The 50616-nt window shown below is 36.6% G+C and overlaps 2 protein-coding genes across 4 annotated transcripts; one reads left to right on the forward strand and one right to left on the reverse strand.

The window, feature by feature from the left end:
* Positions 1-192: 192 nt before the first annotated feature.
* Positions 193-6689, forward strand: CCDC28A (coiled-coil domain containing 28A). Of its 2 annotated transcripts, XM_009697399.1 has the most exons (5): positions 193-570; positions 3104-3267; positions 4261-4415; positions 5055-5077; positions 6125-6689. In XM_009697399.1, exons 1-5 carry the CDS (start codon positions 413-415, stop codon positions 6177-6179), a joined length of 555 nt encoding a protein of 184 aa, XP_009695701.1. In that variant the 5' UTR covers positions 193-412; the 3' UTR covers positions 6180-6689. The 2 variants fall into 2 exon arrangements, with proteins under 2 accessions (XP_009695701.1, XP_009695700.1); XM_009697398.1 differs by lacking the exons at positions 5055-5077; positions 6125-6689 and having other exon boundaries at positions 347-570; positions 4261-4702.
* Positions 6690-18742: 12053 nt separating this feature from the next.
* On the reverse strand, positions 18743-47884 carry REPS1 (RALBP1 associated Eps domain containing 1). Of its 2 annotated transcripts, XM_009697400.1 has the most exons (16): positions 47754-47884; positions 47117-47279; positions 46756-46819; positions 45740-45894; positions 40363-40484; positions 35564-35644; positions 32426-32513; positions 31500-31601; positions 27527-27599; positions 25116-25234; positions 24295-24359; positions 22969-23154; positions 21454-21549; positions 20775-20923; positions 20034-20139; positions 18744-18980 (listed from the first exon to the last, which is right to left on the reverse strand). In XM_009697400.1, exons 1-16 carry the CDS (start codon positions 47772-47774, stop codon positions 18912-18914), a joined length of 1659 nt encoding a protein of 552 aa, XP_009695702.1. In that variant the 5' UTR covers positions 47775-47884; the 3' UTR covers positions 18744-18911. The 2 variants fall into 2 exon arrangements, with proteins under 2 accessions (XP_009695704.1, XP_009695702.1); XM_009697402.1 differs by lacking the exons at positions 21454-21549; positions 35564-35644 and having other exon boundaries at positions 18743-18980; positions 47754-47878.
* Positions 47885-50616: the final 2732 nt, after the last annotated feature.

A 50616-nucleotide genomic window follows, 5' to 3' on the forward strand; every position in this document is an offset into this window, starting at 1 on the left:
TCTCCCCTCAGGGGAGGCTGGTTGGCAAGGCATCCTCCTGCCACCATCGCTTCTCAGGATTGTCATCGGCGTGGGCTTGAATAGTCGTCGTGGTTTCTGGCGATCGTCCATGGGACGCGGAGCTTGAGATCATTTTGAGGTGTCCATCAGCTGAAGCTGATGCGGAAGGCTTTAATTCCGGCCTGTGTGGCTGATCGGGCCGGCCTGGGTAGCTCCTCCTGAAAACTGGCTTCTCTTCTTTGAAGACATGAGCGACTGCTTGTCTTTGAAGAAACTATAAAGCTATATTTCCATGCGCTGTGACCTGTTTTTTCCCTTGCTTTTATTGTAAATGCCAGTTTTAATGGATGTTTCTTTTATTTCTTCCCTTTGGAGGACAAGAAATTAGTCTAGATGCAGTAAATTGGAAGAAATGGAAGAAAGGAAAATCAAGAGGAGGAGCCCCAAATCATCTACCAGTCACCCTGCTCAGGTTGCTAACTCCAAGAAAAACTCGGTGCCAGTCAGTAAAAGTACAGCCTTTTCGAATCCTGCACCGCAGCCTGCAGTACAAAAACCAAAGTTAAAACGGTAAGTTTGGGAGCATCTTGCAAGCTCAGTGGAAGCGAGAGCCAGAAACCTGCCAATGCTTGGAGAGTCTAAAGGGTGTTTAGACTGGCTGGGACAACATGAAAAGGAAGAGCTTCAGACTTGTGAAAATTTTTGATGACCTGTCTTTTTTAGCAAAGCGGTTTGCCTTTAAGGCAACCTAATGGTTATTTTACAGAAAAGGAAGGTGCTTGGTACTCTTCTTGTAAGCTTTATAAAATGTTACACCACGTTGTAGACTCGTACAGATAACAATTTAGCTGAACAGATGATAGCCTGATGTGACTGGTGAAAGACAAGAGTTGGGTGATCAAATAGGGCAAATGTGGGCATCGTATGGGAGATAACAGAGCCCCAGATGTACAGCTGTGAGGAACAAATAAAATACGACGTGACTGCAAGGTTGGAACTATCAAGTAGGGCAGGAAATGAAGGACGTAAATTGAACAGGATGAGCTAGAACTGGAATTTCCGGGTGGTTTTTGTTTGGGGACCTGTCAGTGTGGGCAGCGATAGCTCCCAGGCCATATTCAAGTGCAGAGGCAGGCATCTAGCTCTTCAGAAAGTACCATTTTGGAATAGTTTGTGTGTTTTTGATGATACATCTATTTCAGTTTGAGAATGTTAATTTTCCTGCATGTTAGCATCTATATTTCTTGGCTGTGGCAGTTAAGGTAGATAAATGAGAGAAGAGGGATTTTAAAGTGAAATGTTAGCTAGAGAGAGGCAGCCGACTTTATTGACCTGTGTGTGTTAGCTGAAGATTAAACACTGAACTGTCATAATTAGCACAGATAGCACAGATGAATAATGAGTTTCTGCAATGTAAAGTCTATACATTATTTTTCAGGGGAAATATGTTAATGTTTTGAGGGAAATACTAATAAATACTAATGTGGTATAAATTGGTGGTTTCTGCAGCTGACTGTACAGTTTACTGAAGTCTCAACGCTGTTCTGGAATGTACTAGAAATTCATTTCTTGTAGTCCACAATATCAGCTAGGGAAGAAAATGTCCTTTTTGCTTTAAGTTATGGAAAAGGAGATTCTTGCTCAAATGTTAAGTCAGGCTTACTGAGCAGTGCTAACACAGACAATTTCTCAAACTTTCCCAGCAGGAGTGGTAATTGACATAACAATGTGAGGATGAACTGCTGTTACAGTAGTGGAGTAGGAGCATTTAATTCATTTTTACTTCCTCTGCAAGAATCTAATGAAATAACTTTTCCAGGAGTGGTAATATATTGTCTTAAACTTCAGATACAGGTGGAAAAAATCGATGACCTGTCTGGCATACAAACCTTTCTTAAAGTCTGAAATTGAAGCAGAAATAGCCAAAGTTAAACCTAAATTAAGACTGGTTGCCCTGAGTTGAGCCAGATATGATAATTGTTGGACCATTAAGTTGTTCCAGCATATAGACTATGTAGTCTATACAAGGTTTATAGACTGCAGAAGCTGTTAGGCTGGAAAAAGAATTATTATTTCCCATAGGAAAAAGAGAATTTATGACTTGCAGAGCATGGGAGTATTCAAGGGAAGGGTGGGGCTTACTATGCTGTAAACCCTATTATCTTCACTAATTAAATAAAGCCTCTTTATTAAGCCTGTCCCATAGTATTAATATCCCATAGTATTCTAAAGTTTAATTTTTGGGCTCAAAATTTTTTACTGAATCGAGTTCTGAACAGACTCACCAGACTCACTGGTAATTGTGTGTTTGCCTTCCATACCAATTGCATGTTCATTTGGATTTATAATGGTTATTCATTTTCATCCATGTAGTTTCTATGGGCACGTGGTGCTCTGAATAAATTTTATGTCTAGAGAAAAACATACCAGATCCAGGAATTTCGATGGTTTTGTTGCCGAGGGGGCTGTGGAGAATTTTTAGCATGTTTAACATTTGTTTGGGCATGGACTGGTTCCATTTGGTACGTGTTAGAGTACTGGGAGATTGCATTTGCTGGCGTTTTACAAAATGGGTATGTTATTTGAAGGTGGGAAGAAGGAGCTCTAGGAAAATTTATTTGGAGGTAAGGTCACCTTCTTGTATAGGTTATAACGCGTTGTTTTCCACACTGGTTGTAGTCTATAGGTGTTTGTGACCACAGGTTTTCTCTCTGGCTTAAAGAGAGTTTGGAGATGCTTTTTGGGTGATTTAATGTAGATAACGCTCCATGTGTCATTGTTGGGTAATGATCCTCTTTAGATTATTAAGATGGCCATTACATACATGTGCTCCATTGATATTTCCCACTGTTAGTAGGAAAGCAGACTGTTGGAATCCTTCATTTTGCAGTATCAAACTGTCAAGATAGTGGTGATGTTCTTTATTCTTAAGACAAACTGGTGATCCATTTTTCTAACTTAAAAGGAGTGATTGAAATATGTATTACATATTTTTTCCATTTCATTGTCAAAGCCCAGATGTACAGTTATCTTACATTTCAGATTCTTGGTGAAAGTGAAAGCAGGAAGTAATCTTTTTATTTTGTTTGTTTATTTTTTTCAGCGTAATAAAAGAGAAAGCCAAACCTCCAGGAGGTGAAGCAAAAGGGGCACAGGCAGCACCAATCCAGCATTCTTTTCTCACAGATGTATCAGATGTCCAGGAAATGGAAAGGGGACTTCTGAGTCTCCTGAATGACTTCCACTCTGGCAAACTTCAAGCGTTTGGTAAGTGCATGAGTTGTCTGTATACAATAGTTGTTTTTATAGCTATACAATGGTAACATTTGCAAGCAAGTGTGCTGTATGGAGAGACTGCCAGTTTGTGATATCGGACTTTGCCATATGAAATGAACACAATTAATAGATTTTACTGCATTTTTAAATTATAGTCCTTTTGTAAGCTTGTCTTTGGTGTGAGATTATTCAAAGGCTATTTGATTGTTCCTTCCAGCATGGCTTACCAAAGGCAGTACCTTGGCTTATGGGTTTAAGATACTAAGTTTAAAGCCACTTATTTATAATAGTATAGGAATAATAAGAAGTGACTGTATTTAGCACCCGATTTTGCTGCATATTAAGACTTTAGACTATTGGTAACAACTTTTATAGAATCCAATGCAAGCTGCATTATTTTAGGCAAGCTTACTCTTCTGTCTTAGCATCTTACTGTTCTTACTACTTCACAGTTGATGGAGGTTTCAGAAAAACTGTGACACTCTTCTGCTTCCTTTTTTCTCTCTGTACTGAGTAGAAAGATGCCTATGTGCTTTTGCAAGTTTAGTGTTAGGTCAGCATGTCATGTTAATTCCACACTGACTTTACAAGAGAACCTGAAAAGTCCGTATCATACAAAGCATCAGCTACAAGAAAGAAACCCCCAACGTTAATCAAAATTAGAAAGAAGGTTTATTGTGATCATATTTAAAGTTAAAAAACCAGGCCCCTCCTAAATCAGGAGAGAAATTCAGGAATATAGAAAAAAACCCCATATATTCTAAAAACCAGTTATTACACTTGATAGTTACCGTAAGTTCAGCACCACATAACACCGGACAGGGTGACAGAAACTTCAGTAGTGAAACAGAAGTCACTGAGAAAGCAAATTAATTTGTAAATTTGATGTTTAAATTCCTCTTCTCTGATGTGAAAAGCTGCATCTTTGCACCTTCATTTAGTCTCTCAGGTTTCTTTCTCTAAGGCTGTTGCTCGTCTTTTTAGGAAATGAATGTTCCATAGAGCAGATGGAGCATGTGCGGAGTATGCAGGAGAAACTTGCTCGCCTCAATCTGGAGCTGTATGGGGAGCTGGAAGAACTCCCTGAAGATAAAAGGAAACTAGCCAGTGACTCCAACCTGGATAGGCTGCTGTCAGATGTAAGTACGGGGAAGGCAGAAGAAGTGGATCTTTGCCCACAGCACTCGGCTCAGGAAAACGCCACTAGTGGGTGGGCAGGGATTTACGGTTGAGAACATAGTTCTGTAATGAATCAAGACAGAAGCCCTGCCCTCCTCTTGGTTTTGAGAAGACACAGTACCTTGGTTTCTTTTTTTGGAGGCTCCTGCTTGTTTTGGTGAGTGGAGCAGCCTAGCTGTAAACTGCCTGAGGGTGGAGGCCTGTTTAGAGACAGCCAGTGTACCAGGGAACTACAACCGTTTTCCCTGTGGTCCGTCCGCCTACATCTGGGGAAGACCACACATAACAAAGAATTTAGATCTGTATATTCTATACTTTCATTTTCTCCTTTCTCTAGTGTATTGCCATAAAACCCAAAACTGTTAAAATTTCTTTAAATTCCCTGAGATGGGCAGATTTAAACTTAACTTGGGACTTAGCTCTGTTGGTGTAGAATTCAGTACAGGTTAGCTTTGCTTTTTATAATGAAAATCATACATTTCAGCCCAAACTATTAGTGATTCCCTTCATTGTTTTAATGTATTTATTTCATCATAACTGTTGCATTTATTTGACTAACTGAAATGTCATTTCTGATACTGTCTACATTGATATTGCAGCTAGAAGAACTGAATTCATCTATGTATCCTTTTCCTTAAATGTCTATTTTGCATTATAATTATTGTTAACTGTAGTCAAATTACAGTGTATTTCCCCAGTAACTGCTGTCTTTACAGGGGTCAAATCGCTTCAATAACGTCCTTTCTTTGAAATTAGTACTGTAATACAGCATGGATTTTAGGTTCTCCCAGTACCTAAATGACTGGATCTTAACACTTTTAATTACAGGCTGTTTTGTCGTAGGGCGCTGTATTTAGCTCGCGCGGACCACTTCAGACAGTGTGTTGACAGTGGGAGGCAAAGCCCAGCAGAAGCAGGGTCTTTCTGCGTGAGTCTTGCAGAGACATTCTGGAACAAACATACACAGCAGTATTCCTTCTGTAGTACTCGGACGTGTTCTGTCCCATTGATAAGTGAATCCTATTGCCTTTTAGTTTTTTCTAGAAATACAGGCAGCTGTTTATCACTGATTTTACTGTGAATAGTGCACTGACCTAATTTTTTATTTCTTGGGTCAGACTATGGTTGAGTTAAATAGTTCAGCAGAGCTTTGGTAATTGAACAAATGGCTGCTCTTAGCTCACCTGGGAGAAGATAAAGCTGAATGTCTTAGCTCATCTTTTACATCATGCATTTGATAAGCTAAGAACAGAGTTGAGGAGCGTTGCATTCGGTTTATACTGCAGTCCGGTTAGTTCTGATGTTACACACTGTGTGTGCATTGAGGACTCTGGTTTGGGACTTCACATACTGCACAGGTATATACATTCTGTGTGTCTGTGGAAAGCTGTTTAAGGCTAGGTCTCATAAAGAACACAAGTGGAATGTGATGATAATATCACATGATAGTGATAAAAAAATAATCTGCCATCCCCCTTGATCAACCAGCTCCTTCTGGAGGTATGTAATGTGAGGAAGATTAATCTGCTGGTTGAGAACTAGCATGGGACTAAATAGAACTGGACTGGTGCATACCCGCCGCAGGACTGAGCATTGTTCCGTGAACACTGCTGTCTTGTTCATACCTTATCTATATGTGCAAATGTTATTCCTTAATGGTTTGCTTCAGCCAAAAACTACATTTAGCAGATGCTCAAGATATTCCAAATAGTGCCACGGGCTGAAAGAACAGCTTTGTCAGTGTGGATTCTCCCAGCAGCTTTTCTTTTGTTTTTCCTGACAGTAGAATCTGGAACAGTCGTGGTTTTGTGTGTTTGGGGTTTGTTTGTTTTTTTTTTAATTTTACACAATGAAGAATTGGAGTGCAAATCCAGACGCTTATTTTTGCACATTCCCCTTTGAGCACTGTGTTATGTCAGGACTCAGTATTTAGAGTTTTAAGTAGGTTCTTGTGACGCTATGCTTTTTATTATTGCCTTTTATTTAACAGAAAATTGGGGAAACTTAGAAGTACATTTCTTCTGCTCAGTGCTGTTCATATGGTTGAAAATGATATATGTATATAAGTTCAGTAGCATTTCCCCAGTTTTTATGAAGGTAGTGATGATGTTGCCTTTCTGATCAGTGTGTTGACAATCTGTACACCATAGCTTTAGTGTTTTCTTGATCAGTGATGCCACAGATTAATTTATTGTTAATAAAGTAAAACATTTTCAATGTATGATGTTTCATTTAGAGAAGCTGCTATCTGTTCAGCTGTGTTAAGAAGATACAGCTTCTTAATGGTCTGAATGTTTGCAGTTTACTTTTTTATTACTGTGAATAATTATAAAATGTCACTTAATTAGAACTAGCATGCATGCTAGCAGTCCGCATAATTTGATTAAGTATTGTGAAATTCCAAAATTGGGTAGAGTTATTGTTCAATAAATCCAGTATATGTAATTTCTTAGTGATTCCTGTGTTACAAATAGTCTGATATTAATCAGTATCATCTTTGTGTTCACAGTCGGAGAAAAAAATCCTGTATTAGTGTAAGATCTGGCTAGTTTTAGATCCAAAATTTCTATCCTGGTCCATCAAACTATGCCTTTGGTTCTAGATTTATTTTATATTCAGTTTTTAGAAAATACATTCTGTATTGTATATACTTAGCGCACAAGGAATGCAATCTTTATCCTTCTACTAGAGAGCAAAGTTTTCATCAGCCTGAGGCGGGCACGTGGCCAGGGAACAAAATACGCCTTTTATCCAGCATCTTTGGAGAAGGTGCTTTGTCCGCCGCAAGATGTAGCGGTGGGCTCCACGAGCTCCAGCTCCTTCCTGAATTAGGGGCAGCGCCACATCTGCACTGTGCACCTGGGGACAGAAAGACCATTTAAACACCGCGGTGTGCTCTGACCTCTGCCTCGCCGATCAGGCAAATCTGAATGATTAACGAACTGGCAGGGATCCCAGTTGGGCTTTTCCTTTAGGATGTTAAGATTCTCTAGGAGTTTTGCGTGCTGGTAGAAGTACCTTGTAGTCCCAGCCTGCTGCTGGGTACGTACCTGTGATGTTGTGAAATCCAAAGTCAGCTTAGGAGAACTAGAATACAACGTGCTCCTCACAAAATGAAGCCAAGGTTGGGTTTTTTTTCCCCCCACTCTTTAACCAATAATTGGGCGATTACCCTTTTCTGCACAGTAACTTCTCCCTGTCAGCACTATGGCCTTCTTTCTGTGCAGACTTCTGAACAGCAAGCAAAAAAGCAGCGTGTTTTAGGCTCATGCCTTAAGGTGCATAAGGGTGTGAGGCTGGTGACGGTGGCAAAAGTCACGAGTAGAGTTGCATTTACGCAAGCAAAGTGACATTCTTGCAGCTCACTTGATTCAGGAGGAGAGCTACACACTCACTAGCAGTGTAGCGCAGCGCTGTAATGCATCGTGGTCCCAAACCACCCTTTAACCAGTAGTCTTCAGAGTTGAAGCTTTCTACAATCGAGAGAATTCTTTTTCCTTTTTGGGCTGTCACCTAACTCTGCTTAGGCTTATGACTTCCAACACATTTCACATAACTTACAAATGTCTGGTCTGTTGCATGTCTTGATCTCTATACACTTCTGTTGCAATTTATGCAAGTAGGTTATGCATAGGTATAATTTGAGATACATAAATACCTTTCTCAGGCAGCTATTTAGAATTATACAAGAATTACCACCTTTTCCTTCAACCACCTTAAGCCCCCAGGCAATCATAAGTCACAAAGAATGCATTAATTGCAAATAATTAAAAAATTAATATTCCCTTATCTCCTCCTGGATACAGACTTTTATCTTTTACACAATCCATTAATGGTGTGTGTTCATTATCTTTTGGATTCATACAAGAAAATTTTCTAGCAAGATCATTGAATGACTGAGCTCTATGTGGTAATAGCTACTCTAGGCTCTCGCAGGAAAAGAAAAAAAACTTCTACTGCAATGTATTTGTGGACAGTCTTTTGTAATTAAGTGGCTGATGAAAATGAGCTCCTTTTCTGTTACCTTGTTTCCTGAAGAGTTGATTATGGAGATAAAAGTGCATGAACATTGAATGTTCCCTGGCCTAAACTCACAGTGTTTGAAAGAAGATGCTCTTTCCTGCCTCACTGATCTAGATTCCCTCACTCCAAAAGACATCCGTGGAACCTCAGTGAACTAAACAAGAAAATAAAAATCAGGAAGAAAAGCTAACAGGAAAGGAAAGTATGTAAGAAAAGAAGATTTGGAAGAGATGAAAGTCAGTGGTATTAACTGCCTGTCTCTGAAAACAGCAAGACAAATTATTAAGGTAGATATCTTTTGCTTAGAAAATACACTGAACTCTAAAATTAAGTTTCAACATTAATAGGTGAGGACTGATTTTTTTTTTTTCCCCAGTAAGTTTATCAAAGTGACAGAGGTCTATGAAGGCTACATACCCATGCTGAGTTGTGTCTTGATGTTCTCATTTGTGTAAAGGAACAGAAACACAAATTTATGAAGGCCTAGCGACCTGATTCTGTTAGTCATAAAAGACGCTAGCAAACACAAAGGTACAAGGACCAAAGATCTAAGTTTAAAAAAAAAAAAGCCCAGTTAAATTTGGATCATGACCTGTAAATTTAGCTCAATCAGTAAGAAATCAGGAATATTTACCATGGAGTTCAATGGCGTGGTAGAGCCTTTTAAACCGTACACAACATATTGAGACTTCACAACTACGTCACATTCTTTGTATTTTGTACTGGATATTGATTGTGAATGCCAATTGATCCCAATTCATCATGGTTACATTGCAATTCCAAGCATTTCACCTTTAATGCAGTGTATACAGGGATTCTGAAGCATCAGTGTATGATGCTTGGCATTTTTCATATGCTTCAACTCTTGAAAATGTGATGTATTTTTAGTTTTAGTTCTATTCATTACAGAAATTTAAGACTACTGCTATACTCTCCTCACCTTCCCAAAGCAGACAGGGAATTGAGTATGTCTGGGGTTTTATTTCTTCAAACACAGCTTCATGAGTTTTGCGTGAGTTACACTAATCTTTCACATAAAAAATGAAGGAGATGATGACACATTTCCCGTAAAAGGCCATAAAACCCAACTCTTGCCCTAGGACAGGAGCAGGTGTGGGAATGCTTCGTCCACATAGAGTCTCAGGCTCCTCATGAGAAATGGAAACTCCTGTTTTCACGTGGGTAACTTCCCCAACTACTCCCTCTGTAAATACCAACCATGGTAGGTGTAACAGGCACTCTGAGGGTGCCTTTTTCTAGAAAGGAGCTTATCTATCCCAGGGAAGCTGGGCACAGAGCTCACTTCTTAAACCCAAACATGGCACAGGAGGATGCAAGCAGGCTTACCGTGTGTTAAGAGTTGTTTCTTCTAAATGCACTTGCGTTTCGTCCCTCCTCACGTCATTGAATCTGAGACGTGGTGTCAAACGTCCGTGAATCAGTTCTGTCCGTACGCAAACACTAAGTCCTCAGTTCAGAGACTGTTTAGGATTAATAACACAGAACACGTTTTAGCCAGCAATACTGAACATTCATTCCCTTTTAATTACAAATAATTAAATCCACTGTCAGTGATCTAAGCCTTGTGCATCTCACTATCGCCATCATAAAACACAGGCTTTATCACAGCCCTCTTCGCTCACTATAAAAAATAGATAACAGTATTTAATCAGAGTGAAAAGTCCTGCTCCATGCAGGAATACAGAAAATACATCTTTCCTCAAACACCACTAACGAACACCACTAAATTAAAAATTAATTAAAAAACCCCACAATATTGCAGCACTAAGCCAAAAGCAAAAACTCCAGTTTTGCTCATCTTGCTGGTTTTTCACACCCCTACCCCTGCAAGGCTGTTGGTTTTCTTTTCTTTAATGACAATCCGTAGCAGCAAAAGATAACGCAAGCCCAGAGCTGTCATCCATCAGAAAGGCCTGCAGCTCTGCAACAAGACCGCCGTGGCCGATTCCCCTACGAGCACTGACCTTTGCTGAAGTAAGGCTTTACACACAGCCTTGTGGCACCCTTCCAGGAGAGCTGGAAATCTCTATTTTAAGTCAAACAAACTTCATATGCTATTTCTAATGGCTGATGTTAGATCTAAATTTTGAGTCTTAAAAAGTTAATCATTGTAATAGATCATAATTTTTCCCCCTTCTATTTAGAAATGCCAAAATTAGTGCGAGACCTCCTACATATAGGTCTTTAATAGTATTAAATCAACAAAAACTAGAACATGAAACAACTGAGAACTAAGTTTTCCCACAAACTGGAAGACTGGGACCAGAGTGAACAAAAGAAAAAAAGCAGTCTGCAAATAAGCTGACCACCCTGAGCAATGCAATATTGCAGCACTAAGCGAAAAGCAAAAATACTGAAACGACTGACGATTTCAAAATACTAGAACAAATACAGTCTAACAGTTAAGCATGCGCCAACACAAGAAACATTTATATGGAATCCTAAAAATTGCAATGCACCTGTGAAAGAAAATAGGAGTATGGTAGAAGAAAATGAAAATCAGCGTTCCAGGTTAAAACCATTCAGATTAACATTGCAACAAATAAAAACAGTTTAAATTTCTGTGTCAGGATTTTCAATCTAATTTAGTGTAAAATAAAACCCACAGAAACTACGAGAAAAAAGTAAGCATTTCTTACTTTAATTTTAAAGGTTGGCAATTCAGCCGGTTCAAAACTATATTGTTGGCAGACCTGCTTCAACTTTCACTGGTTTTACAAGAAAGAATATGCAACCTAGTTAACAAAAACTCTTTGTCTTACTTTCTACAGGCTAAGTTCTACACATCTTAATAGTTTCACAGCAGTAGTAAGGGGCCAAACAGGCTGCCGAATCAAACAAGGTCCGAGATCAAAGCTGTACATTTATAAGGTGTCTTGAATTCATAGAGATCTTGAGGATCTGAATGACGACGCCAGAAACCTCTCACTGGGTTACCTCCTAACTCAAGAACGAAAAAGAATTAGTCTTCACACTACAAATGTACGCTAAGCACCAGTCTAGAAAGAGAAAGTAGGCTAGAAATGGTTTTAGATTACTAAAAGGAATTTTAAAAAGTTTTAAAAGCCCAACTAACTTGGCTTGTATTTTACAGGATAACAATTTCTTTTGTTCTCATTTGAAACCTCGCCAGGTCTTAGATACCCTGACAGAAACATTTCGAGAGTAAAGTCAGCCCAGACCTTAAGCAAATTATTAAATTCAATCTACCCCTTTAAACACGTACTAACTTTTTCAGCAACGTGCTTTATCCTGCAGATTCCGTAGTTTGCAGGGTAAATTTGAGATCGACAACAGAAGTCCACATTTATCGTGCTGGAAATGAAAGAGAACTTCTCACAGCTTGTTTGATACAAGAGTTAATTTGAATGAAGGTTTCATTCCACAGGATCCCACGTCAGGATTGAAATTTTCCAAAGATAACTACAAGCAGACTGTAAATCCACATGAAACAAGAAGGAATTTTGTGTTAAGACTATTAACTTTATGCAACTTCACAGCAACTAGACGTACTGTACTACTACAAGTTTGCATCGGGCTGTACTTTTTCACCTTAAGGTTTCAGGAACGCACTTAATATACAGACTTGCTTGCGAAGAAAGCTGCATGCATGGACCATTTCACATGTCTGTTGGTAAATTTATAGGCTCAAGTAAGGAATACACAGAAATTCATATAATTCACTGAAAATCTCACTCAGTAAGTGAATTTTTAAGTTAGCAGCTTGATCATCCATTCACATGGATGCAGCATAAAAATTGCAAGTCTCAACCCTATTCCTACCTAATTTAAACAGCCTAAGTAATTATGTATTCAGACTTATAATTAAGCTCCTAGTACCACGGACCCAATAGCACGACATCTATCGATACCGCCACACACCCTTGCAAGCTTCCTTTGGATCCAGCGTTCCACCTATTTGCCCACATTTTTATCTTATCCTTACTGTTGGTTTTAATGTGCGAGGACACAAATATAAATGAATACATAAAATATCATAATGCCATCTTTATCAAAATTTTAAACCCAAAATTCTTGCTTGAAATCCACATCATATCTATTTTCAGTTCAATTTTTGGCAGTACTCACTTTGTATTAATTCAGATCAGGACAGTCTTGAGTTGTGACAGCTGAAATGCAACCTCATTTAAATTAATGCATAAATTTTTTTTCCGCAAGTGGAATAAAAATTTTCCTACTATTCTCCGTGCACAGCTATTTGCAAAAAGGAAGTTTTAAAACTTCAAAGGATTCCATTGTTTGAAAAGGCTACAGGAGAAAAGGATTAAAAAAACCTTTACACAAAACATTCGATACTTTTGGCATGAAAAGTTCTAAGAAATTATAAATTTTAGCGTATTTCTTGGTTAGTGAGTCCACCTATGGAAGCAACTTGACAGAAACTGTAAAATCCATCAAAATGATCAGCTTCTTAATTTAAGTAAAATGACATGCAAATTAATACTGCTTTTCCATGAGAATTTTCTTGCTTCAACATTACTTTATCCCCAAAGTGCAGAGCAAACCAAGGAATATATTCCTTTTCAGTAAACTTCTACAGCAAAAGGACCTCTTGATTCTTCTGTGACCCCTTGGTCCCTGCTGATCAGAAGACAGGTGACCAAGTTCCTTCACGAGGGCAGAGAAGGACAACGGGGCTGAAGCTCTAGGAGAAGGGTTTGTTGTAAACCACAGCACTCTTCTTCCAAAGGCAGGGATACGGAACAGAAAAAACAAGTTAACGTTGGAGGCGCGTCATTCTGCCTTTTTCTGATAGAATACATTGAATTACAACCTTCTACAAATTCCTTTCATAATCTTTTTCTTGAAAGACAGACTCTATTTTCATACTCGGACTGAACCCAAGCTGTGTATCAGTTCAAGAAGATCTGCAAAATAAGGCACAACAAGCACTTAGTACCCAGTGCCGAATTCCACGGCAGTTGAATGAAACGCACTCTCAAGGTACCATGGGGGTTCCCAAAGTATTTCCTTCGACTTCTGCTGAGAAATCACATATTGCCGAAGCCCCCTACTATACCTACCCTTTTGCTAAGTGACACAGTCAATCACATCTGCTAGACCTTCAGAAGCCCTTAACAAGTGTTCACATACACAAGTGTGTACAGTTTACAGCAACTCTGCCCATGCTTATTCCACGCCCCGCGCCCCCAACAGCACGTCAGGGCAAAGAATGGATTTTAGTGCCGCTTTTCTCAATACACAACTGTTCGTTCAAACGCTAGGCTTTCCGATTTGCGTTTTGAATGGATGCCAAAGCCAACAGGCTCCTTGCAGAAGACATTCCCGATTCAAAGTGCTGTTTCTTACATTTAACTTGTTCCACCCCACGGACCATACCCTCCTTCTGTCAGTTGAAATGCAGTCTTACTTGAGCCAGAGAGAGAGACAGTTTGACCTCTGAAGTTAGATGACAGAAAGCAAAAGCCACCATGGCTGCTGTATGGGATATATCAAAGAGTTTACACGCGTTGCAGACTTGGATGTATCTCTGTGAGCTCCTCAGTAGACTGGGAAACAAATACTCCGGTCAGGCAAGGTTCAACAGCACTATGGCTACAATTTGGTTTTTCATCAATACACCAGTGAACGTCAGCTTAAAGTGCTTTCACTATTTATGATGTTTTGGTCATTTCCTAGGTCGCTCATAATCAAGACCAGTCAGAACGACAGAGTAATTGCAACTGCTTCCAGATTAGATGCGTGCTTAGTATCTGTAAGAAGGAAAGCGTCAAGAACGTGTTCTACTAGAGATGGAGAGAATTCCCGTAGCTTTCTGTGCTACGCTATGCTGTCCAAGTGTGATAAATAGTACTAATATAGTCTTCCTAAAACTTTGGCTATAAGCTGTGAGATCACAAACTGTATTTTGTAGTTACAATTCTGAATTTTTGAGCATTATAATGAAACAAGGGCTGTTTCTAACAATAACTTACATGTAAGACATTGAATACCTATATATCAGCAAGCTGGAAAAAAGTATTGTAAAAACACTTTGGAATCACTAATAGTGTACAACCAGATACGCTATTAGTACATAGCAGGGTACAGTTTAGGTACAGTTAGTGTACAATCTAGCTTTAAAGCAGGAATCGCACCTTTAAAATCCATTTTGCCAATTTAAAGAAATATTACTGAAAGGAAATTACACGGTATTAAACCTTCCCCCAAAACACCTAACTGAATTTTGAAAAGCAACTAATTCAAAGACTCCTGTGGAAAAAAAAAGGTGGGTTTTTTTTTTGGGGGGTACTAATTATCAGGACAACACTGTGTAGTCTCATTTGGTTATTAGCATATAGACATTTTTAACATAGTTCCTATACAACCGCTAGTTTTTTTTCAAAGACTATTAAGAGAACATAGCATTTTAAACCTTTTTGTTATTAAAGCCCTTGGGTTTCACACGTTTTCTTCTAGAGAGCTGTATTATAAATGATTAGTACATCAATATGCGTGGTAAAACAAGCTGGAGTTCTGCTTATGGAATTAAGCTGTATGTCTCAAAAAATGGAACAACTGGGAGCATAAATGAATACTCAACTGCACATGAACTGCTTTGTAAAGTATTTAAGCAACTTCAGCATGCAAACATGTTTAAAATACAAAAGTTATTTTTAATTTTCCACACAGGTTAAGAATTGCATTTTTGTTACTCACATGGGAGTAACATGTTTTTATAACATGTTACCATTTCACGAGACTACATTCTACTAGAAACTAAGACTAGAATAACTAAGGAGACAGGGTTTTGTTGTTTTTGTTGGGTTTGGTTTGTTTTTTTGGTTTGTGAGGCTTTTTTTTGTTTGTTTGGGTTTTGTTTTGGTTTTTTGTTTGTTTGGGGTTTTTTTTAATTTTTTTTTTTTTTCCTTTTAGGAAAAAGTGATTCAGACTAGGTCATCTGTAAAGTTGCACTTAAAGACAAACTCTGTGCACAGCTGAACCCAGAAGACTAACTCAACTCTGCCCTAAATGTAGAGCAGAAACACAGCACACCCTATCCGTAAGGGACAGAGACATCTCACACAAGAAACAATGCTGCAAATTTATTTTCTTTAGTTTTAAATTTTTATAACCTCAACTTTGTTTATCCCACATAAGACATTTTCAGTAATAAGAGATCCTCTAGTTCAGGTACTATACAATTGCAAGGAAAATGAAGGGCATGTGAAGTACAAAAAAAATTGAAAATACTAGCTTACACTGGGTAGACTTAAAACACTCCTCAAAAAAAGTGGCTTTGCAGCTTTTTACCTTCGCATTTTGGAAATCTTCTCTGCAGTCCAAAGACAGGCAATGAATGGAGAAAAAAGCAACTCCAAAGCAGGCGGAATGAACAAAGAGGCACATTAGTAGGAAAACCAAAGGAAACACAAATCAAACAAGAAAAGAGACACTCCTCCAAAGTAAAACACTTTTGCAGGTGTTTCAGAAATGCATGCTGCTGTCCATCCATCCTAGCTGGCTACATGAATCACACTCCATACTATTTAGTAGTCTACATTTATACTCGCAATAGAGAGCGCACATCTCTTGTACGGTACATAATTCCTTGCCCCAAAGAGCTTACAATCTAAGTTCATAAAAAAGAATGCATCACATAGCTGGATCAAGATCAAACAAATGGAGAAGACAGGGAAATAATTTTATAAGGGATTACAGTTGGGTTACATTTCTAAGTGAGGTAACTTCTGAACATCATTGGCAGTGATGTTCTTAAGACATAAGTAATTTTTCAGTTAGAAGCTCTTCTGATCATGAAAAACTGGTTTAAAACGTACTGAATGATGCATTAAAAGTAATCCACAAAAATTCTTTAGAATTGGCTTGTTGTAAGACACAAAAATGTTCGGACTGCCTAAGTTCTTCACTGGAGGCACTGTCATTCTTCTAGAAAGGTATGGATGTTACAGAAATTCATACGTACAGGTCAAATTTGAATGTAAAAGGCTTTTTATATTTAAGCTCAAAAATGTTAAATTCCGATTTAAGAATCCTGCTGCTATAAACATAGGCTTAATACTTAAATATTAATATGAAAATAGTACTATTTTAAAAACGTATTTTTAACGTTAAAATAAACTATGACAAGATACAGTTGGTTTGAAATCAACATTCTTTAACCACAGTAAGCAACCCACTTCTCCCACTTTTTTAAACACTGTTCTTGCTACACAGCAGTTAGAATAGAAGTGCTTAGTCCATCAACTTTACAGTTTTTTAGTTTGGTTTTGGCTCGGGGTTTTTTTGCATTTCCCTAAGTTATATCTTATTTTTTGAAGGCCAAGTCTTGCACTTTATCTACTAATTGGCAAGACATAGTTGAAATGTCATTTATATATAACCTCTGCGCCCATTTAGCTATCATTTCTTAATCCCTTTACATGCAAATAGAAAGTACCATCTTTCATGCAACTATGACATTTGTGTCTTTCATACCAGGGAATCTTGCTTTGGATTCTATACATAAACCATCTGCAACACTTCCATGACATTTGAAAAAAATGTTGGAATAGTTATAGTAATAAAAATTAACCACAGTTACCCAGTCTGTATATGATAAGAAAAAGAGAAATACTTCTTTTTCACAGTAACAAATGGCATATACAGCAGAAAAATCTGACTTCAGTTATCCTTTTGGAAGGGAAGCAGATGTTAAAGAGAATTTCATTTAAGCACAGAAGTGAGACAGTGAGGATAAGGACTGCTAACAAGCAATCATTTAGTTTTAATTTTGAAAGGTACCCTGAAGGAAATCAAACCAGACCTGAAGACTAAAGAACTATACGTTTCTTTGACCCAAGTCAGTACTAGCATTTACTTTTTAGAAGTTACAACTGTATTAAATTTGCTTGTAGGAGGATACAAAAGGAGTATAGCCACAGATTACCAAGACAATTTGATCATTTCTGACCAACAGCTAAAATAATGGAGGGAAGAAAATGGTCAAGGGATTATGATCAACTGTTTCTCGTACATGCCACAAAATTACAAAAAATTCCCTGCAGACCTGTAACAAACCCCTCCCCCCTATCTCAATGAGTTTCAATTCCCAGGTAAAGATGAATCAACAAAATTAAAATATTGTGCTGTTTTATTGGTGTAAAAATCACACAATTGCTAGTTCTGATTCTGCAGAGATACATCCATGCAGTTAAACATCTATGATCCCACAGCCAGAAGAAGCCATTAAATAGAGTATCTGCTGTTAGTCAGCAATTAATGCAAATTTACATATGAGATCAAAAGGTGTGTATCGTACAATATACGACAAATCCTAATACAGTACATCAACCTGAATAGCAGGATACACTCAGGGAACTCTGTTAATAGTGAAGCCTGTCTATACACCAGAGAGATAAGGCCTGGAAACAAGATGACAGAAGGTACCCCAGAATTCCTAAGAAGAAAACTGTTCACTTTTTGTTTATTTTTATTTTCTTTTCGCTGGGAATTAGAAGTTCATAGAGGTATTGACACATTACTTGACAATACAATTTGTTATAGTGAAGACTGGTGGATGTGATCTGTTATTAAAAGGTAATGTGTGAAACATGCAGTTACAGGTGGTGCTTAGGGCATGTGTAATTACTATGTTGGGGATTTACACCCAACTCTTTTCACAAAAGGGAGGACTGAAAAAGGTCTTTTTGATAGACTACCGATTGTACCATAAATCTTTATATGCATGCGGCTGAATCAGGATCATGAATGGATAAAAATGTGAACACCTGGCAATCTGTGGTTACATACTCTATTATGTATGCAACAAAACCACAAAATCAAATCCAGTTGATATGGCAAACAGCCTGCGAGAACTCTCTCAACCTGAATAAGATGGTTTATTGCAAAGAGGCAGGCTTCCTAGAATTGTGAACAACTTTCCAATTGTGAAAGGCAGCTTGGGAAGTAACATTGGCTGATGACAGATTATTAGTTTTTCCTCTTTTCTGGCACAGTAAAATAAACGCCATAGCAAAATAAGAGTTTATGTGCTTAAAGTCAACTGATTAGCAATCCTCTTCTGCAAAGATGTTTCAATGGGAAAAAAGAAATCACTAAAAAATTCCAGTTGGAAATTTTGGCGACAAACTCTGCAAACTCAAGTCCAACAAAGATCACGGATGCCCACAGAAAATTATGTGAGAGGCAGTGTCACATTCAAGGAAAAGGTTTGTTGTGTTTTGTTGTTGTTTTTTTTTTTTCTTCTTTTTTTTTTCTTTGTATTGAAATTAAAATACTTAAATACAAAAGTGGACAAATTGACAAAACAGAACCACAACATTTAATGTAGAATAGAGTGCACTGAGCTAGATGCATGGATCTTTAAATAGGCTTTGAAACCAATACCCCTTTCAAAATTAGTAAATTCACAGTTAACGGCAGTAGGCTTAGAGGTGAGAGAAGGGTCGAAGTTGTTCCAGTTGGACTTCCAGGGAGATTCTCTCTTCAAGAACATCCTACAAAAGAAAGATTTTTCTACTGACTATCCACAGAAAATGAATATTAAAAACTTCCTCATGCGTCCAAAACTGGTAAATGTCAGCTTCAGTTTTGAGAACTAACGTCTTTTCTAGAATCTGGAGAACTCTTCCCATAATCTGAATAGAAGATTGGCTAGCTAGTAATTACTTATAAATGAAAATCAACACTTTCCTCAAAGGTGAAGCCATTTAGTATTTTTTCATTTCTTTCAAATCACCCAAAACCACAAAGCTGTAACCAGCTGCAAATCCAACTATAATATTTTCAAATGAAGTCTGAAGTGTTAAGGGGGTAAAGCCCTCATCTCAGTTAAAGGACTGGAAACTCACAATTCCACCCCCGTCCCCCAAGTTTTTCCTCTTACGTGATTTTTACACACCTTGACTCTCAAACAGTAACAAGTGAAATGCAGGCTTGATAGTTTTTTAAATTGCCTATCTTCCACTGTAGACAGTATCACATTAATTCATGTTTACATTTAAGATTTTTCTAACCTGATAATTAAAATTAGATATCTTAAGGTAAGGAAGATGGTGCCTACAGATATATCCAAAACAATAACAGCTGACCTAGATAAACAGATGACTATTGTTGCTCTTATTAATCTGCAAGTTTCATATTCCAGATTATTGTATTTGTTTAAAAATATTTATAATTTCTGTAAGACTTTCCTTCAGAAGAAAGCAAGCCACTTCAGTTGCTTTTCTCAGTACTGCTTTTAAAGTATCTGATAACTACAACAGCTACTTCAAATTATTGTTAAGATTTCTGCTTTTTATTTTTAATGTAGCTGAAAGCAAATCAATACATTGAAAAATGTGTTTTGTAGTAGTAAAAGTGTCCTTTGTAATTTCACAAAGCTTGTCACAATTAGGTATATTCTATGATTTACAAAAACAACGAAATATTTTATATAGATATCCTCTACTATGTATACAACTGGTCTGCAGAGATGCCTGTTACTGTGCATCACTCACATCTTGCCCTCTCAGGCTCTTCTCTTAAACAGAGAAAGATTATGGATTTACCTTTAGTTGCTGCTGTAGTTCACTATTCAATCTGGCCAAAACAGTATTGGTTTCCTTGTTACGTCTGATTGATGCCTGAATTGCCTTCTTGTCTTTCCCCACTGATCTGAGAATACATTAGAAGTATTGTAATAAGTAATTTTGTCACTTAGCCGAATATCTCATTTATAGCCCCTCTTTTTAAAATAAGCAGAATCCTCTTTTCAATTCTTTTTTAACTTGTTACACTGTTAATTTTCCCTCTTCTGCCTGGCTCGATTGACCTTGTTTATTTGCATGGAAGCCACACATACTTGGTTTCAATGAAACAGCAAGCAGCACATTTTAAAAACTTGTCATAATCAATTTTCTGAAGTCCCAACACACCATATCACTTTCATTTACCTCAAAGTGACCAAGGTAATAGTCTACTTGCATGCTAGGACACAAAGACTGCACATTTTGGACTGTTCATAGCAACCACTATTTAACATTAAACTCTACATCTTAATACTTCCACCACTTATTTGCAACATACTTGCAGAAGTTAAAAAGAGTTCACACTCCAAAATTCAAGATCTCTAAAATGTCTCCCAGTAGTAGAGGCTTCGGGATGATCTTGTTTAAAACACAAAAACTTTCAAACTGTTAATCTAATTCAAACACACTGAAATTGTTTGCAACTCCTGGAACAGAAAGTGTGTATGCTGTTTAAATGTAAACTTTCCAGTAACAGATGTATTTATACACTTCTTGGGTTACCTAGGAATAGATGGCTGTGAAGCAAGAACAGCAGCTATGACACCTGTTTTCTGTGTATGTTCCTCAGCTTCAGGTCTTAACTCATCTTCTGATTTTAATCTTCTGCGAATAGGCTTTGGTGGTGGAGCAAGTGGGGTAGTGCCTTTACCCTGAAAAGGAAAACACAGCCTATCAGTTCTCACAAACCACATTTTACTTGGATTATAACCTAGTAACTTGTTTGTGTCACACATGCTTAAAACCAGTTACTAAGCTAACTAAATTTACAACCCATCAGTTATGTTCTGATGGACATCTAGCTGCATTCTCATATGGTCTAGAAAAAAAAAAAACCTACAAATGCAAATACACAACATCTCAGAGCATGTTTTCTCCCCAGTAATTTATGTCTGTAACAAAAAAAAGCTACTGTTAACGAAGTTCTGCACTAAAAGTTTTGCTCTGTTTCAAATATTTGAACACTTACAAGTATCTTAATTTTCTGCTATCTTGAGAATAAAGCTAATCATGAACATCTTCTGATGCAAAAATTCACCATACACATGCCTGTTTCAAGCACATATTGGACCTAAGAAAACTGTGTTCAAGTGGAAGCATATAAAGTTGCTGTTACAAATCCAAACAGACATGTAATTTCATATACATCAGACAGCTTTCCTTCCAAGTGTAGTTTGCATACCGCACTAGTGGGGACATTAGCAGGTGCTTTGTCTTCAACTCTTCCATCTGCTTTGGCAACTCTAAGAGAACTTGCAGAATCAGAAGGCTTTTCAACCTGAAGGGATATGAACTATATTTAGAAAACTACTTCTTAACAATAAATACAAGTATGCTGTGTTTCTGATACATGAATACAGTTAACACCTAAAATTCTAGTTGAAGTTGTCTTTAGAAGCACAAGCTGGAATACAACCCCACCACTTGCTTTGGAGCAAAACCATCTCAAACTATCCTGGTCATGAACACTGTTCTGGCCTGGGAGCAGCTTACAGAAGAGGCACATAGGTAAAAAGCTGTACTTCCAGAATCAATAGTCAGACCCGTCCTTTCATACAGAAATTAAGATTCAATACAGAATGTAAAATCACTATGAAAAAAGACAAAATAGTCACTTGAAAGTACTCTGCTCTCAGGCATCGTACTCTGAATGAAGTCAAATCTCCAAGGTTATGAGGCACTGTATAGTACAAAAGAGGCTGTGGCCTGATGATAAACTGCTACAGCTGTTTCTGCTATTACATTACCACCATTATCTATTTGTTACTGCCAAAGGTTAATCGCTCCAACAGAGCACAATGCAACTGTTCCCTATCCACCTCAATGCAAAACAATCAGCAAGCGTAACTTCAGCAGTTTTCAGTGGCAGCTTAAGCTAACATCGCTAATTTTGAAATGGGGTACGTGGAGAGTGCTCAAATGGTTCTGTGTCATTGACCTTCCTGAGTAAGGGAAGCAAGAATACACTGCTGATAGCTGGGAGAACTTTAAAGCACCACAGGCACTTTTGCAACTGAGGATGCAGAAGTGGCCCAGAGAACTTACAATCTGGATGAAGGCTCCAAATTACGAAAGGAAAACATGAAGTAATTAATTTAATAGCAGTAAGCTATTATGACATTAATAGGAATAAACCCTGAGGTTTCCAAACTTTTAAGTCTTATGTCTGTAGTAGGAAACAAGGGTTTTGTAAACATCTCTAATGATCTATTATAAAAGAATGCCAGAGCTCTATTCACTTTAGCCATTTGTCCAATGGCTTTGAACAAAACCAAATTAATGGAATTCTAGCAGATGTTTACGATACTTGACAGTCATCTCATTTATTAAGACACACTACTTTAAAACTTACCAGTAAGTCATTTGGAAGGCTGGCAAGAGCAAGCAGAAGAAAAGTATTGCCTGTGCTAAGTCTTAAATGCACCAACACAATTATGTTTGTGCACATATATGCTAATAACTACAAAATATTTTAAATTACAACCAAAAACTGAGAGGAAAAGCATTTCTTCTGCCTAGGTGTTTGGCAACTACCAAGTAAGCGTCGCAGTGTGTAATGTAATTGCTTTCTAGCAATGGATTAGGACACCATTAAAAAAAAACCCACAGTGAGTTCAAACAGCAAAAGCAGGTTTTAACAAAGTCTTGTAACTGTTGGAGGTATTAGGCAATCGACAAGATCTTCACTTCTGCTCACCTGCAAGACTTCTGAGTGTGTTTCAATTTCATCTTCTTCCTCTTTGTTTACACCTGAAACAGCAAATGCCTCAAACTGGCTGAAATCTGCAAAATTTGGCTGTTCTGGTATTTGTTGAGGTGAGGTACTGGTATGAGCTATTAGGCCTTCAGCATCTACTGGGCGATGCACATGAGGACCTGCACCCTGCAATAAAATAACAAAAATATTTAATGACATTTGTCTTAATATAGTTATCCGATGCAAAGAATCTCACCAAACAACAGTTTGTGACAGAACGTTAAAGATTATTTGCCTTTTTACAGCAGACAAGTTTAGGTCCTGTCAGTAGGACAAAGTGCATCTCATCCAAGACACAAATGCTCTGTGTTTATAAAAACAGAGAAATATTTAAGAGAAAAGGGCGTTCAATCAGATATGCTATTATCCAGAGAACAAGACCAAAGATGGATGCACCATAGGACTAGCTAGACTTATTGGACAGCAGATGTCAGATCTACTGACAGAATGCTGTAACACAGTCCAGTTTGGCTCTGTCAGGCTTGATACAGATTTTTAGTCTAGTTCCATAGGGAAACATGCTTATGTGATCACACCGTATGGAATATGTCTGTCATTGTATCCTCTTTTCCTTGCAGATGATTTCTGAATCCATTGACTGACTTCAACTGCTGGTAACTCAGATTCTAAAAAGTGACTGCTGTTGAGAAACAACTGAAAAGCAATTTTATCTGTCCCATGGCAAATCTGCACAGCAGTTGAAGGATTCAGCTGGTTGAGACAAAGAAAAAACAACTTTTGCAGGATTTATTTTCTACCAAATTAGCTAACTGAACTGACTCAGACCAGGACTGCAAAGATCACCAAGTTTATGACAAAGAAAGAAGAAGGATCACTCCTTTAGGGAGCAGGCATGTTATGCAAAACCATACCCTGTGCCAGACAGATGGAAGATAAACATTTATTTTTCAAAACCTTGAAAGATTGCTGTCACAGTCTCTGTTATGGCCTATTAGCTATACAGGGACAGTTAAAGAAATATGAAAATTGTTAACTTTCCTCTCTTTCCTACAACTCAAAGCTCCAGAGACACTCATTCCTCCTCAATCTCTACTTTAATCCCTTCCCATGGTTCCACCAGAAGCAATTCTTTATTCAGGAAAGGCTATCATTTGGCTATAGTCTAGGTTTTGCCATCATTCACATCCTGGCAGTTTCAAAAAATACCAAGCAATGCTACTGATTTTAGAGATAAGCTAAAATCCAGAGTTAGATAAAAATGATGCACCAAGTTAGAGCATGATTTTTCAAAAGTGACAACATCACCTGTGAAGGCTGTGGTCTTGGAGGCACTGCAGGAGGATAGGCAACAACTCCAGCCTGTTGCTGTCCTGTAAAAGAGGCATCGCGTTTGGCCAAGATTGTTACCCTTCACGTTACGGTGCTAATTTTTTCATTTGTCAAAATGAAGAAATCCTGCATTTTGCCCACTTATTAACCTGTCATATTGAGGATCGTAATTGTAATGTCGTGTCCTTTCAAAATTTGCAAGCAGACAAAACAAGGAATCAGAATATGGATCTTGTCCTTTGTTCCAGCTCAAAGTACAGACATGGTCATACTTTTCTGATCTTAGTACTTTCTTTTCTTTTGCCCTCATTATACACTCGTAACATTTTCTCATACTTTGTGACCCTGAATTGAAAAGTACTGACAAGTCAGAAGTACAATAAAAACCCTTACGCAAAGCATCAGAAGCGACATTTAATCATTTGCTCTGAAGTGAAATACTTAACACCCGTCTCTAATACATCTGGTATCAAAAGAACTCCTCTTAAACTCACTGGCAGATGCAACTCATTGCATGTGGGTGCACTATCATAATGTTATTTCCTGACTTTGTTTCCCACATTCATCCAAAGGACTACAATGCCACAATTAAGAATTTACTTCTAAATTACCTGTTTAAGCAAAGCGGAGTACAAATTTTAATGCAAACAGGAAGAATGACAACATTTTTAGCTTTTTCATTCAGAAGCACTGTTTTAAAAACACACTCTAAATCTTTCCTCAGAGGAAAAAAACATGTCTGCTTCAGGAATATGTGTGCTGAAAAATAACAGACACTAGGAAGACAGTATATCTACCTGGGGTAACTGAAAAGGATCTGTTCATATCTAAAGACGATGATCGAGAATGAGAAGGATGAGGCCTTGGAGGGGGTGGCGGCGGCGCAGTGTTATCTGGAGATGTTCCTGAATGTGATCTGCAAAGCATACAAGTTTCTGTAGTGACTTTAGGTAGCTACAACAGAACTAAAATTCAAAAGTTCTTCAAAGTATGCAATTCAAAACCAAAGTCTGACAGATGGAAAAGAGTCTGATTGCCATTGATTCTGAATATTGCAAAATCAGTTGTAAACTTCTGATATTCTTTGATTTCACAATTGTTTTTATATTTCTATTTACTTAAAATAGAAAGTTATTCAAATTATCCGCTATCCAAATTATTCTTATATTACCACAAGTAATTTATCTTTGGGAAACCAACAGCTTGACACACATCCCAAACAATGATAGTTCAGGAATAGAGAATCCTAAATACAGTAATTCCATCCAGATGGTAGTCACTATAATTTGCCAATTATGTAAGATGTAGTCAACATCCTGATTAGGTTTTAAACGGGTTAAGTTCAATGTCACTGAAGAAGAGTATTAAGTTTCTGTTGGACCTGCCACCCAAGTATATTTAGCGTGAGGAGTATCTCAGTGTACAAGATAGCTATTTAATTCTCTGTCTTGAAATTTTCCAAATCTATATACTTGGCAGCACCTTCAGAAATTTTCACTTATTCTTAGGTGGGATCACCATCTAGCGGATACCTGTTGTAAGTTCGTCGAGCACACATGCTGAAAGGATAGAAGGATAAAGTACCGCACTAAGTGCCATCTAAGTGGGATTTATTGTATACAGAATTTTTGTACAGCTTTCATTTATAAACAGCTTGCAGAAACCTCCTAACCAGTCCAATTTGAGCAAGATATTTACGGAATCACTGACATGAATACAGCTACTCTTTTATTCAACTCATAAATAAGTGATAAAATCTTTTCTACAACTGACTTCTGTAACAATCTTCTATAACTATCATAAGATACCAAACAAGGAGAGGCAAGAGGTGCCTAAGTTTCACACAAAATTTGAAATTCCTGAATGTATAAGTCCAGATAGAAAACTGAGTTATCACAACAGAAAAATTTGTTTTCTTAATATGCTCTCCAGAGCAATGCTTCTGTAACACTGTGTAACTCTCAAGAGCTGATGAAATACAAATCTAATTACACTGACTCCTAGGGTCATCCTCTACCTAGTCTAGTATAAAAGGCACAAGCAGGATAAAAAAAAGGGAGAAAGTGGTTTAAGGACACTCATGAAGTACCATTATCTGACATAGACTTACCAGGTTTTGCTTTTTGAAAATACAAAAAGTACTCTGGACTAATGGTGGGGTCATCTCTATAGACAAAGTTGGAATTGGTAGAAGAGATACCAGCAGAAGGAAGCAAAAGAGGAAGTTGGAGAAAAATTTCCTGGGTGGATACTCCCAGATCTGGACAGAAGTTACCTGTGCCATAAAGCGGCAACTCATCAGAAAGCTTCACTCATCTACACAAGTTCAGCAAGAGAACCCAACCCAAAATCAGAGACAAAGAGTATGTTGAAACCATCATGTTGATAGTGCAAAAACATACACAGAAGCAGGACAATCAAATTTGCCATTAAGCAACAATGGAGGAAAGAAGTCTTCAAGCTGCGGCACTGAGAGGCAATTGCAAATCTATCTTTGCTATTGAAGTCACCCTAATTATTTTTGTTTTGAAACTTACCTCTGAAACTGATTGTAAGATGGTTAATGGCATAGCTGGTTTTTAATCCTATTCGGGCAGATTTAATGGGAACAATTAGCACCAGCTAGTACAGCTCATTCTCTTATGTCAAACGATGCAGTTGTTGGTTATGTGCTTGCATTGCTTCCTCCAATCCTTTAATTATGTTGGGCCTATGGCTGCCCTTCATTTTGTAAAAACCCATTGTTAAAAGTGATTGAGTTTCTGCCGTGATATTTCTAATTTATGTTTTATTCTTCTCTTATGCTACAAAGTCACAAGGTCCTTCTCCATTAATGCCTAATGGATATTTCTAAAAATACAAAAAATTTGGTTTCAAATGACATCATAACCTCCTGCGCTCACATTCCCTTGTGTTTAAGGAGAAAGTCTTTATCAAGATTTCTGACTGAACGTGGAGTTTCATTTGACTGGCCAATCCCAAACAACTTTTAGACTACATTATTTTTTGAATTTTCACTTTACATATTAACAGGAATGTCATACATTGTTAATGCATTAGAAAACAGACTGCCTCCAGACTCCCGAGTGTTAAAGTTAAGAATCTATTTAGTCATCATCTTACAAACTATTTGTCAAACAACCGGAAGCTCAGAATAGGCTTCTTTAAACATCTTTTATTTATTGTTTTCAGTTGCTACTCTACTGACCGTTGCCGCGTTACAGTGCTTCCAATTTGCTCTGGATCTGAAGTATAGGAGTCCGAACTGCTATAACCATCTGCTGGTAAAAGAAAGTACAAAGATTCATATTTGTTTTACATCATTAACATACCCTAGCAGCTACAGGTAATATATAATTTCAAATATCCAATTTTTATTTTTAAAAAAGGTTTATGCCCTTGCATTGCTTCCCTCTAAGGTATCATCTGGGCAGGATTCAAAATCCTTGAGTCTGAGTAATTGAAGGATCCAGTACAAATCAACTCCCCTTACCCAATACTGTGAGTTGTTGTTTACTACTGGGATGTACTGAAGAATAAAGAATGACAATAATGTTTTTAAAATATAAAATATAAGTTTCATAAGCAATAATTTTTAAACACTTGACATTCTATCACTTCAACAATCTAGCCAACAAGAGTAAGGGACATCCAAGAAAAAAAGAAAAGCAAGGAGTAGGACATGCTTGATTTTAGAAGTGCTGTAGGATTGTCACCAATCTTAGAAGTCAGAAAAAGGAAAAGATATGTGCAGTACACAGATGAACTCAGTAGCTTTGCTACTACTGTAACTTCTGTACCTTCAAAGCTGGTAGTCAGTTCTGTTTTGACTAAATCTTTTTAAAAGCTTCCAGCTTTTGGTCAAGGCAACCTATAAAAATAAAATATGCTACTACAGCATCACATAGACAGTTTCCTTAAGGACACCCTTACCCTTAAAAGCTGTGGAAAGCTTGAGCTTTTCTTCCCAGAAATGAGGGGTCTCACCAAAATCACAAGATTTGTGTGGAATGAATGTAGATAGAAAAACAGATCTTGGAATAATTTATCACAAGAGGCAATTCCAGAGCACTGGGTAAAGCACAACTCAAAAGCACTGGAGCAATGAGACCCATCTGATTAGTTATAAGTAGAGAGGAAAATTCTACTCAAGAACATGAAGATTTTTTTGGAATTACTCAGTCTCAAAAGATTACTTTAACGTCCCAGGACACTAAAGTTTTCAAAAGTGTTAAGACACATCAACCAGGACCCAGAGACGAGAATCCTGCAGAGATGACTTTCCTGTTCAGCAAGGTGCATTCTTACCTGTTACTTTTTTTTTCCCCCTCTCCTTAAAACTGCAGGTACATTAATCTAGTGAAGTTGGTTTGAGACCTTTACCATGCACAGTCAGCTGAGGAATACCTTATTTCAAGTTCATTTCAGACTAGAAGTTATTTTGCAGGTTTACAGGTGTGTGTCTATTCAATGACGACTACAAAGAATTAAAAAATGGTATCTATATACACATTCTTTAAAACAAAAAAAAAACAAACAGAAATATCTACCATGAGATGACATTTAAGTTTTCAAGGATTAAGTGAAAGAATTAAGTTTTAAGCAGGAGTTTGTTACGTTGTAAGTGAATTATCCCTCTCCAATCCAAACACCTCTAGAACTGGGTGTATTTCTCAAGCCATTCAGGATGTAATATAACCTAGTCAAACAGATGTAATCACACTTCTAAAGAGGAAAAAGTCCTTCTGTACCAAAAGCTTTACATCATTTCATTACAAAAGTACTGGGTTTACACTGATAATAAAGTATTCCTAAACCAATTTCAAAGACATTCGGACAGTAAACAATTTTAATGGTTATATAAAGCTTTTCAATGTTAGTAATACAAGTTAGTCTGCAGAGTTGTTTCTATTTCATTATGAAGGAAGGTGGTTTAGATTATCCTGCCCTTCCAATTGCAGTATTCATGATCTTGTTTGTATCATTTAGCAGGAGTTTAAATTAACATTCACAAAATTGTCCTTCATGACACATTGAAGTAGCATGTTGCTTTAAAGTTAAAACAATTTGGGAAAACCTCGGTTATTTTTACTGCTTTTATTTTTATTTGCATAAAAACAGTTTCAACACTGTGGGTGTCCAGCAATAAGAATGATTGACAAACTTCTCCAGTTACCACTTTCTGAGGTTACAGATCCTCTCTCCTTTGCTCCAAATCACATTGCTTGCACAAAGACAACTGTACAATGCCTATGCCTACTGACTACTTTCTTATCTCAGGCAACAGAAAATTTTGTCCCTGCTTCCTGGCTTAGATCTGAGCTGCTATTTACAAATTCGTAACTTCCAAGCTGAATTGCTGTTGACATAAAGCATAGAAAACAAGGACAAAATGCTAATTTCTCAACATCAAGATGATGCCTATAAATCCCGATTGGTTTGCAGTTCAAATACTATTTCAACATATCGATCCATGAACAGCAGACTATGAGAAGTAAAATAGTTAACCTGCATCTAAATTTTGATCCATAAAACACTAAGAAATCTGTACTCTTCTGCACAATGCAGAAAAAAAGCACGTGAACCTATGAACAAAATATTCTAGAAGAAACATTCTTAAGAATATCCATTTATGAAACAACACTTCCAAAACAGCAATATATAAAAAAACCCCAAACCCACAAAACCCACTTAGAAAAGAATTTGCTTAAATTAAGATTGAGACTCCCTATTCTCAAATGAATTCTGGCACAGCTTAACAAAAACAAGCAACTAAAGCAAACACTGAAAAATGAGTCCAGCCCAACAACTCAAGGAAGCACACTATAGACATTGTCACTGATTTAGCATGGAAGGTGCTCAGGTATACTATTAAAGTACAATACTAAAAAACATTAAGAAATGTAATTACCAATACACCAAATACGCACCAAAGAAAATGATTTCTTCACGATTCACCTGAAAGGTGTTAACCTTCCAAATTACTTACAATATTGACAAGCACTATTTCTTCAGACAAAAGATAGACATCTCATGATAACTACAATTTGAGATACTATGAAGTGGCTTTATGTTCCACTGCAATGAGGTTTGTTTTATTTCACTATACTCTTCATCTGAGGGAAGAATACTTCTTGGTATACCTACACTTACAGGCCCTTTATCAAAGGTTAAGCTATACCTGGATAAGGAAATGGGAGTACAGAAAGGGCTCTCAGAACTTAGACCCTGCATATAGTAGTAGTTTCCCTACTAAAAGACCATGTTTGCTCATTCTCTCTTTTGCATCAGAAGACTACCTAGTAAAAACAGAACTCTGCTTGAAAAGGAAAAGACAAGACAGGCTCAAGACAGTACTCAGAACGAAGAGTGCCACTGAAACAGAGCTCATGAGGAAAGCAAAACATTGCAAAACAACACTTTTTAAATTACTCCTGTATTATAAACCAGCCAAAATACTTCTGTCTTTATAATGCAAAGGACTCAAAAAGTGATGAGTCCTTCAAACTTTATTTTTACCAAAGAAAATTTCCCAGCTTAAAGATAACAAAAAAAGTCTCAGAAACAGACTCCAGAGATTCATTCAAGCTACATATAATCTGGGACCTCTCTCAATATTAGACAAGTGGACTGATCAAATCAAAATAATGCAAAATGTTTTGGACACAGGAGATACTGAATATCAAAAAGGCTATTAGAAGCAAACAAAGAGTTGAAAAGCTGTACCTAAAAAAGAAATATAGAAGTCTATCGCATTTTCTTAGTAGCTAAACCAGACGAGAATCGCCTGAAAAATTTGTGGTCAGTAAGTCTTCACTCTTCAGAAAACATGTTGTTACATGGTTCTGAGGAAGTAGAATCAAACACTACTTAGTCAATTCTACTTTCCATACATTTCAATTTCTTATCCTAAGATTAAAAGAGAAAACAGAAAGACAGAAACGAGCTGACAAAAATTAACTTTTTTGAACATACATGGCAGGAAAATATCTTGTGACATCAGTAGAACTTTCTTAATTAATACTTCTAATATATACTCTGTATCAGAAATGTCTCTGTTCTTAGTTTATCTCATTTTAGAGCTTCTGTCATCTAGCTAGTTTTAATTCACTGAAAAATGTCTCAGATCTACATTTTGTGTAATGTAAAAAAATGAGATCAGAAAGTACTTTGATACTTACTAACTGTATTTCCAGCAGTAAATTTTACAGATGAACTCATTTTGTTTTCTTCTGGGAGATCAGGTGGTTTCACAAGTAGTGGGCTAGTAGGGTTAGCATGATCTAGATGGAGAAACAAGTTGAAATAAACAAATGTATTCAAACTAGCCTTTACTTCTGATGCCAAAGCTTCACATTAGTTTTCTGCCCTTATCTGAAGTGTTGCACTCAAAACTAAAATTGTTGTATTTTAACACTTTTGGTGTATGAATTATTTTAACTTTGAAGTTTTACATTGTAATAGTGTTATTTCTACTTCCCAGTGTTAAGAGTTGGGAATTTTTCCCTATTTACAGGGCTAAGGAAATTTTACAAGAAATGTGTTGTGGATACTTGTTTATTCTCATATGCTGAAGACTGTGCACGAGTGACATGACTTTAGGAAATATTTCCATATTGGGGCACATCTATAAATTTAGACTCCACCATTCCTCAAGGAAAATTATCAAACCACCTTGCTTATTATTGACCAGAGTATGAAAAAAGGCCTGTCAATACTCCCAAATGCTGTCAGGTTTCAAAATAAGCAGCTCAGTATTTCTGACCACAGTAGAACAAGCTTTATCAATGCAGGCTATGCTGCCCATCTTCACAGTGTCCTTCAATATTAAATAAGGAAATCTAGACATTCTCCTGGAGGCTCAAATCAAGTCTATGCCATGATGCTCCTGAACTACTCCAAGCAATGATCTCCTATAGATGGTGAAATCCTCACTGTAGCAAATGGCGAATTCAAACTCTGCACCTATCTGAATAGTACTCTAATTCTTTAAATTCAGAGAATCTCATTAATTATGCTGGTTACAACTCCAGATATATTCATTTAGCAAAGCCAACTCTAATTGTACAAAACTTTCCTCATTAGCAAGAAAAAAAAAATATCCTACCACTTCCAGTTCTTTTAAGCTCCATTTCCTGCATGTGGATTTTGCTTGGAGTCATTCTTATGGGAACTGGGTGCACAATCGCAGTGTCCTGTGGAGGAGATCAGAGTAAAGTCATGTTAATCTAGTTTTAAGTTGTTCTACTAAGTCTCTGACACCATTCAAAATGTCCTTTCTAAACAAAATTTAATTAATTTTTTTTTTAAACACAGTTCCAGGGAATTGAATATACCTGTAAAATCAAAGCTCTATAAACTGAAGTTTCTCTAACAATTTATAAGTTGTAACCTAGCATACTACTTTAAAAGGGCGCTAGAAATGTTTCTATAGATAATCGTGTTGTAAGTAGGACCTGAATTTTACCAGCTTTCCATCATTTTTGGCATACTAGGTATCCGTTACTTCCACTGCATCTTCAAAAAAAAAACAACAAACAAACAACTCAACAAACCCTACAATTTCAAAACTCCACTCCTTGGCTTTACTTGCAATACCTCAGAACGTTATGGTCTCTAAACAGTATGAGTAATTCTCTACAAAATAAGTACTTCGTAGTAGTTTAAGACAAACGGTTTCAGGAGTCTTAAAAATAGTAAATTCTTCTAAACTTCAGGATAATAAACCCTACGGCATATACCTCCAGACAGATGTTGACCTTACACTTACTCATTTTCTTTGTAGTTCAGACAAAAGACTCCATTTTAATGTACTTTATAGACAACCCTTTCCATTTGGTTTGGAGACCAAGTGTAGATATCTCAAAAAAAACCCTCAAAACTTCTATGTTTGTTCACAAGTAACCTAAAAACATGGACATAACTGCCTGAGGTTTTTTACTGTTATCTATATTCAGAATGTATGAAAAGATGGGACAATGCCAACACACACACAAAAAATAATCCCAGATTATATTCTGTCCCTGGAAAAAACAAGTTTCAAAACTATCCTTGAATCAGAAATTTAATCTGTTCCAAGTACTCAAGTACATCAATTTCACCAAGTATAATGCATTTACATTAATATTTTCTAAAACTGTTAAAACTGGCCTGTACTACTCTTTTTGCAAATATAAACTTTAAAAACCACTTTCTTGTCACAGATCAAATGCTCTTGTTGCACTAGGCTTTTATGAATACTTATCACTTTAAAACATTACTTTCCCCCTGCCCCATAATGGGATTATCATGCAAAGATCACTCTTGCTGTAGCTACTTCAGTCCTCTGCTGTAATCTAATGTGCAGCTACTACAAAAACCACGTCTTAAATAGTTAAATGGATTTTTATATAATGTATTAATTCAGATCATTAATCTAATTTTACACAAAACAACATAACATGTTACCAGCTTTCACTTAGAATAGGCAAATTATGTTCCCATACCAGGGGACGAATGTACTGTTTTACGCTTTCCACTTATCTTTTGCCTCCAAAGCAGGTGCTTTTCCAACAAAAAGAGGAAAGAACTGGTCTATGAATTTACGTTTTCATTAGTTATTAACAACTGCTGGAGAAAGCTGCTTCTCTCCTTTGGGAAAGCAGGAGATGCTCAATAACTCAGTCCCATGCATCACTATTGAGACTGCTAAAACAAGAAATCTGCACATTGCTACTGAAAACTTGCTGTCATTTGTTCTTATTTTCATATGAAAATAAAGACTCTGAAGTATCTATTTCCAAAGCCTGTTACCTTAGCAAGCATCAAAATGCTCACCATTCTTTAAAATTCTCCTCAACTACAAACATTGTACTCGAGAATGTGATCTCCCAGTATATTTTTTGTATTTCTGTTGAACTTGTTTATACACACATGCAAACATATATACGGATATATATGAGTTTTCCATATATCATCACTGTTCTACATTTTAGATTATCAACGTATGGGAAAAAATGTCTAACGTCAGATTTCTGTAATTTACTAATTATCTGAAAAAAATAAATTACTATCTTACTGTGGAAACAAGACAGTAATGGCTTTTTACTGTGAAGCAATTATACACAGTAAGAAACAAAAATACGCTGATTTCCATCATGATTACTTCATTAAAACATAAAAGTACAGTACTTTTAAGCCAAAAAAGCATGTCTCAGATGAAAAAGAGCTTGTTTTCATTTCAAGTATGACATTTTCATTTGTTTTGAATGTTTACTAAGGGCAATTCTGGGCATAGGGACAGTGCAGTTAGAATTCTAGCTTCCAGCATCTAGAAATGGTATTTCCACACAAATATCAGCATTAATTCTGAGAGTGGAGCACTGTTGTATTTAAAATATATGTATATTTATCTATTATATCTTTCCAGAAGTGACCTGCTTAACACTAAAAGCAGTTAAATGCGTATTATGTACACCTATTCTATTTTGTTATATAATCAAATGGACACTTAACAGTTGTAATTAAATCTGTAAGAAAAGCAGGATGAAAGCAGCTAAATACTGAAGTAATTTCAATGCATTTCAGAACTGCTTCAATGTCACATGCTGTGAAGTTTAAAACCAGCAGAACTTGAAACACTGTAGTGAAATTCTGGCTCCCAATCTTGGCAAGATATTTACCTACATAATCCTTCAGAGCACTCCTCACCAAGTAAAGCATTAGAACAGCACAGGTTTAGCTGGAGAAATACTAAAAGCCTTATTAATATGTAACCTGGTGAAAACATTAGGAATATGAAGTACCACACCCATTAAAGTCCAGTAGTTTTTTCAGTGAAGTTGGCATTGTCAACCCATAAGCGTTTGTGCAAATCAAGCTGCGCAACTTGAAAAAAATCCAAAACAACACTGAAGACAAAAATCTAAACCAGGACTGGTTTATCACTGGGAGTGGCCCTTGCATTGACCTACAAATATTTTCAAAAACCATTATGTTTAAATACTTTTTGTAATATAGGTTTTGATAGCAGTGTTGTATTATATCAAAGTCAACGGAAAAAAGCAAAAGCATTCCTTGCACTCAGATATTAAACAGGAGCAGTACTGGAAAATTTATATTCCTCAAATAAGCAAAAAATTAAGAAGCCTGCCACCATTCCCCAAAAAGCAGTCCATGGAATCATGCATAACAGCTAAATACAATGAATGGAAATTCAGGGTTAATAAAATTAATTTCAAACAAGCAAGCTAAGTGATTGACTTACAGGATCAGCTGGTGCAATGTTAGAATCAAATTGGGTCAGAGTTTGTGAGCTTGAAGAGCGTTCGCTAAATGTCTCCCACTGCTGAACAGACAGAGGAGAGAAGTCAGCATGATGAGAAAGATGAGAGTAAAAGATCACTGAGGAGATTTGGCATAGTAGTTTGGAGGTTGCACTGGAAAGTACTATATTTGCACTGCACAGTACTTGACTTGGAAAACACACTAATATACATTAAGTATTTCTATTTCAGTCTGAGGTTGTTGTGCAGCCAAGGTTGTTATCTGTCAATATTAATCTTTACATTCACATTTAATAATGAAGATACAGGTGCACAGTCAACACCAAAGTACCTTCAGAGTTCATGTTTGCCAAGTAAAAAAACTGGTTACGCCATTCAAATACTGTAAAGATAAAATCAGTGACACGTGTGTATTTGTAATCATAAAATCTACAGAAAGGTTCCTCAGCTTTGTAGCTGCCAAGTTTCAAATCCATTTCATAAATGCTGATTTTTTTTTTACAAAATCCCAAATGAACACTGCGCAGTGTACCCCAATTACACCAGTTCAGCTTGCCAGTGCAACGCCCGAGAAGTGATTCTATGCTGTAAAAGAGCATTTTTACAAGTCTAAATAAATCATTGACAAGGCAAAGAATTAAATTCAAACACACTGTTGATTGCTAAAAGCAAATCAGTCAATCTCTGAACAATTTTATAAGATATAAGCATGCTGTATCAATACATGGTTGTCAAGAGTCCTCATGCTTAGTAAGCCAAGCTACAGCCACAACTGGATCAGCAAAGTACCAAAGTACATAAAATTAGTCTGTGATCCAGACACCAGATTACAAATCCCAACAGGAATGCTAAACTTGTTATATTTTGGTAAAATAACAAGTAAATATTAACGAACTTTCAAACACTACAACAAAAATTACAAACAGAATTTTTAGTGCTCAGAAAATTTGACAAAAAATGATGTTAGTGTACTTGTGAAAACAAATCAATATTCTTGTCCCATCTCTACAGGCAAATGAATGTAAATGATTCCAGAAGATACAGGACAAACTATATGGTGTTAGTCAACCTAATCTCATGTGCTCCCCTACACTGAACTATATTCGGTGAATGGCCTGCATGTGAACTTCATTTAAAAGAGTTATTTCTGAAATAATTCTTTAGGAATTTCCATAAAGAACTGGATTTCAATCAGCTGAAATAAAATTCAGAAACAGATGAACTAAATTTGTAAGTGCTTTCATGCACGGTGCCACTCCTTGTAGAGATAGAGCGTTATCTCCTCATTTCAAACTTTAATTTAAAGGCAAAGGTTATGGGATACTATTCATATGGGGTTTGGGGCATGTTTTTCTTTCTGCTTGGTTTTTTTTGTGGTGGTTGGGTTTTTTTGGTTTGTGGGGTTTGGTGGTTTTTTTGTTGTTGTTTTGTGTTTTTGGTTTTGTTTTTTTTTTTTAAAAAACCACACAAAACTACTCCCTTCATGGACAAAAATCTAAGGAAACCTTTTTAGTAAGGAAATAAGGCTTCCCTTCCTACCTGCTCTGTCCCACTCCCTGTATTAAACAGTTCATCTCTGTGTCACTACTGCTTCACGAAAAGGCAGCACTGCAAGTAGTTCGGAGCTATACCAACCGGTTGAGTGAGCCAGTTTTCATTAAGTCAGAAGCTGACTGGCCAAGTTCTGCCAGCCTTTCCCCTGATTTGGCCTCTTCCATTTACACAGCTGCTCATTTTCAAGAAACACGCATTAATATTTGTTTTAGGACTACCACTACCCTTTTAAACTTGATTTGGCTATTGGCTTCAAAGTTACCAGTGAGACTGGCAAACAGACCATTTGATTACAGAAATAGTTTCTTCATCTTTCAAAACTTCCATAAAGGCATATAGCATCTATGTTACAGTTAAGATCAATGCTAAAATAATATTTCTTAGAGATAAATGCTAAATTTACCTCTTATTCTACTCATCTGAAGCCAAACTGCAGGAGATTTATTACTTGTCCTCAGGCTCCCTAGCCGGGCATGGACAAATGAACACCAACACCTCCTGACTGCTCTGGGGAACATGCTATTGTGCTCTGTCCTGAAATACTACCAGAAGCTAGTTACTGCTAATTCCCTAGTTAATAGAAAGCTACATATATTAAGGATTTACTAGACTGCATCTCAAACTCTGTGCAAGGTTTAAGAGCACTGACAATACAACTGATTTACTAGGATAAAACTCCTACTAGCTGAAACTAAAATACTTGTCTTCTAGACTTGCAAAAATGTTTCAAAAATACTTTCCAAAGGTTAATTACTAGAAACCAACTCACAGCAACCTGAACCATTAATAAAAGAACACCAAGATATTTGAAACAAGGTGTAACAGTTGTGAACTCAAAAGCAAATCTCTATACCTGTGTCAAATCTAGTATGACCATATGACACTAGACTGTTTTCAACAAAAATTTAGTAGGCTTTTCCATTTTTTTTAAGGTCTCAGAACAAGTGCTTAGCCTTGAGACTGAATGGAAAAGATGTCTGAAGGGAGAAAGAAGTGATGAGTGAAGAGATGAATGTGAAGTATGTATGTAGTATCCAGAGTTAGGTGGATTTTCACAGTGCTCTTTATTCTGGTTTGAGACTGATGCCTTGGTCCAGACTTGTGAGCTTACAGCAACTGAGCCTGGCAACTGGAGTCTAAAAATCAAGTATGAGCTAGAAAGAACAAAGTAACCAACAGTTTTGAAACTAACAGGGATGCAACTGCCTGGAAAGTGAGATGATCTAAAGATGCCTAACTTTTCCAAGCAATTCATTTGTTGATGACAGTTACAAGAGGCTCAAGAGAGGAAACAATTAAGACTGGTGCCTGCAGTAATACCAGAAATTTTTTCATGGCATTAAAACCTTGAGGACTTTGACCTGACTCATGCTGAAAAGAAAATGCTGAGGAGCAAGAAGCATGCATAGCAATATAGCTGAAAAAAATCAGAAACTCCTTTGTGTTAGAACAAAAAACCAAACTCTTAACACTTACTAAGTGTTCAACTCTTACTTTAGTATAGTTAGTATATGGTAGTATATTTAGTGCGAGAACTTTTGCAAACCTCTTAAAGTTTTAGTATATTTTCAGAAAGAAAATACCACATTATCTACCTGAATGGACAAATTCAGTTTTGTAAGACAAGATTTTGGGTGATAGACTTGTCACAATCTTTGTTCCAGTAGTGCAATGACCCTATTCAATCAGTTTGCGTTGCATTGGACACTGAAGGAATCTGTTTGATTACGATGCAGCTTACCAAATCTTTAGCTTATTAAATCTTTATTGTACACATGACGTAATATATCAATACAAATTTTAATACAGTTGCAGACATTTACAGCTTTTTAGCAACTGAGTATCTGCTCACCTCCCTCCTAAGACATAGCTTTCTACCAGCAGTCTAAGAGTCACTCTGTCAAACAGAACAACTAAGAATCACTAAATCATTTCCTACTTTTTTAATTTGGTGAGGACATCACTGTGAGGCTAGCATTTGCCCTGAAGAGGAACAGCAGACTTTGTAAAGTCCCTCCTCCGGAGAGAGGAAGGAAATTTCCTCGGCTCCTAACTTTAATCCTAAAAACGTGTTTATTTTCTGTTTCATACTGACTATCCTTTGGTTTGTTTAAATCTTTTACTACCAATCTTCTATTCATTTGAAGTCTAACAAAGAAAGAAGCAAGCCACAAAAAGCTCTTTCAATAAGAGAAGCACGTAAGATAATACTCAAGCTACTGACAGCACTATCTTAGATGTTAAAGCAAGTTTTAGATTCTTCTTGAGAGTCTCAGGTTATTAAAAAGTTTTCCAAAAATAATTTCAATACTTTGCCCCCCCTTTTTTTCCCCTTATAATGAAAAATAAGCCCACATCATCTTTGTAGTATGGTTGCAGTCAGGATCTCATTTAAGTCTCTGAAGTAGAATAAAACATTGGTTTATTCTAAGTCTAACGCAAAAACAGACAACAAGAAAAACTCTAGGAATCAATCCCTTACAGGCTTTTTAAACAATGGACTGGGGCGGGGGGCGGGGAGGAGGAATATATATATAGTAAAAGCCTGTTTGGTAACTTCAGTTTCAAATTCTGACGAAATACAGCTTTACTACATAAGACTGCTTATATAGCAAATATGTATGGTAAAGGATGACAAAGCAGCAGAACATAACAGTAAAAATGAAAAATTTAAATAAAATTAGTCAACAGTTGACTTCAGATTCAACTTTGAGTCTTTGCTTCTGAAACAAACCCAGAACTATGACTTCTCTACATTATCGGTGAGATAGTTTTATATTTCAGGGTAAAATTACCTCCAGAAATAAGTCTCAATGTCCAGATCTGTCAGAAACTTATTTTGAACTTCTGCCAATGTGTTGGCTATAAAAGCTCTTCAGAGGTAACAAAAAACCCCAACCAAAAACCTGTCCTAAATGAAAAAAAATCAGGAATACATTCTACTTTTCCAATAAATGCTACGAGATAATTTTGTGATTAATATAAAGCTTAATTAGCATTAATGACAACATTTTAAATAGTAGCTCATCTCACAATGAGATAGAAAAATCAGAAGGAAAACATTACCTATTTTACAATTTAACATGTGTAAAACCTTCCTGTGTCTATTGTCCGGCTAACTTTTTTCACAATTTGTGATCAACAATCCATTTATGACGAATTATGGATGCACACACAATTTCGTTATTGACTGGCAATGAAATAACTCTTAAATAAAAGTGCTAACCTCACTGCTCTGATTCAATTCTGGCCAGGTCTGGTTTAGGGATGGCATTGATGGTGACTTGCTTGGAGGTGCTTCTGCTGGAGAGCTGGAGTAACCTACCTCACCAGTCTGTTCCCCAACTTCTGAAATGACAGGAATTACTATAAACCAAAATCATGAATTGCATTCAGTTTATTCTCAGAAGAGCAGCTCACATCTCATGGAAAGTGCAAAGTACCCTTTGGTTTCATCTTTTCCAAGTAAATACTTACCAGTAGACAAAAAACACTCAAGTCAAATATACTATCTATCAGGTGCTACTCTTATTGAGGATCTTTCTGAAAACTGGACTTTGAAGATTGCTCTGTACCATACTATCTCCCTGTACTTTGCCTTCTAAATAGAATTTTTAGATTGATTACATGTAGAAATAAACATAATTCTTTCTTACATTATGAGAAAATTAACTACACACTAACGTTTATTACATCAAATCCAACACTGAGAAGTTTACCTTACAGAATAAAATACTTCCTTATATGAAAGGTTAAAGCAAAACCAGTATAACAATGCAAACATAAACCCAAAATATGAAAACATAGATGAAGAAAACCATTCCCTAGATCATTCTCCAAAGAATATTTTAACTTTTAAGCCTCCTTACTAAAACAATGATGTTTCCATTCACATTTTGCAAATGGAACAAGCCTAGCAACTGTCACATTGCAACTGTACATTGTTACTGTTATTTCAGTTTTCGCTGAGCTTTCAACAAGTACAGTCCCCTGCAGAAACATTCCTTCTTCAGAGTTGTACAAATTTTCATGATGCAGCACACTTATTTGTGTTGTGTTCAAACTATAAGAGATTTGGGTAAAGTAAATCTGAACAGCAGATTAAGCATTCTGGTAGCACAGTAAAATCCTGCTTACAGTGTCTTCTATTTTGCCAGATACCACAATACAAGCTAAAGCAATACACTGAAAGCCTCAAAAAACTGAAGTTCAGATTACAACTGTATAATGTAAGTAACAGGAACAGCTAAAAGTGACTGATAAGTAGCTAGACATATTAACTAGATGTTTGTAGTACAAAGAATTAAAACTCTGAACAAGACAAAATACTGCACAAGAGGAAAGATGGTTTAATTAAATTACCATTTAAAAGGACTGGTTGATAGATACGTTTTTGAAGACTACTGCCACAAGAATGTGTGATACACTGTACCAAAAATTGATTAAAATTTATAAAAAGGACTGGTTTCAGGCTCCTGAAGAGCTGAACTCTGCAGCCTGCTCCTCTACTACAACAGCTCAATATTCTGTCTGCTGTCTTCCATTCAGAAGAAACTCGTAACAAATCCAGTGTCAAACTGAACTGGAAACACTTGATTAGTCAATGGTGATCAACTGCACTTTTGAAAAGCAACAATAACCCATTATTGTCTCCGAAGTGCTGCTGGGGGCAGCCAAAGGCACAGTCTAAAAAGAATAGCCAAAACACTGAAGTCCAGAAAGAAATTAATTGTCCCACCTTGTGGCCAGGGGAGGCTGAGGTGCTACTGACATGAAAAAAGTCACACACAGAAACCAGTAACTCATTAAAATTTCAAAGGTCTTGTAAACTTCCTGTAAATAGCAAGACATCAGGTTGAGGTTCGATGTTCCCAAAACTGTGCCCATCACCTAGCATCTCATACTACTGTCCTTTGAGAAGAATGGCTTTATAGATTATTCCAGATAGAAACTGCACCTGATACCTGCTTCAGACAAAAAGCATCTAGCAATAAAAAAATAGGCGACATCAAACTGATATTTACAGGTGCAATGATGTCATCAAGCAATGAAGATGACATGCTCTGGTCATTGTACACAAAATAATACACTAGGTTCAAAATATGCCAGTGGTAATGTTTTGGGAACGCGTATTGCATATCAATTGCTCTGAAGTGTACTATGAATAAAAATTTTCTAACGAGTTAAAAAAACACTCTAAATTCTCATTTCAGTGGTCAGGCACTAGATAACTGAACCAACAGTGTTAAACACAAGGTCAAAAGATAAGGCTGAAAACTGCTGTGGATACACTACAGAGTTACCTGTGATTCAAGGAATTTTGCAAATACCTACAAGAAACATGCGTAAGACACCTATGGAAAACTTCAGGTGTTAAAGTGATTACGTTGCATAAGATGCAAAGCATGGCAGATTCTTTTTCTTACAAAGAAATGGCATTGTTGCAGCAGCCAAAACAAAAAAAAAATTCACAGAAAAGCAAAACTTGCTTTGAGTTTTGTAAAGGGTTGGCAGCTTTTACTGTTGAGTTTAAAGGAAAATATTCACATTTATTTACGTAAGAGGAAATTCAGACTAGTACTCTTTTCAGCTGCAGATCATAAATTCTGCCAAGACAGATGCAGATGCTATTGACAGTATTCAATTCACAAAATAAATGTATAAGCACTTAAGAGAAGTATTTGTACAAGTGCCTGACTTCATGCTCCCATTTTCATTCACTGTAGTTTTCTCCTACAGGCTTTTCTTACGGAGACAGATCTTGCCCATTCTGAAGAGCTGACATTGTCTATCTACAAATACCACAACATGATAAATCTTAAGTGAAGCTGCTGCAATCCAAATAATTCTTTGAAGCATATAATCCAAATCAAAATACTAAACCCATTCAAACGTATTGTAGAATTACCACATTATTCTAAGAACTTAAACCACCTCATTTGTCTCCCTTGTCAGCCGAAAGATATCAGCACCTCATTTAACATTTTTTTCTACTAAAATTCTGTACAGGAATAGTGCTGTACCAGAAAAATGACCAACTACATAGATGCTTTATTAGACAATAGGTCTATGTCATGTGAGAGAAATCTGTATCCCTGGTCATGAAGCCAGGTGTAAGACCAGACCACTAGGTTAAGGGTTCGGAAAGTCTGCAGTGGGTCACAGAACAGATTCACAGGGGCTGATGAGGGAGAGGCTGCCAGAGCAGACCACAAGAGTTGTTCTCCCCCTCTCTCTGAACAGAGACACGCGGCGCAGGGAGCTCGCTGTTACTTTTCTTTCTGCTGGCCACTAGTTCAAAAGTCAAAATGGAAAGAGATGGCAAGTTTCAAGCACAAAGCAGAAGCGTGGAAGATCAAGGGGAAAGTTTCTAACGAAAGGACAGAATTAATAACGGTATTGCTAACACTTTTGAAATAAAGTTTAACATCTTGCAATCAGTTTAAAAAGATATTCAAGTAATTCACCTTCTTGAACAGTTCAAAAGTTCACACTGAAGCTTCAGTCAGCAGAAGATCATTAACAATTTCTTTGAGAAAGTTGCATCCCACAAAAAAAGTGCACTGAAAAAGACTGTGCCACACTTTCCAGTTTCTATTTCTGAAAAGGCTGTTGCAAGCAAGCTTTATTGAAATACAGCTTTTATGGGAACTAAACAGAAAACATTACAGAAATTTAACTGATTAATCTTTCTAGGCTGATTTACAGTCCTCAAGTTGAATCCATGTAATTTAACATGCACATTAGTCCACGAAAATCTATGAGTTAACTTTTAATTTAGATTAAAATAGTAAATGTATACTGGAGACTCGGACTGTTGTAACTACAAAGTAAAACTATAACCATGTTAATAACTTCTACTGAAGTCGTTTGTTCAATATAGAAGTTTTGATGATAAATCATGTTAGGTGCTAGAAAAGATGACCTACTTCCAATACTGGTGGTCCAAATAAAAAAAATAATGTCTAGTTAATTGTATAAAACTCAACAAGTTCACAAGAACCATTACTTTTCGTTGTAGCTATTAATAACAGCAGAATCAAGTATCAATCAGAACTTTTTTTTTAACCTTTTAACATTAACTAGAACACAGTAACTTCCTTTTAATATCAGAGGGAAAAATCTTTTTTTTTTCCTCCTACTTTTAAAAGTAGTTTTTCCTCAAATTTAAAGACCACTTTGTGCCTCATGAAAATACATCAAAGTTTTACATTAACAAAGTTCCCTGTAAAATAAGAACAATGAACATACACATAACACTTTTCAGTTCAATGTCCAATTTATAAAGTTTCTAGACAACTTCAGTTAAACGGTAAAAGCCTTGAAATCTACTACCAATAAAGGCAGTAGAAGGTCAGGTACATACATAGTTGTTGGGTTGGTTTTGGCTTTTTAAAACTAACAATGGTTTACACAAATAAATATTACTCCATTTCCCATCAAGATTTTTGCTTGGCCATCACCTTAACACAAAAATAGACAGAATGGGTAGGTTTTAGACACTTGCTAGGTATTCACCCAATTAATCGTAGATATTTCTTAGGTCTTCACCATAGCAAAATGCTTACTCCTACTGAAAACACTTTAGTTGCGGCCAACTGCTGTTAGAAAGGTTTTCTGAGGAGCCAAGCTACTCTCACAAAAAAGGTTTAGTTATTAAAGCAGAAGTAGTAAGAGCCCCAGTATCTGGTTTAAGAACTCATCAATAATTGCCAGATGAAAGTCTTTGAGATCCTACAAACACAGTTTGAAGAGACCTCCTTCAAAGTATTTTATAAAAAAGAAATGAAATTCTAGGAAATCATAGTACCTGTGCACGCGCAGTACAACCTGACTTACCAAGTTAAAAAATAATCCAAAGCAGTTTTAAAATATTCAGTTTCCTTTATCTGTTTTAAAATAAAAAAGGAAGATGGCCACAAACATCCTGTTTTTAAACACCATTTTTACATGGACCAGTAGTTTGCTTTTCAGTTACGGGACTGAGTTTTTGGCAAATATTAACAAGCAGAGCTCACACATGCAATGGTTCATCCGGGAGCATCCAAAGGTAAAGGACTATGCAAAGACTAAGTGCCAAAGCATTGGAGGATAAATCCTGCTGCCAAGTCAAGAGTAGAATTAAAAAAAAAAAAATCCGTGCTACTGATGCTGTACTTTTAAACTACAGTCCTACCTCTAGCACTGATCTGGGAATATTTTCTAAGTATCTTCAAGACTTGGAAACTCACACCGTATTTTCAGAAATGAGGATGAACAGAAAGCATATTCGTTTGAAAGCAAGTTTGAAGTATAGCTGGATTGGGAATTTTGAATACAAGAGCTGATCATAAATAAAATCCATACTGTGACAATTTTGTTTTAAAGGACACAGGCAGTATTTCCAAATTTAACAGTCAATATGTGTACCTTTCCTAAACAACAAATAAGCACGTGCTCAGATTAGCTCCGAGTACTGATTCAAATTTCTAAAAATTGCATATTGCTTTAACTTATACCAATAATGAGTTATGCTCATACAAACCTATAAGTATCTGCTGATATACTGTAACAACGATACCATTATTTGAAAACAGTGAAATTTGCATTGAAGTATGTCTTACCTGTCGAGTCTTCCAAATCAATCAGTTTGGGCATTAAACTTTCAGGTAACTTTTCTGGCAAATCATACCCATTCTTCCTAGCAACTACCAGATGAAATGCAGCACAAAACTCGTCCAATGTCAGTGCACCATCTTTATCAAAATCTGACAGTTCCCTGAAAAGGAGAACTTAGTATAAATAAAAGTTCTTAGGGTTATTTTATTTCCAAAAGACATACTTCTGTTGTCCTACTTGGAAGATCAAAGAATACACTTTGTAGTTCATTTTACTCTATTAAACACTATTTAACACTACATGCTTTACTCTTCAAAGAAGATGAGCTTTCATTAGTAACATTTCTTAGAGCTTAAAGATCATTTAAATTCACTTTTATCTCTCCAGGTTTTTAATGCATTTAAAGCAGTACTACACAATATTACTGGCCTCAGATTTTTGGCAAAGTATACTAAAGAAACAATAGTGCTGAGACAACATGTTTTATTTTAAATGGGAAAATACCCGAGCTAGAAATCATTACACTGAAAGAAAGGTAAAATCTGCCAAGGTAAGCCATTTAATGACAGCATGCAATGATTCAGTACAAATTCCAGAATACAATGAAATACTAGCTTTGCACCAAGTCAAAGCTAATTTGTCATCAAGTCCCACTAACTGCATTTAAAAATATTTGCATCTGTACATTTCATTTAAACTTAGACTTGAATAAACAGATACAGACAAGGAATTATTTAAATTTAAACATATCTTCAACAATAAGAACGTCAAATACATTACTTCTTACTCTGAAGTGTTTGAAATGTCCTCAAAAGCTCAAAAAGCCTTGTAAATAGCGCCAGCCTAGACCCATTAAAGCCCACTAAAGTAATATTGGCATAAATATGAGTAGGATTGAACATACTAGAGTACTAGTGAAATTTCACTTAATAACACCTTCTAGTAAGTAGATTATTAGATGACTGCCAGATAACTGTCATCTTTCTAAATAATTATCCCAAATAAAAAACACATGACTTACCAAATATGAGAAAGCTCAAGAATAGGTAGTTTTGACTTAGTGAAAAATTCTTTAGCTGCAGATCCTGAAAAATTACAACAACCATTTTTAATAAAGCAAGTTATATCATCAGAAGACTTAGAGTTAGGGTAAAGGAGATGAGCTATTTAGCAAAGGTTTTGGGAAAAATGGCACCAATTACTACGGTTAAATGAAGGAAATTAGTTTCAAGTCCTTTCTTGAATTACACCGGAGTTTACTAGAACATTATCAGCAAAATGCAGAACTTTCTTGACAATGGTATGCAAACCTAAGTACACAACAAAGTCTTTCTAACAGAACTGTTGCACCCACAATTATATTTTTTTAAAGAGTAACTTACCTGGTATAAATCCATTTAGATCAGGTTGAATGGTTTTAAACTGATTAACATAATACTGCCTTTGTTCATCAGTTATTTTCCAGGGGTCATCATAACTACTTGATTGCCTACGAATTTCATTTGTTGTTGTAGCTGATGCTACAGTTCGTACTGTTGTCTGGTCCTGAAATGAAATATTTTTCCTCAGTATTATCTACCTAAAATGCTTCTATGAATTCTCAACTTCTTGCCTTCAAAAAATAAAGCATAGTTAAATCTCGCAGTAGTTTAAAAACTGCAGGAAACCATCAGCAGATTGCATCTACAAGGTAAAAACAGGGTATTTTTGCACACTGATATATATGGATAGGAATGACTGCAGGTATGTAAGCAGAAAAAAAAAGTATGGCACATATGCAAAAAAGCTAAACACCAATGTTTTTAAAGTCATAATAGTTGACATTTTTTAAATTAGTTGTTCTCAGTTAATCATTCCAAATGAAGTCAACTCAATGAAACAAGTATCTGTTGGGTAAATAGCACTGAACAGACTACAGCACAGATACACAGTGAACATCTGCAATGAAAATCATAAAAAAAAAAAGGACTGCAACATCAATCTGAATGAAGCAAATCAAATACCAATAAAGTGTCACACCTGGACAGAAGCAGGATGCATGGCTAAAAGAGCACTGGTTGGTGGGGTATCTGCAAAACTGACCCAATTTTCTTGATGAGGTGGTGGTGAATGGCCAGACCATATGGGATCGCTAGAAGCAGATGAGCCTGAAAGTAGAAGAAACATTTCCTTTTCAAAAGACAACCTTGAAAACTGAGGAAGAACTATGGATACAGAAAGTAATAAAAAAAAAAATCCTGAAACACACGCTCCTGTCATGGAGATACACACTTGTAGAATGGTGAAGAAAATGAAAACCAAATTGCATCAAGGTGACAAAGTTCACCTCCTGACAACTCACTCTTGTAGATTTTTATATTAGGTCAGCTTAAATCCGCACTAAAAAGACAGAAGTCAGGAACAAGCTTATTGCAACATGTGTAAAACCTAAGTTGGGTTTTACCCATTTAATGGGTTTTGAATGAGTGAGTTAATACTCCACATTTTCAATTAATTGAAATAAGCAACACTTGTATGGACAAACAGCTATTTAAAAGTGGCAGACGTATTAGCGTGCAATTTTATTATCATTATTATTAAACTTCTAGTTGGCCATTCAAAGAACAAAGCCTTGGAAATTCCTCTTAAGAATTAGGCTTTTTGGCACAGATAATTTTTTTCTAAATTATTTACAGACTAACTTAACTCAGTCACTTAAAAACAAGCCAAGAATAATAAAAGGCATCCATATAGAGTGCTGACATCTGCTATGTATTAACTATCTCGAACACAATAATTGAGATTCACTCAGCGCCTTGTTATCATCTACTTGTGAAATACTGCTGATGTTCAACGACTTAATATTAAAATAATGATGAAGTAACTATAGAAAGATGTGGCCACCCACTGCTCTATGTACAACTCCCTCAAAACTCTCTTAAATTGCAGTTGCAAATTAAAAATTTAAGGAACTCGGATCAGAGGGAAAGCAAACCATTTAGAACAAGTCTAGAAGAATCCCAGGACTCTAGTCTATTCCTTGTCTCCTAAAAGAAATGCTGAACTCCTTAAATCTAAACAGCAGTTGTGAAACCAATTACTTTAATCTACTATTTTTGCACAACTAAATGCTTTCTCTTGAAATATGTTAAATAAAGTCATACTTGGATAGGAATTTCTGCTACGTATGTAGAAGCAGATTTCCTTTTAAAAAAGGCAAGTTGACGACTTCTGAGTTTCTCTAAGCCCTCCACACAACCCACAAACAAGAAACATGACACGAATGTCATGATTTTAATCCTGCCACTAAGATCTAAATTGAAGCAATAAAACCCAAGAACTTATTGTCAAGATGCTGACTAAAAAAAAACATTGCTATGAGAAGTCCATTTATATATAGGCAATCTATTTATGAAGCTGAAAAATATCAACAGTTTCAGGTTCTTGAAGACTGATGACACTACTAGCATACAATCTACAGTAAATAGTGAAGGAAATCTGAGAATCAGTGCAGCACATGGAGGGCTAACATCTAAAGTGACAGTAACATTGTTAGTATACAAAAGTGCTATTTAATATCTGGCAGTACGCAATTACTCTTTCATTCCATAAATGACCTTTTTCCTAGGAGAAAGTAATGACAGAAGTGCTTAGAACTGGTTTATCTTTGTTTTTCTCCGACATACGATAGCAATAATTGTGCACAACACATTTAATCTTGCATTACAGAGTGTAAAAACTGAGATTTCCAGGGGGAGAAAGACATTTTTTTCCGAAGGAGGAGGTAAGTCAAATATACAAAATTGAGAGGTTACATTATTTCTGATTTTCATTAAAATATGAGAATAATACCAAGGGGATTTTGGGGGTGGGGTTGTGTTGTGTTTGGGGGCTTTTTTGGTTGTCTTTTTTAAAGTTAGCTTTACTAGGATAAAGAGCCACTATTAACTACTTTTGTTCCTAAATTTGTTCTCCACTTCTGGAAGGTCCTGATGTGACCTGGAGCTTCTAGTGACTTTTCCCAAAACTGCTGAGAATAAAGGCAATGAGTTTGACAATGCTTTTTGCCTTGGGGTTCCTCTTCAGTAGGCTGGCCTAACTCTAAAACACTAGAAAGAAACGTGCAGAAAAGCTCAGAGTCTCTCTCTACCTGGTCCCTCTCAGCATAGGGCTAACAGAGTAAGATTCCGACCAGTCCTTCCCATCTCTCCGCTGGATATGCCACACTTAAATTTTACTTTTCATAGAATGGCTCTCCCCTTTCTCTGCCCCTCAGACACTGACATTATTACCACTAACCTTGTATCTGTTTATTCCGCCTTTACTTCTTCAAACAACTTGTCTCAGTACACTTCAATTTGTACCCTGCTTAACACAGCACCTCTTCCAAAGCAGTACTTTGGCAGCGATGGAGATGTGAGCAGCACCAAACTGTCATACCTTCCAAGTACATTACAAATATTACAAGAACTGTTTCCTTTCTCCCCTGTTCAAATAATTCCAACAAGAATGCTCTTGCCTTACTGTTCCTGTATTAACTCTGTGATGCAACGTTTTAAGACACAGGATGGGAAGGATGGAGAACACTGGAGAAAGCTTACTTTACTAGAAACTCTGGGCACCTGATCTACACACATACTCATGTACTTGTGCAAAGTGTTTGACACTGTTGTGCACGACATCTTTGTCTCTAAATTGGAGACATGGATTTGACGGATGGGCCACTCAGTGGCTAAGGAATTGGCTGGATGGTCACACTCAAAGAGTTGCGGTCAACGGCTCGATATCCAAGTAGAGACCAGTGATGGGTGGCGTTCCTCAGGGGTTGGTATTGGAATCAGCGCTGTTCACATCTTTGTTGGTGGCATGGACACTGGGACTGAATGCACCCTCAGCAAGTTTG

Source organism: Cariama cristata, unplaced genomic scaffold (assembly GCF_000690535.1).
Source record: "Cariama cristata isolate BGI_N322 unplaced genomic scaffold, ASM69053v1 scaffold14873, whole genome shotgun sequence".
In the NCBI taxonomy this organism is placed as follows: domain Eukaryota; kingdom Metazoa; phylum Chordata; class Aves; order Cariamiformes; family Cariamidae; genus Cariama; species Cariama cristata.

Excerpts from the sequence above, each read along its gene's own strand:
- CCDC28A (XM_009697398.1), top strand. The coding sequence starts at position 413 with ATGGAAGAAAGGAAAATCAAGAGGAGGAGCCCCAAATCATCTACCAGT. Across the intron at positions 571-3,103 it reads CAAAAACCAAAGTTAAAACG|CGTAATAAAAGAGAAAGCCA; the intron begins GTAAGTTTGGGA and ends TATTTTTTTCAG. Across the intron at positions 3,268-4,260 it reads TGGCAAACTTCAAGCGTTTG|GAAATGAATGTTCCATAGAG; the intron begins GTAAGTGCATGA and ends TCGTCTTTTTAG.
- REPS1 (XM_009697400.1), bottom strand. The coding sequence starts at position 47,774 with ATGCATCCTGCTTCTGTCCAG. Across the intron at positions 45,895-46,755 it reads CTTGAGCTTTCTCATATTTG|GGAACTGTCAGATTTTGATA; the intron begins GTAAGTCATGTG and ends TCTCCTTTTCAG. Across the intron at positions 21,550-22,968 it reads CACACTCAGAAGTCTTGCAG|GTTGAAAAGCCTTCTGATTC; the intron begins GTGAGCAGAAGT and ends ATATCCCTTCAG.